This window comes from Miscanthus floridulus, chromosome 14, assembly GCF_019320115.1.
Source record: "Miscanthus floridulus cultivar M001 chromosome 14, ASM1932011v1, whole genome shotgun sequence".
Classification (NCBI taxonomy): domain Eukaryota; kingdom Viridiplantae; phylum Streptophyta; class Magnoliopsida; order Poales; family Poaceae; genus Miscanthus; species Miscanthus floridulus.
Genome location: NC_089593.1, coordinates 96,989,886 through 97,050,833, shown reverse-complemented (window position 1 = coordinate 97,050,833; position 60,948 = coordinate 96,989,886). Strand labels below are relative to the sequence as shown.

At 44.5% G+C, this 60,948-nt stretch overlaps 3 protein-coding genes across 7 annotated transcripts; all 3 read right to left on the bottom strand.

The window, feature by feature from the left end:
- Window positions 1-2,967: 2,967 nt before the first annotated feature.
- Window positions 2,968-9,012, bottom strand: LOC136504601 (uncharacterized). Of its 3 annotated transcripts, none has more exons than XM_066499556.1 (9): window positions 7,827-9,008; window positions 6,301-6,430; window positions 5,675-6,216; window positions 5,514-5,594; window positions 5,281-5,379; window positions 4,873-4,986; window positions 4,714-4,785; window positions 4,089-4,160; window positions 2,968-3,937 (listed from the first exon to the last, which is right to left on the bottom strand). In XM_066499556.1, the coding sequence occupies exons 1-9, from the start codon at window positions 8,145-8,147 to the stop codon at window positions 3,677-3,679; spliced, it is 1,692 nt and encodes a 563-aa protein (XP_066355653.1). In that variant the 5' UTR covers window positions 8,148-9,008; the 3' UTR covers window positions 2,968-3,676. The 3 variants fall into 3 exon arrangements, with proteins under 3 accessions (XP_066355653.1, XP_066355654.1, XP_066355655.1); XM_066499557.1 differs by having other exon boundaries at window positions 2,972-3,937; window positions 5,675-6,162; window positions 7,827-9,003; XM_066499558.1 differs by having other exon boundaries at window positions 3,758-3,937; window positions 4,873-4,976; window positions 7,827-9,012.
- A 6,928-nt stretch (window positions 9,013-15,940) lies between these two features.
- On the bottom strand, window positions 15,941-21,438 carry LOC136505402 (uncharacterized). 3 transcript variants are annotated; one of them, XM_066500552.1, is made up of 4 exons: window positions 20,722-21,435; window positions 19,621-19,866; window positions 19,029-19,223; window positions 15,941-16,786 (listed from the first exon to the last, which is right to left on the bottom strand). In XM_066500552.1, the coding sequence occupies exons 1-3, from the start codon at window positions 21,433-21,435 to the stop codon at window positions 19,092-19,094; spliced, it is 1,092 nt and encodes a 363-aa protein (XP_066356649.1). In that variant the 3' UTR covers window positions 15,941-16,786; window positions 19,029-19,091. The 3 variants fall into 3 exon arrangements, with proteins under 3 accessions (XP_066356649.1, XP_066356651.1, XP_066356650.1); XM_066500554.1 differs by lacking the exon at window positions 15,941-16,786 and adding an exon at window positions 16,829-18,136 and having other exon boundaries at window positions 20,722-21,438; XM_066500553.1 differs by lacking the exons at window positions 15,941-16,786; window positions 19,029-19,223 and having other exon boundaries at window positions 19,713-19,866; window positions 20,735-21,435.
- Window positions 21,439-22,145: 707 nt separating this feature from the next.
- LOC136503843 (homeobox-leucine zipper protein HOX33-like) lies at window positions 22,146-28,718 on the bottom strand. The gene is made up of 18 exons (XM_066498791.1): window positions 28,307-28,718; window positions 26,622-26,781; window positions 26,313-26,431; window positions 26,149-26,239; window positions 25,949-26,044; window positions 25,757-25,870; window positions 25,565-25,648; window positions 25,143-25,298; window positions 24,945-25,019; window positions 24,727-24,833; window positions 24,418-24,613; window positions 24,060-24,248; window positions 23,897-23,977; window positions 23,675-23,809; window positions 23,247-23,572; window positions 22,902-23,007; window positions 22,641-22,790; window positions 22,146-22,541 (listed from the first exon to the last, which is right to left on the bottom strand). The coding sequence occupies exons 1-18, from the start codon at window positions 28,537-28,539 to the stop codon at window positions 22,395-22,397; spliced, it is 2,565 nt and encodes an 854-aa protein (XP_066354888.1). The 5' UTR covers window positions 28,540-28,718; the 3' UTR covers window positions 22,146-22,394.
- Between the last annotated feature and the right edge of the window lie 32,230 nt (window positions 28,719-60,948).

Below are 60,948 nucleotides of genomic sequence, written 5' to 3'. Positions count from 1 at the left end.
TTCTATGTACTATTGGACCCACATACTCATCTCTTAGATTCTTGGATTACGTGAAATAGATCAGCTATTTGTTCGTCGTTAGTGACTACTCTCTTTTTTTCTTTTTCTCTGTCTATGTCAGAATAGCTAGCCAAATAGCTGTTGGGGATAGGGATGAAAACAGACGAAAACGGGCGGAAAAACTCCTCCCATTTCCGTTTCTATATTTTTAGCGGAAACGGGATCGGGTTCGGGAAAAAAACGAAATTAAATAATGGATGGGGATATACGGAAATACGGAAACAGACAAATACGGACGGAGAGCCTGAAAAATAAGTTAGAATAACATGATCAAATATTCTTGAGTACATGAACAAAGTCACAATATAATATACACGTACGAAATTATCGGTCCAATATTTACTAGTATACCATGTGTTAATATGTTGACATGCATAATTTGTGATTAGTAGGTTTATAAACATATCAATTTCTAGACATATCTCACATAGATTGAAAACGGGATGAAAAACGGAATAAATACGGGTCAATTCTGGATAAAAACGGGATCTCACGGAAACGGACGGAAAAACCCCTTCCCCGTTTCCGTAAATACGGAAACGGGATCCCACAAATACGAAAACGGATGGAAGAAAGTAGAAAACGGAATGGATCGGAACGGGATTTTTTCCGTCCGTTTTGAACCTTAGTTGGGGACGCCCTAAGGGAGGTTCACTCTTGCTGACGAGACCGCGGGAGGCGGGAGCAGCGGCGGAGGGTGTCGCGGACGGTGAGCGCGTGCGGCGGAGAGGGAGGAACTGGACGCCGAGCGGAGCGCGGATCCTGGGGAGGAGCTGGCGGCAAGGAAGGATGCTGCTGCTTCGAGTGATTCGATGGGACGTCTTCCTAGGCTGGGCAGCCCACTTACAGCCTGTTCGTTTGACTGTGGCTTGTCGTAAATGATCGTAAATTTTCAGTCGGAACAGTATTTTTCTCTCACACAAACCAGCCAGCAGTACTTTCTTCACGAACCAGCAACGATATGAAATAGCCAACCGAACAGGCTGTTAATTAGTAGCTTATCCTGTTATTTTCTTTTACTATTCCCTGTATTTCAGACTTCAAAATATATTATATAGGTCAATTCAACTTTGTCTTAAGTTATACTACTTTTCTAGATTTGATCGTTTTTAATTTTCAAATTATAGGTCAACATCAAATTAGTAGCACATACGTTTTTTTATTGACATATACATGTGCTATACATATTGTAGTCCCTTTCAATGGAATATATATATACACGTAGCGCTATGATGCAATAGCCAAATTAGGCCTTAATAAACTTCTATGAATGCTCAATGTCGTCCTCCGATTTTTAAACTAACCAGTTGAAATGTTAGAATTTATATATAGGCTAGTTGCCCTAAAACCATATACAGAAATTCTAATAAACCTCTAAGGCACATTTATCTATGTTCCCTAATGGATTTTATTGTTTGAGCCCACAAGTAGAGATGAAATATAAATTAATACTATATTACTAGCTGATGTGGAGATAGAAATTATTCTCCTTATATATACGTATCAACCTCTCATGGGAAAAATGCACCAGAACTACTATATGCTGAGCTCCTAGGTTTGGGATTCAGATTTTTTATCTTCTCTATTGCGCCAGAGTATGTGTTCTTATCATGGGTCACCTTCAAGACAATACAAGCGGTGTTGCTTTGACCATTCTTTTGTCAACATTGTTATCAACAACATCGGTCCTCCCGGCCCTGACGACGTCATCCGTACACAAAAGTTAATAAAGACCATAAAAATGGTATTATTACAAAAGGTAATTAAAATCACAACTTCCATGGAAATTGTTTGATATATACGTCTTTTTAAGTGTTGTTGCTGCCTACATGGGTAGAGCCGGTGCTGATCCAAAAATCAAAATTCAATTAATTTTCGATCAACTCACCATCGCTTGTCTAGTCCAGCATCTCCTTTGTAACGAGCCTAGCAGGGGCTTATCCTCTTATTTTTTTCATCCAGAATAGTGTTTTTCTCTCACAAATTCATCCAGCATTCCTCCAAACCATCCAGATTCCTCCAGAATTCAGACAAGCGAACGGGGCTGGCTCCTCTATTTCTCTGCTTTCCTACTACTTTTCTCAAAAAAAAAATGGATGAAGGGCTCCATTGCTTTGTGGGGCAGCTGGATGGCTGGATCTGTCCCTGGTGTCTTTCCACATGATTCATCACGTGTATCAAATATGGTATAATAGTTTGATTATATCGTGATTTTGGTAATTTAATGGTGACGGTTAATGAACTAACATGTTTTTTTCAGCATATCCTGCTAGAGAGTGAAAAGCTGCAGAAACTTGTCGTTTGCTAGTAGCTGGTTGCTCTTTTGCTACCCTTTTCCTGTCCCTAGTACATAGATCTTTTCTCACTGATGAGTGGTAAGCTCTTTATTTACCAGCAATGTTTAATGTGAAGGCATCTGGAACAATGCACTTGTGTAAGTGTAATGGCTCTGTCTCTATGTTACTCAACTAAATTTAATGGTTGACAAAATAGCATCTCGATTAATGCACTCGTAGCACACTGCACCAGCACGAGGTATGCCTTTGACTTGTATGACCGTACCATAGGCCCAATACCTTCCGCGGTACGGTAGTAGTATAATCCTCGCCCTTTTCCTCACATGACATGCTTCTTCTCATCCATACGAGAAACCATAATTAGGTGTTAAACCATGATCTACAACAGCCACAATCATTCCTACGAAGCATCAATAAAACATCCTACGTATCCAGCACCACAGAGGAATAGAGCAACCATGATAGCAATAGTTGTTCAGCTGATGGGCACACCAAAGTTTCAAAGTTTACAGCTGATACCAACAGCAGCACTAAAAATGACAGCTGGAAGGGAAGGTTCAAGGTTCTATACTTCTATCATCACCAGAGGCATTAGCAGTGACTGGCAACAGAAAACAGAACTATAAACAGTAGTAGAGAATTGGACCTCTATTATCACCAGAACGTCATGCTGTCACATATCACAGCACAGACCTGGATTATGCAAGTTTTTGACAGGGTTAATCAGTGTATACAATGTTAACAAGCAGTAATTCCACAGGTGGGAACTTCTAGTGTATTTACAGCCAGTCTCCTGTATCACTTTCATCTTTTCCTTCCCTTCTACAGAAAGACAATACAACAACAACAACAACAACAACAACAACAGAGTCTTTAAGTCCCAAACAAGTTAGGGTAGGCTAAACAAAGCCTTCTACAGAAAGACAATACCAGAAGAAAATTTCTTCTGATTACCATGAACATCCCTTCAAATCTCGACCGTCTTCAGAATGACGTTTCAGCATTCTTCCATGTCAGATCCCTAAACTACTGAAATGAATACACCACAGATCCACCACTATTTTGATCACAGGACGAATAGCACACTGGTTCACAGCTAAACTCATGGGATGCTGCAAAGAGAACCAAGTTCAACAGTGACATGTGTTATACCTATTCGTTCGAGTGTTTCTTTTTCACCCACTTTCTCCTTTCGAACAAAAATTAGTTATCCATCCAGGCAAATTGTTGGTCAGTCTATTTACATTCATGAAGCCTTGTACTATTGCCTTCTTTCCAATGTTGTAGTCGCCTAGACCCCAATGCATAATGCCACACCCTCATGATGATCTTCGCCAACTTTTAATACCCTTTTGAGGCAGTTTGAATGGGCTCCAGCTTTTCCTGCGCTTTGGGCTGTCAGCAAAGATGCCTGATGCCAGTGCCTGCTGAAGCCACAGCTCAAATTCATCTTCAGGGATCATCTCTGCGTCCAAGCTGAAGGGATACCGGGAACTGTAGGATCTCTGAGGCATCCTATCTGTGCCAACCATGTTTACCATAAAAGTTGGACCATGAGTGTTAGGCTTACACTCCATTCCCTGGATAATCAACAACAGTAAAATCAGTTAGAGAAGTAAATTCATATTCCTTTAAATGGAACAATGAAGCATTTCATGTGAATATTCAAAGCTGCAAGTCATACATCAAAATAGCAACAGTAAAATCGGTTAGATTGAGCCAGACGCTCACCTGGCAGGTAGCCCACTCAGACACATCAAATATTTTGCTCTCAGCACAAACAAAGGCTCGTGGTATTTCCATCTGAAGTGAAAAATGCACATTGCTCAAATACAAATACAAATACAATGAACTAAAAAAACTGAGTATCTCAGGACCATCATTAGAAAATAGGCATTCTAGAATTGAGTAGCTTCTAAAGGTTCTGAATATTCAGAATTAGAATTATTTGACTCATGAGACAAATAAGAGATAGAAGCTGAATGACCAAGACCAAGGTACTTTAGGAATCCACCTATATAGCAACTTAAAATATTTGACATAGTCAGATGTCTTAAATACCTGGCCTGTTACTAAATTGGCGGAACCTCAAACAAAACATTAGCCTAAAAAAAGCATAAGACTAGCTTATAGTTCAAAACAAAAGATGGCAAGAACCCATACTTGTCTCTGTAAACACAAAGATTCACATCAGCAGAACTACAGAATTCACACAATTGTCAATTGTGATTTTATTTACTTCGCTCCATTTGTTTGAAACCACTCCATACAAGTTTTCAGCAGTTAAATTACAAAAAACAACACTGTTCATAAGTTCTTCCGTATAATAAATTGTAAAAGCAAGACATCAATGTACCTTGACAGAGGATGAAAATCTGGTTTCAACCCATCCATCTCCATCCTTGGCTTGATGAAACTGATCACAGCCCTACATCCACATAATTCCTACTAATTAACTGCAGTGATACCCAATCAATCGAAAAGTACCCTGAAAAGTCCATACTGGGTGACTAACCTGACAGAATCTTGCTCTTGTTTTGCTTCTCTTGGTGCATATCCATATATGGAAATTACCACACTTAGTGCACTGTATGCGCCTGGACTCGTCTGGGAGAAACTCTACACCACTCTTTAAAAAAAAAGTCTATGAGATAAGTTTATTTAAAGTGAATTGCTTCATCACATCCATTAGACCACTCAAGTGAAAAATACCATTGTTGTGTCCTGACATGTGGACCCAGGGCCCACCTGCCAGTCTCACAAGCAGTAGTATTCCCAGTTTGTGCATCTTTGCAATGGCACCATGCTAATTTCTCAGTAAGTTACACTATACACTTGAATAATTGACCAGATATACATAGAAACCACCGGATATATATAGAAAGAGAAATATAATTGTATGTCAACAGAGATAAGAAACCACCTGTTGAGAGACAACACGTGATCTCGGAGTCATTTTCAGTGATTCTTCTTTCCTCAGTTGTTCATCATAGCTGTTTTTCTTTGTGAAATCAGAGAGAACCTGCAGGAAGGTATGACTACACAAGTTAACTTCATCAAGAATCAGAAAGGTAATAAAGAAAAGATACACTACTGGATTAAACAATAATCTAGACAACGAAAAGTCAAAGCATAAACATCTGAACAAACACTTGCCTCATAAGCTGATTGAAGCTTTTTGAATGATTCACAAGCCAATGGATTTCCCAAATTTTTATCAGGATGTACAAGCAGGACCTAGAGAAACAAAATACAAGACTGTAAAAAAGAGGACAGTAATATGAATTTCTATTGTATATGGGGTTGTGATGTAGTACCATTCTGTGATATTCTTTTTTCAAGGTCTTTTGATCAATGCTTCTATTACGAGGTACGCCCAAAACTTCATAATGGTTTGAACCATCCATTATCCTCTTAATCTCATCCAATGAACTAGAATCAGATTTCACTACTTTACTAGGAGGTTCCTCTTTTTGTACATGTAACACATCTTGGATGGGTGCTGAGCAGTATGGCTTCGCCGAAGACACGGTCTCAGGTTCACTATCAAGAACCGGTGGGAATTCACAACTACGATAGAACTCATCCATAACTGGATCAGAATCCTTCATGTCTTGAAACTGGCTTTCTTCAGTGCTTCCTTCGTATCCTTGCGCTAACTTATTAAGAAGATCATTTGTCAAGAAAGAAAGGTTGAGTGTCAAGAAGACTCCAAGCCACCCAACACGAACAGCCACAGAATAAATAGCATATGAAGTCAAAACAGGTATCACATATCGAGCATGTTTCAAAGAGCACATACAACCTGCATTAACGCATAGAAGCCTATCATCAGGTGTAAGCGTCAAAAAAAATATGACTACGGGAAAAAACAAACAGGGTAGGGACTTGTAGGAAATATAAGCATTCTCACGAGCAGATTTGTAAGTTTAAATAAACAAACCTCCAGCAACCAGAAGCATTCCTGTAATCCAAAAGTAGCCATACATCCACATTATTAATATCCCAAACAGCCCAACAATGAAAAGGCCAGGTGTATAGCCCATATAGTGAACAACTGCAGCAGCAGCCCCCTGAAATATTGAGCTATTAAAAAATTAGCAAACAACATACCTTCAGATACTTTCTAATCCTATAAATCTAAATATGAAATCGTGTGTCCTTACTTGCAAGTAAAAGCTACATATTATACAAGTACATTTGATGACAATGAACTACGCAGTCAGCATGAAAATGTCAAAACCTAGCAGTGAAAAAATATCAGGGGACCTAGCATTAGGATTCTTTAGTTTTATTTTGTTTCTACTGCTTGAATTCATGTATGACTTACCTAGTGCAATCTAGCTGAAAAGGTCTAACATTCTTCCGTATTAATTAAGCCCACTACAGTTCACAACTGGGGCTACAAGCAGATAGAAACTCAAACTATGGCAGAGGCATAAGTGCATATTAGAGTTAATCCATCTACGGTCTTGTTTGGATGTACGTGTATCCATCTCAATCCATGTGTGTTGGACTGGGTAAATTCCACCCCAAACCACTCCAACACACATGGATTGAGGTGGATACATGTGCATCCAAACAAGACCTACAATGAAAAGTATGCTATGTTCATAGGTATTAACATTTCAATTAATCAAACAAACAGTAGTTAGTGCACGATGAAACAACTGAACATCAACTTTCTAGCATTTTGCTGAGATAGGATCCTCGCAGGGTACATATTACAGACACGATGCATTCTCACAAATAGCAAGTCGGTTTATGAAGGATGGAGTAGCATAGCATCATTCTAGAATAGTAAGATATATTCACATAACAGGATTAGTAGGTCAGGTCATACTCAATCCGAAAGTTGTGTTTCATCACCATCCTAACTTTGGTAGCAAAACAAACTAGACAGAACTAAGTAGTGCAAAAGAAACTTAAAACGCAGCAGTTCACATATGTTACTACTAAAGTAGCGAGAATCATGTTCAATCACCATCCTACCTTTGGTAGCAAAACAAACTAGATAGAACAAAGTAGTAGTATTAAAGAAGTTGAGAACGCAGTGTGCAGTCCATAGATGTTCTTTGGTAGCAAAACAAACTAGATAGAACTAAGTAGTATAGTATAAAAGAAGTTGAAAACGCAGTGTGCAGTTCATAGATGTTACTTCGCGATAGCATAGAAGAAGCTTACTACTAAAAGCTTCACACAAACATTTAGCAGCAACACATGAAGGCAACCAGTGGCGGCACAGTTTAGGCCATCCTATCCTATTTGTTTCACCATCCATCAGGCAACACTTTAACCACTTTCGTAAAGAAATGTAACCTCACATGCAACGCAAAGTTGGACAGCAAAAGCAGCACATGTCAAGATTTAGAATCTATCACCCAAAATCCTTATCCGGTAAATCAAATCTGAGCTAAAGGTTGAGAAGCAACAAGACAAGACAAGTAGGATTTGCGGAGGAGCACGAACCAGGCTAAGAAGCGCGTAGAGGGCGCAGGCCGGCGAGGTCATGCAGACGAAGAAGCTCCAGAGGATGACGAAGACGGCGGCGGGGCCGAGGCTGGCCACCGCCAGCACCCCGCGCGCCGTACACCCGCGCCATTGCCGCAGCGCGGCGAGCGCGAGGCGCGAGGAGGTGGCGCAGGCCCGGGACACGGCGGGCCAGTGCCGATCGACCAGGAAGGCGAGGCGCTCCCTGTTGCCGCACGCCGCCGTGTGCGCCCACGCCAGGATGTGCTTCTGGGACAGCACCCACATCCACGCCTGCTTCCACAGCCCCAAATCCGCCATCTGGATTGGGAGCCGCAGGAAACACCGAAATCCAATCGGAAAATGCTCAGTCCAGGGGCCGCGAGAGCCCCATCTCCCCCCCAACCGAATTCAAAAAATACTCCTCCACGAGAACCGAAGCAGCAGCAGCTCGCAAGAACCTGCTTCCCCCAAGCCTCTCCAATCCAAAAACTCGAAGAAGAGGGATAAGCGTCGCAACCAGCTCAAGAACGAGCCAAGAACCACCGCTCCCCGCCCGGGTCAGAGCCAGACACGCCCGAGCACAAACCGGATCGAGCCCTAAACCCAGTTGCCGCCACCTCAGCTGAATTGGCCGGGGACGGCAGGAGCTCCCTGGAAGCCGCCGCTTTAAGATAGGGGGGGAAGCAAGCAATAAACGACGAGAAACCCCCGGGGGAGCCTCAGAAAGGCGCCATCTTTCGCGGGGGGCTGCGGGCCGCCGACACCTGCGGATGCCGGATGGATCTCGCGCCGGTGAGTCGGCGGGGGCGGGGGGTAAAATAGACGGGAATCCGAGCTTTGGCGCAGCCGGCGTCGCTCTCTTTTGCTGGTGCTTCGCTCGCTCGCTTTTGCTGCGCTCGGGCTCGTGACAAAAGAGGGATTGCGGTAGAGTTAAAAGGGAAAAGAGAAGACCAAGGAGAGATCTTGCAAAAGAGGGCAGGGAAAGAAAGATGAGGAGAGACAGGATTAGGGATAACTTGGGAGCAGTGAGAGTGTGGGAGAGGAGAGGAGACACTGTTAATGGAACGGGGCAGGGCATGGGGAGAGGAGAGGAGAGGAGAGGAGCAGGGCAGGGGTGCTCGGTGCTGATGGATATGGGATGGGTGGTTAGAGAGGGAAAAGAGAGTGTTTTGTTCTGCAGACTGCAGAGGAGAGAAAGGTTAGAGAAGCTGCCAATTGAATGAGTAACAGTGACACCAGCAACAGGAAGATGTGAGAATATATATGAATGAATGATGATGGTGACTCAGATTTAGGCAATTTTATGAGTTTGGGAAAAATATTAATAACTGTTTCGTTTAATTAATGATGATGAGAATGAAAATTATTATTGGTTCAAAAAAATTGGTATGCCAAAAGTACTAATAATGAGAAAACGTGGTAGGAGAACACAGAACAGACACCATGTTCGCTTATGCTGAAATTTGGCTTATGCTGATTCTTATGCTGAAATGTTGTGAGAAAAAAACACTGTTCTATGGCTGAAAAATAGCTCAAGCGAATAGGGCAGAGTTCATTTATGCGCTTGGCATTAAACTTGAGTTATTAATCACAGAAGAGTGGAGGTGGAGTGGTTAGCTGCTTAAGAAGTACTCTACTCATCTATCCCTGGTGGCAGTAAACTGGGAATTTTTTTTATTTTTAACATTTTTTGTAAACTCATTTAAAATCTAACACTGTTTTAATTTTTTTCAAAACTAACACTTTTGACCGCGCCTATTTTCCTGGCGCGACAAAACGCCTGTGCCGCAACATGCATGGTGGCGCAGCGAGAGGGGCGACGTGGCGACGACCGGGGCGCTGACCGTTGACGTGGAAGGGTCTGCCGCGCCACCGATCTTGGCGTAGCAGTGACGCGCCCTGATCGGTGCGCGGTAGAGCCGGCTAAAAGGGCCGCGGCCCAGTCCCGCCTGCCTTCGCGCCTTCGCCTGCCTGGCTGCCTGCCCGCCGCGCCTTCGGGCCCGCCGCCCCGCCTGCCCGTTTGCCTGCCCGCCACTCCCAAGTGCTGTCGGCGTTCGGTCCTCTGTTGTCGCCTCCCTCCCTCCCTCCCTTCCCTTCCATTCCCTGGCCGCCTCCCTCCCTCCTCGACCTCGTTCAAGGTAATGACGCACTTTTTATTTTAGTTTGAATGCTAGATTGAAATATTATGAATCAGAGTTAAGGTTAGGAGAAAAATTATGTTTGGGAACTATGGGCTATGGTTTAGAGGAAGATATTAGTTTGATTTTATCGATGTAAAGGTTAATTATTTAGTTAGAAGTATGTTTATCATGTATATTTTTGTTGCTATAAGTGTTGGTTATTTTATTTGAGTTGTAATGCAAATGATTATATTTTACATTAATATGCGATGTTTTGATTGATGTTTAATTTGAATCATTTTATTAGATGGAAGACATGTTTCGGGAGCAGTTGTGGCGAAAATGGGGTCGTCCTAGAGAATTGTACCCTGACGAGTCTAGCAAAGATGCCCCCGTCCCTCCTGACCTCCCTGTACCTAATTGTGACTGTAGTCGTCCGGCCGACGTGTTTCAATCGAGACATCTGGACATAGTGGCTCGTTGCTTCTACACATGCAGTCATTTTAATGTAAGTAATTGTTTCCGTATATTTTTTTCTTCATTTGTATTACTAGGTTACTAATATTTTATTAGAATTTTGTTGTGTAGGCCCATGAGAGGTGCTTTTTCTTTCAGTGGATCGACGGTGCAGACAAGTTTGACCCTATGTACCTCCTTTTCGATGATTGGTGGAGAGGACGACATCCACGAGAGCACTTCGAGCGGTGGGTTCCACCTCCCCCTAACCCCCCTCCAATGATGGCTAAGGAGAAGCACTTAGCCGCAGTTAGACGACTCGAGGAACCTCCTCTGTGCGATTGCGGAGATCGAGCTGTGATAAACCCTGAGAATACGTTGGAGTTTGTGTGTCCAAACAAGCATGAAGTAAGTGTAAAGTGTATGTATTAAAATGTTGAGCTATATGTGTTCATGTACTAATGTTACCTCATTTAGGTGTTTTCAATGGCGAAGTGTCGTTTCAAGGAGTGGTTCTATGGTCCTAAGAACCAATAGCCAGAAGAACCGCCAGAGGTTAAGGAAAAGAAGAAATAAAGGATAATTTACAGAGCACCTCGTGTCATGTGCGAATGTGGTGTTAAATCCAACTATGGCCTAGTCCCTTCAAAGCTTGAAATTGGCCATTATTGCGGCCATATGGTTGACTATGATGAGGTTGGTTATTTTTGTGATAAACATGAAATCATATTTTATTTCTTTTGCTAAGACATATATGATATAATTTTTTGTTTGAATAGAGCACTATGAAATGCAGGTGAGAATGTTACGATGGTCAAGCTAAGTTCTTGAATGAACTAAAGGGGAGACAAGTAATTGCACGGAAGAGGGGATATGGATATGACTACGTCAACCTATTCGTTAAACATCACAAAGACAAGATGCGTGAGTTTGCTAGACAGTGCGGAATTCGTAACCCGATCGATGTTGGGCTACGTCAACCTATATATCTTGCATGTTTCCCATGTATTTTAAAATAGTAGCGTGTAATTTATGTTATTAGCATCAGATCAATGTAAAAAAACTAGGCCCACGACGCGACACGTTTGGCAGATCGATGTTCTCGTTTGGCACGTAACCCTAAGCCCAGGTTCTGTAGCCTCAATTCCAATTGAATGGGAGCTGCTGTCGGTGCAGTAAACAACTACAAGTGCTGTCGCGATGCATTGAAACGAATATGAAGCAAATAATTAGAGTCCGTGCGCAAGTTGACAAGTTGCGACATAACATTTTAATTGGTTCATGAGTCTGCAAGTTTCGGACGACAATATTCGTTTGACATAAGTTCGACATAACCAACTAAGTCCCAGGAGTGTAAGGATCCCTCGGACGCCTCTGTCTCTTCGGATTTGTAGGCAATACAGTGGGAGTGTAGCCAACGTCGGTGTGGGGCCTTCAAAGGAGCCAAGGGGGCCTCTGTGTCGGTGTCAGTCAAGAAGTGTGCTCGGTGCGGGTCGTCGTACTCCACCTCAAGAAGGGGGTACAACTGGTGCTGCATGGGAGGGGCCATCCTATTATAAATTGATAAACAAAGGGTTAGAGTATTCAAATTAACAATATTCAAATTAACATTATGTAGCATTGCAAAATTTGAACTTCTATGTATGGACCTGCTGCCCTTGTCTTCTATGCCTGCTAGCCTTGTGACTAGGGTCTTCGCAAACGGAGCAAAGATTTCTGTCACGGGTCTCGTTGAAGTCTCCCCCTCCATACATGTCTTCGACGTACCCTCTCATAGCGTCTATGTCCCCCTTGAGTCGCTTCTTCTTCCTCCTACCCTTCCCTATCTTCATTAGATTAGGATGCGTCACATAGTCATAACCATTATAAGGTGGCTACTGTGTTGGGTCAAGGTATGGCTCGAGGCTCATCTCCCAAATACTAACGGTGTTCTAACGGAGATACAAGGGTGACATATATGGCAGATCCTCATAGTTGTACCCGCGAACCCTGCAGGCCGTGATCATATGAGAGCAAGGGGCATGCATGATCTAAGGGACATTGCAACTGCACTCTAACTTTTCAAGATCAACTCGGTAGTTTCGTCCATCATAACGTTCGCCGCCCAAGCTTATGCCACCCTTACCCCGTACACTAAAGATATGGCGGTAGGGTCCATATGGCTCGGCGGTGTGCTACTTGGCCAATTCCTCGGCCTCCTTCAAATGTTCTGCTCCGGCCTTTTCCAAAACGTCCCTGCTCAGCTATATTCCTCTGCACAAGTTCCCACCTCTTGACAAAATATTCGTTGCACTTATGAAAGGAGAACTCAACAATTCTAGAAACAGGCAACGATCGAACTCCGGTGAATACACGGTTGAAGGACTCCGAGGAGTTAGTGGTCATGATGCCATACCTGAAACCCCCTCGTCATATGCTAACGCTCACTGAGCCTTCTGTTCCATCTGTGTCTCTAACCAGGCCTTTCCCGCTTCATTTACCATCTTGTCTAGTTCTCTCTTTGTCTCCTTGAACTGGTGCTCTGTACGTATACAACATAGAGCCTTTACCTTGTCACATACCACCTGCTTTCTCTGACGCCATTAGAAATTAGCGGTAAAGTGTCTCATGCACCATCTATGCACTAGAGGCGGGAACCCATCTATATGCTCAGCTACAGAACAGAGGGCCGGGCGCCGACAACACTTGGGAGTGGCGGGCAGGCCAGCGGGGCGGCGGGCAGGCGCGGCGGGCGCGAAGACACGGCGCCTAGGCGGCTAGGCAGGCGAAGGCGCGAAGGCAGGCGGGACTGGGCCGCAGCCCTTTTAGCCGGCTCTGCCGCGCCACCGATCAGGGTAAGTCACTGCCGCGCCAAAATCGGTGGCGCGGCAGACCCTGCCACATCACCGGTCAGCGCCCCGGTCGTCGCCACGTCACCCTCTCGCCGCGCCACCATGCATAGCGCGGCACAGGTGTTTCGCCGCGCCAGGGAAATAGGCACGGCCAAAAGTGTTAGTTTTGGAAAAAAATTAAAACAGTGTTAGATTTTAAAATAGTTTAAAAAAGTGTTAAAAATAATAAAAAAATTCTAAACTGAAATGTGTACGGTAGGTAGGGTTAGCTTGGGAAACATGCATAGGGAGTTGTGAAGTGTCGACTGTACTGTAGTATACTATCACCAAGTGAACATAATTTTGTTTCAAAGGGATTTTCTTTTCCGTCACCAAGTGATCATATTTTGAAATTGCCAATAATCCTGTCTCACGAGGAAAAAAATGGAGTAAGAAATGTTGATGCCATAGGGAAATGTAGAGACCCTAAATAAGATAATCACTTTTTTTTTTAGGTTCGATGAGCCATGGCTAGTTACCAGTAGTTGAACTAAAAGCTAGCTTAAATTAGCTAAGGTTGACAGACAACTAGTTAAAAAGGCTTGCCAAATTAATTAACTCACCTATTAGCCCTTTTTGTTTGGATACAATAAGACTAATTTTAGTTATTTTTAGCTAGCTACCAATTAACTCTTGTATCTAACAAGTCCTTAGTCCTTTTCAAAACTATGGATATGTTTGGCGTCACTCCAGCTTCGGCTCCTGCACCAACGCTGGGCTGGAGCCGCATCAAAAGGAAGAGTTTTCCAGGGATTAGTTTTTATGGTAGGGCGGTGCACAATGACGGAGCCTCGTTTAGCCGGAGCGATGCCGAACTCACCCTACATATATATATAGCATGCCAAATTAAAATAACCAGATGCATGTACTTGTTGATGCTAGATGGAATATATACAATTTCACCGTCACCTGACTATGATTATGCTTGCAAAAGTAATGCCAGTCCCTCGTGACTCCTCTTTCTCTCTAGTGCCAAAAATTCCATAACAATCTAGGAGTTTGATAGCCTTTTGTTTCCTTTCTTTCTCCACCTTGTTTTCTCCCTTTTTTTTTTCTTTGCATTGCATGTGGGTCCATGCATATAGTTTCTCTCCCTCCAAACATCCTTTTTCTCTTTTTATTTTTCTAAAAAAATAGAAAATACAGGTGTCCACATGGACACCAAACACAAAAGAACAAAATGACACCCAGCACAAAAGAACACAAAATAGAAATAGGTGGTTCCTCCATTGCCTTTGGTCGTTGCAGTTTGGTACCAAACAGTTGAGAAGTGTTGGATCAAACATAGCAATGGTGTATGGAACTATGGATGGAGGAGATGAACCACCAGAACTAAGGCTGGACGAAAAACTCGAAGCTCGTTAGCTCGTTCGGCTCGTGGCTGACTCGACTTGGTTCGGTTCGGCTCGTTATGATAACGAGCCGAGCCAAGATTTTAGCTCGTTAGCTATAACGAGCCAACTCAAGCTAGCTCACGAGCCGTTCACGAGCTAAACGAGCCAAGCTTTCAGAGAAAAAAGTATCAAAACTTATATTAGTTTTTGCATTACTTCATGTTTTGCACTTTACAATTGACTGGTAACTGGTCTAGATCCTATAAATTAACTGGTAACCGGTCTAGATGCATTTCTTTTATATTATTATTATTCTCAAACTTTAGATAAATGCAAATATTATATTTTGTGTATTTGTTATACCTGGCTCGCGAGCTGAACGAGCCAGCTCAAGCTTTTAACGAGTCGAGCCGAGCTAACTTTCTGGCTCGTTAGGATAACGAGCCGAGTCGAGCTAGCTCGTTATCTTAACGAGCCAGAACGAGCCGAGCCGAGAGGAGCCAGCTCGTTATCCAACCTTAACCAGAGCTGATGAACCGTCCAAAAAGGTTACAAAGCTTGTCGTCACATATGCAAATGGAGGAAATAGGATGCCATTATGCCAATGTCCTGACACTAATCTTTTTGTTTGAAGCAAGCCTGCAAGAGCGTTCCAAGAGTACTCTCTCTGCCCTTCCCATGCAATTTACCAAGTTCAGGAGGGTGATTGTACAAAATGAGATCACTGGGTCACATGCCATCCACATGCCTAATTATTGGGGCAGGTGCTAGCAAAATTATAGGCCTGCATGGTAAAGATAAAAGAAATATTTTTCTGGGGGCGAAAGATAAAAGAATACCATCCGTCCAAGTTGACCTGTGATGCTATATGAGAGATGTGAGATTCTACCAGGTCAAGAAGCGTCTGCATGACCCCAACCAAGATTTGTTTTGGCATGGCATCCTTCAAGCAAAGCAACATGGCATTTGTTTTACCTTTCATCTTTTCTTCCTCCCTCCTTTGTTCTTTGTTTCTTTTTCTTTGCATATTTGATTCATTATTCATAGCTACTTCTATACAATTGACCAAAATTTAATTTTGGTTTACAGATCAGACAACTCATCAATGTGTGACGAAATTTTGCCTTCATCTTAGGAGACAGCAGAGACACATATGACAAAAGAAAATGGTTTTGCTTCTCAATGATTGCATGCATATGCCATGGCACAAGGGTAGCATGCAAACGCGGGTAAGGCTATCTCCAGCAACAGCACCTAAAATACAAGACATATTCATGCTTTGGGTAGCGCTACAGGCAAAATGTTCAATACATATTCGGCATCTTCTCCAACAACAAGACCCAAAATATAATCCTTTCTGCAAATGGGTTTCCAGGAGAGAGAATACCCATATTTGGATTGTGTCTCTCAGGCAACCCAAAATAGGTCTTCCGTATAGGTACTCTGTTGCAGGCTGATTTTGGGTCTCTCACTACCCATTTTGAGTTTGAGTCTCCTTATTGGAGACAGTCTAATACTGAATTTCAAAACCTTAATTTAAACATGGGTTTCGATTTTGCAGGGTTTTTGTACATTATTTGCAGGGGCAAGACTAGTTCACCAAACCAGCATAAATGTAAAGATTTCTATCTTGACTTGGCGCTCCTTGTTTTCAATTGTTGTCATTCTATAATAATCCATCCATAATCTGCAACGAGGAGAAAAGTCAGATGAAGTACTCAGATTGAACTCCTCCCAACACTTGCATCTTTTTCCCTTGGCCTGGCCTGGTGCTTGCAGTTACTTACACAACAACCCTGCAAACCTCACCATCAGTCACATTCCCTGCATGTTTTCTAATCCTTGTGCATATTGTATACAATGCTCAACTTCCCATTCTTTTCACAAAATCACAATAATGATAGTCCAGAAACATCAACCTCATAATCACACATCACGTTTTGGATGACAAAAGCAAGAATATTGCAACAAGTTGGGCGTTGGCAGATCAACTCATCATATTTTGTGAAAACAGGAGCACTGCTGCAAAGTGCAAACTGGTGGACAATCAAACCAAACGACCGGGTTGGAATGGATGGACAGCGATGGGTGAGGTAGATGAACAGGAGAGAACCACTTCACAAGTTGTCAGGGACTTGCCATGCTACCTGCTCTCAGTCTGTCTCACCACCAGTTTCCTGCAATTTCTGGAGGTAGTCAAGGAGTTGGCTAAAGATCGCATACAAGTATAGCTTTTGTCAAAAAAAAAAAAAAACGGAGGAAAAAAACAGAGAAAAAAGATGCAGATGCACAAGATGAGACGGCATCTCATGACCCCGACATTCCTTTCCAGCGACCCTGTGCTGCAATCCTTACACATCACGTCTCATGATTCCCAGATTTTTTTTTATATACATATACAGCAATAGCTCTAGTGATTTTCATTCGCATGCTATGAATGAATGAATTAGTCGAGCACAGACTTCGAAAATGCTATGAATGGATCATCAGCCCATCAAACTTGCATCATAGCATGTGACTAGCCAAAAGGGCAAAACAGAATTAGGGGGTGTTTAGTTCTTTAGCCGCTCCTAAAATTCATGTCACATCGAATATTTAGATACTAATAAAGAGCATTAAATATAGATTAATTATAAAATCAATTACATAGATAGAGGCTAATTTGCGAGACGATTTTTTAAGCCTAATTAATCTATCATTAGCATACGATTACTGTAGCAACACGTTGTCAAATCATAGACTAATTAGGCTTAAAAGATCCGTCTCGTAAATTAGTCGCAAGTTATGTAATTAGTTTTATAATTAGTCTATATTTAATACTTCATGCATGTGCCTAACCATTCGATGTGACAGAAATTTTAGGAGGGCATGTAGATACCAAACACCCCCTTACTCCTCCTGAGGCACAGAAGAATTCTACCTGCCATGGTAACCGGTAGAGCGAGCAGTTCAGCTACAAGGTTGCATTAAGAAGTCATTTTCAGTTCTTTGTTGTGAGCTGTCTTGTTCATCAGTTTCGATTATGCTTTCTGGGTTTCCTGGGAAAATCATTATGGGCTTCACCTTCCATAGAATTTAGTCTTTACATGGTTTCAGCAGAGGTAAGCAAGAAAGAAACAATAATAATTAAAAAAAAAAATTGGACCACGGCATCAATAATGAAGCACACAAGGTGGCGTGTGGACGGCGGAATAATTTTAGACGCCAAAAAAAGCCTCCACCTTAAATCACAATCATCACCCAACTCAGCCACAAAACTAGTGGCCAAATACATGCTACAATCTTCTGAAAGCAAACTGCCACGAGACTCTTGTCTACTATCTAGCTTCCTTGGGCAGTTGGATCATCTATGCACAGCTTGGCTCTGGCAAACATATTACCTCGCATAAGGTTGACTTTGCGATATATTATTGCCACCAGCAGGCTTAAACTCCAAGCGATAAGCTCTGCAAAGGGGCAACTGTATGCGCTATTCGCTTTCTGCCGCAGCCAGCCCAGACTGATCTCATATTTCAATTGGGAAGGTCCTGACAAAACCAGGGTAAAAAAGATGGGGATTAAATAGGGCAAACACAAGAAGGTTTACCCAACACGCAAAAGCAGCAGAGCAGCATAACATCAACCAAATTTTGCATATGAGGAATAGATAAATGTTTAGGGAGGAAAGACAGAATGAACAAAAGAGGGTTTAGGTCCCCTGAATAGTATGTTGTTAATGTTGTCTCTATAAGTGTAATTTGTTGATTCCATAAAACCTCTTCTTTAACATATGAATTGTGTCCAATTATATAATGCCACGATAATAGCATGACTTTTGAGAGCAACTTGCCATCAGTGCAAACCTGGACAGTAAAAACATGACTTCTTATGAACTTTGTCAGCACAATTTCCGACAAAAGAATCTCTAATGATAATGGTACGAAAGCCTGCCGTATCTAAATTATGATTTGGTCACAATCAAGTAAACTGATTCTCAATGAGCAAAATTCTACTGGAGAAGTTAGCCACAAGAGTGAGGAGTTAATGCAAGACTGAGTCAGCAGAGTTTTAGAGATCTCAGACCAAAATAAACAAAAGCGTTATTTTTCAAAAGTACAGTAAACGGTCCATACCATACCAAGGAAATGCACTGTGTCCAATTGAAGCCACAAAAATGTAATTGGTAAAAAGCAATTCATGAAAATCTCTAACCAAAAGCATGCTATATCATTACAAAGATACAAAGAACATAGAGCTAAGGCGTATGTTTAAGCTGATTTCTTGACAGTATAAGAAACTGATTTTCAGTTCTAATGCAAGTTCAACATAATTTTGCTGGTAGAAGCAGTACAAGTAATTTGCATTCTGAAAATTGAATCAAGATACAAGAGAACAAAGGTTAGCAATTAAAATAACCAAGTCAAACGGCATTATTCTTACCTGAAGTCATAAGGAAACAAAACATGTCTCCAAATGATTACGCTAACATCTGTGCTTTATTGTTCATCTTCGATATCCCGTTACAAAACGCTTGATCTCTGCAAAGTCTAAAACTGTTTTGACATTGTGAAAAGAAGAACTCCACTTTGTGCTTATCAAATCAACAAGGAACTCAGACTGTTTGTCGCCATTTGTCTGTCAAATAGATGCACAGAGGTATTTGAATGTCACATCCCTCTGGAACAATAATTTCAGTATACGATTTGCAAAACAATAAAAACAAACTGTACCAAATGAGTCCAGGCTATGTAGGATAACTGGGTTGGGGTAATCATTAAGGTATAAAACAACATTTTTCATGTCTCATAGGATTATATACTTCCATAGGAGTTTCAGGCCTTGCAACAAATTCAGACGTTGCTTTACTAAATGATCAACTGAAGGGTGATACAAATTGAAGTTCAAATTCAGCTAGACAGGAGAACATCTTGATAAAAAAAAAGAGTTTCCTATAAGAGGATCATACTGAACTCATCCAGTCACATTGGCAGTTAGTGTAACAGTCTTTGAGAAATGGTGACAAAGATATTACCTCAAAAACAAAGAAACCCCCAGGTTTCAGAACTGAGGATAACCCTTCACAGAGATGGAACAGATGCTCAAGGCCATCCTTGCCACCATCAAGCACCAACTTTGGTTCATGCCAACCAACCTCAGGTTGCAGACCAGGTAGGTCATCGGTTGGTATGTAAGGAGGGTTACTAATCACACCCATAAGTTTTCCTTTCAAATCTTCCAGAGGTTCAAACCATGAGCCATGCCTTATTTCAACTTTATCCTGATTCCAACACAGAAAAATGTATTAATCGCGACTTTCTATGAACTTCAGCATGGTTTAATAAATTGAGCTGTGCAGATAAATTACAAATTCAAGCTCGTTGACACTCATCTTTTGACTTCCTAGACTATTATTGACGCTAACTAGGGTGTGTAGCTCCCTAACTATTAAAGTGGATGTAAGACAAGCTATCAGAAAGTGATAGATACAGCATGGGGCAAAACAAAAGTGTGTAGTTTTAATTCTATATATACCAGTTTAACACAACAAACGAACACACAATACTATCAGAAAATTCACATTTATGCTCACGACCACCTTTGAGGTGGATGTGAGCATCTTTGGGCATACTTTCAGCATCGATTTGAGCAGCTGAGCTGCTGAGCATCTTTGAGCATCCAACTTAAAGGCTAAAAGGAACATCTTTGAGCATGCTTTCCTGAACGAAAGCCACACCAAAAGTCGAACGAGGCTACTATAGCTGTATCATCGTAACACATTGTGTCCCAGCTTCAAATCTCCCTAACTTCATATCTAAATTGACAACTCAAAACCATATTTTTCAATCAGTTCGTTCTACATTTTCCAGCCAAACATACACCTATGCTAACTATCCACATTTCAGCCATAAGCAGCGAAACAGCAATGAGCACTCTATCTAGAGGAACACATGCTGACATAGCTCGGTAGACTTCTTGTCACTGATGAGGACAAGATGATAAGTGATAATCATGAGAACGCTAAATTAGCTCTGTGTACGCCCAGTTTTTTTTTTATAAAGCTGTGTACTCTCGTTTACTCACTTATAACCTGATCAATGAAAAAAAAGAACTCAAAAGAAACGCAAGCTCTCACCTGCACCCCGTACCTATGGACGTTTAGCCTGGCGACGTCGATGGCCACCTCGCTGACAGCCGTGGCGAACACCCTCCCTCCGGCACCGAGCTCCCTCGCCACAGCCACGGCGATGGCGCCGCTCCCGGTGCCGAGGTCGGCCCACCACCCGTCGGCGAATCCCTCGACGGCGCGCACCACGTCGACGACGGCCTCCGTCTCGGGGCGCGGGATGAGGACGCCCTCCGCGACGGCGACCACCAGGTCCCGCCAGTGCTCGTTCCCGACCACGTACTGGAACGGCGTGCGCTCCCAGACGTGCCGCAGCCACAGGGCCTCGAGGTCCTCGAGCGGAGCGCGGAGGAGCACCGGGCCGTCGGAGGCGGCGGAGGAGGAGGAGGAGGTGGTGGCGGTGGCGTCGGCGACGAGCCAGCGGAGGTGGCGGTGGAGGTGGGGCGCGGAGGGCGGGACGAGCGCGGCCGCGCGGCGGCGGAACGCGGCGAGGGCGGCGGGCGGGACACGGTGGGACGCTGGGCGGAGGAAGAGCGGGGTGGGGTCCGCGTCCGGGGGCGGGGTGGAGGTGGGTTCCACGCGGGGAGTCGGCGGCGTGAGTGGGGAGGCGGAGGAGAGGGGTTTGGGGAGGAGGAGGCGGTGGAGGTGGAGCGCGCGCGGCCTCGAGGGGAGGAAGGCGGAGGAGGAGGAGGAGGTCAGGGGGCGGGAGGAGAGGGTGAGCATGGCCATGGCGGAAGTGGCCGTCGGGTTGGGTTGCGGGTGAGGACGGGGACGGATGGAGATGGGCTTGTTGGGCCCAAGCTCAAGCTATTCGGCCCATTAACGTTTTATGAGGCAGGTCCAAGTGGGGACGACGAGAGAGGCCACACGAGTACACGACACGCGCAGGCAGCCAGGCACACGGCCCACAGCCCACAGGCGACCCTGCAACTGCAAGCAAGCAATGCCGCCGCCATGCCGCTTGCGTAGTAGACGGCATGCACTACGGCAGGCTGGGTCGGGTCGCTGACGGATCAGGGAAATCCCCGACGAGCAGAACAGCAATGGAGCGTCATCGACCGGTCACCGGCAGAGGACGGCAGAGTTTAAACGCCAACGGAGCGTGAGCGTCAGCGATGCAGACTTGCAGAGACGATGACAGGTCGGTGCAGGAGCCGTAGCATGCATGCTTCGACCTGCAATGCGAGTCCTCGAGCTTAGCACGAGCAGGGAGTTCTACTCCTAGTAAATAAATGCTAGTATTACAGTAATGCTGCACCTGCAACCAGCAACTCCGATCCGACGAGGTGGACGGATTCAGGTCTGCCAAGCGAATGCCAGCGAGCTACTGCACTGATCAATGGCCGATGGCGCCGGCGACCGGCCGGGGAGACGAGACGACGACCAGGAACGCATACATTTGTTTGTCACGCACACAGATCACAGAGGGTCACTGATAACAACAGCAGTACTAAGGTTCTTTGGTCTCACACACAAACAGCAGTGACATAGTCTCCAACTCTCGATCCACACTGCACTTAGTTCATAACAGGAACAGCAAACGTCTCATTGTCTCGAGCAGTTGTAGCACGCAGGTGCAACGGAAAAGCAACTAAATAATACGAAGTAGTAGGATAAAGGCGCCGTCCAGCAGTGATCTGGCGATGCCGAGCGAGGCTGTCAACCTCAGGAGCGGAGGAGCGTCAGATGAAGGTCCAGTTGACGAGCATGAGCGCGAGGCACTGCGGGGCGCCGTCGTCACCCACCACCTTCCACACCACCGCCTGCTCGTACGACGCCTGCCGCCCCATGCTCGACCTGCACACACCGCCGGGAAGGTACGCCAGGCCCTGCTCACAAAGGTTAGGAGAGGCCAGGTCAGCCTAGGTTTCAGACTAGCAATGTCGTCGTCAACTTGGCCATGGGTGGTACGAGCATAGTACTAGTACCTGCTGCATGATCTTGGGGAGCTGTGCGAACAGGGCCTTCTGGCCCTCGTCGTCGAGGACGGCCTCCAGCGGCAGGTCCTGGATGTTCACCACCGTCGTCTCCAGGATGTCGAAGCCGGCACTGTTGGCGAACTTGAGCGTGAAAGCCGGCTGCAGGCAGTTGACAGTGGCCGGTTTCAGGTTATGGCATAAGCTATTATTAGGAAGTGCGATAATGGAATCATGGAGATGACAGCATGAGATACTCAGCACCAGACTGACCTTCAGAGAGCAGCAGAGTATTGCGTCGCTGTGCTTCCAGAAAGGCATCAGGGGAGAGTCCGCGCCTTCGGTGTCTGACCAGCGGATCTCCGCTCCAGTGTGCGCCCTGGAATTTTGAAATCATCAGGAACTCCATACAACTTGATAGCACACAATTCCAGGGTAGTGCTATGGATGAAGAGAGCATTAACAATTCTAGAGTAATGCTGGATGAAGAGTTCCAGTGCAAAGCTGGATGAAGAGAGCATTAACGATTCCAGGGTAATGTTGGATGAAGAGAGCATTCACAATTCCAGCAGTAGACCAAATAAAGATCGCTCTGGTAGCTGAGATGTTGAGTTGTACCTGTAGCTCCTGCCAATCCACGTAGCTAGTGCAAGTGCCTCAGGAGAGCCCGGTGGATGCTTCAGTTCGATATGCGAGCCAAGGCGAGAAGGAGCAATCGCCATGGCCACCCTCTGCACAGACGCCATCACACCCCTGACATACTGCCTGGCCATTGCTGCCACACTATCGAGAAGGTGATTCTCGAACGAGAACTGGAAGGCGATGGTCAGGACCGATCTCGTGGTGCACGTGCCTGAACCATCGCTTAAAGCACACAGACCTCCACCTGATCCAACCTCCAGTGCAGAAGCAAGGTCAAGTGTGCGTGTGGCAGATGGCACATCCTGCAATTTGATTTGAGTGCAATAATGTATTGTATTAAGGAAACAGTGTGGCAAGGACAAGATGTGACACCAGGAGTGACGATCTAGATCCGATATACTCACCGTCTTAGCGTCAAGCAGTATCACGCGGAAGCCTGAGGGTAGCAACGGTGCATCATCAGCAAAAGATTCATCAATAGGAGCAAAGACAAGCTGTGCACAGGCACCGGGTGCATTCTCATCAACACCACTGCACAACTGCAATAGAAGATAATGTCACGCAATCGTTAGGTTGTGAGAAAAGCATGAACCAAGAAGCAAGAAACAAATTAGAAAGCCTCACACCTGCAGAAGAAACATATCCCGAGACATAAGAACCTCCTCATGGCTAAAGCCATGTCCTTCAAGCCTAATAACCTCCAAGCACTGAAATTAAAATAGTAAGTTAGATGGAGCTTATATTGGACATTAACAAGACAGATGAAACAAACCATAATCAATAGATTACCTCTTCATGCTCCAAGGTGCGTGCAAGGGGTAGTATAACCTGGCTGCCCATAAACCCACCAGCCCTTAAACCTGGAACACCATATGGGTTGGCCCTCAAAGAGGCAGCAGAATAAGCATCAACACCAGGATCAGCCCATTCAGAGCGATGCTCCCTCAACAATCGCACAAGTATAGCAGGTGGCACATTCTACAATATCAAAAGTACATTGGGGTAAGGTTAATTATACCACAAAAACAATTTAATGCAAGGAAAACTACCATGAAGATTGTACATTTAGTATTATAACAACTAGCAAGCAACTAAATGGACTATAAGGTTATGTAGCATGGAACAAAATTGAGTCCAATGTACAAACCTGCAGTAGCATTGATGCTTTTGCGCACATGATGCCACCCCCCATAGCAGAAAAGAATGGGGAAGGGCTGACATGAGATCCAATAAGTTTGTTTGGAGATGAGTTGATTGTAATTGTAATATCCTCAGCACCATCACTGCTCAACAAAGGAGACCAGCCATCATCTGGAAAGCCACTCACAGCATCATTAAAGCCTCTGCAAATTAGAGTTTAGATTTCAGACAAGTGGTAGCCAAGAATGGAATGCTATTACAAGACACTCTTGCAGATGCTTGGAAGGTCAAAAAGTCTATTTCATCTTTTACACACCTGCTGAGCCTTTGACTGAAAGTTCTGAGAACAGCCGGCTGTCGACCAACACCATACGGCATTTCACCACTTGATTCATGTGCAATTTGCCTAATGTGTCGCAACGCCTATACCGAAACCAGTAGTGTCACTGGTGCATCAGTAAAATTACAGATTCTGGAGTACCATCAAAGCCCAACAGCTGCTTAGAAACAATGAAATTGAACAGTGACACATACCGTAGCAGTCATCTTCTGTGCCAGTATCTTAGGACATTCATAGAGTGGTCGAAGAACCTCGGGCACACTAGAAGCCTGTATTAGAACACAAGATAATTTAGGCACATATCTGCTAAAAATTCAAAATTGAGTAGATGCATATCTTAATAAACTAGCCAAGTGCACATTCATTAGTATGAAAGACCCACTGCTACTTACATTCAGATCAACATGATCCACAATGTAAATCATGGAACCTCCCCCATCACAAGGTCGAATCAGATAACCACTAGGAAGCACCTCAGCTCTGATAAAATTTGGAGTGTTAGGTCCAGAAGGACCTCCAGTGGACTGAGTCAATGACCTTTCGCAGATCTACAGAAGACAGATCCACATTGTTACCAGTACTGCATTATGCAGCAAATATAATGATCATACAAAAGAAGTGGCAGCCCAGCATCAATTAACACATTGGTATTACTAAGGTCAAAAGACAGAATTTTACAACAGCTTTCACACTACAGTGAAAAAGGCAGGTAAAAATTGAGAGCAGGGAAATTCAACAAGAAGATTAAGCTTGGTTGGAACATGACAATGAGACCAACAATATGCATTAGGTCAACTGGGTAATTAAGTCATACCACAAGACTACCATCATCAAGACCACTAGTGTATCGGAGAGTCCAAAAGTCACGCGGTTCCGCCAGAGTTGTCAGTGCATAAGTCTACAGATTAAAACAGAAATTATCATCATTATCAATAAAAGCATAATTACTAGTACTAGTACATAATCAAGCACATAAAAAGACTGAACCTTATGTGCAGACATATACCTGCATATAGATCAGCTCAATCGTTCCACCGTTACCCGTAGGGATAACATGGAGGATATCAACATGCCGACAATCGCGATACCACGATGCGCGATCCTTAAGGATCTCAGCAACCTAAATGGAAATTAATTAGATGTCTCACAGCTGCAGAAGCTAAAAGAAAACGCAAGACCAATACATGAATCTACATACCTTTGTGGGCTCAAGGCTCACAAGGCCGCAAGCTCGTGCTGCTACGCCACTGCAGTTGTGCGAAACAGCGATGATTCCAACGGAATCCGGACCAGGCTGTAATCAGAATCATATTTGAAATGGTCAGAGATATCAACATCAGGTGTATCACAATATTACAGTGCATATAAGTACACTACCTAAAAAAGCAAGTGCATTACCTTCATCCCAACCATCTGCACCCAGTTGACAGCAGTTCCAGTCGCCTTGGACATGAACTCTGCCAATGTCTCCTCAGCAATAGCGAGTAGACTGGACAAAAGGAAAATTAGCACTAGAGCAAGCATAGAGTTTGAAGACGAATGTAATCAGGTTTCAGACTTACCCTGCTGGGTTGTTCGCATCCCTTTGTGGAGGATGCAGAACTGCTGGGTTTTGCTGTTGGTTGTGCTGACCACTTGTCACCACAGACTCACAGCTTGTGTCGGTGGTGGCTACAGAAGGCTGCAAATTTACAAGCAAATGTTATAGCAAGCAAAACAAGATAAAGCATAAGCAGGGGAAAAACAACTATAATAAGGCATGCAAACAATACTGTAACAGACTGAGTCAAAATGCAGCAAGCCATGCATCAAGAAACCAAACCATTTTTAGTTCAAGCACATGTACAGTTGAAAAGAGAAAAGGAGCTCACACTGTGGAGTCGATTCTTCATATACCCGTTGTCAAAGACGAGACGGGACACCTGCTTCTGCAGCCGGTCATTCTCCTCCATCAACAGCTTATTCATCGCACTCAGCTTCCGGTTCACAATTTGTAGACGAGAGGACTCCTTGCGCTGCTTCTCCCGGCATCTACCAAAGACAATAGAAACACGATTTAGTGGCAGGCACACCTAAAAAGGCAAACAACTAACAAACAGTGGCTTCCAATACACGGGATTCCCTTGTAGTTCTTGATTGGCATAAACCGAGAATGAACAGAAAGAAGGCATTTCAGTAATATTCTCTTATGGCACGAGCGGGTCAAAATTGTGAAGCAAAAGAGACAAAATGGATACTATGTAAGAACCAATATATGTGAATCATTGCCTAATTGAAAGCGATGTGTGTGTGTGTGACTGCATCTACCAAGTCTAGTCAAAATTAGCACTTCCTGAGCCCACCAGGGTAAAAGATTCTTGGCTCCTTTTACCCTTCACCAAAGCTTTTTGCTTAAAAGGTGTCGTTATTCCCATTCTTGATTCTTCCACAGTGAGGCACCACCAAGAACAAAACTGTTACCCGACTTTAATCCGCTGGAAAAGAAGCAAAGTGACATAGCCTACGACGTGATGTTCAGAGGGGCCTGAAGGACAGCGAATGCCACCACCACCACTGAAGTGGAAAAGACGGGCCTCAACCAGAATGCTGTTGGATCAGTCAACAAAGAAACAACACACACCTGAAGGGACAAACAAGAACCCGAGGATTTGGTGCCGAACAACTGTCACCTGTTTCTATTTTCCGATCTCATAATCTCAAATTCAGTACTGACACTTCGATCTACTTCAGTACTACTCATGCATGACTAACTAGCAGCAACCCCTACGTTCTTGACTTCTTGGCACACATGTGTAAGGTTGACACCTCGCATTCACGCCTGTCCTAAGCAACAGGATGAATCCTAACAAATGCAAGCAGTGGAAACAAGAAACTGCCTGGTAGCAAGTCATTGTCACCACGAACGGCATGACATTTGCAAGAACACATAAGCCAAGTAATTTTCCCTATAATAAATCTGACAAAGACGGTTGCTTTAGTGCCCTACCTAACCCACAGATGGCAAAAAGTATGTGATACGGAGACTGGATATACAGGAACACATATCATTGTGCAGAGCTTCTCAAAATCTTTTCAAAAGAATCGAGGAAATGGGAGAGCGCAGGGGTTCAAGCAACCCAACAAGGTGTTCGTGTTTTATTTCCACAAAAATCTCTGAAGAATAGAATACACAGATTTCCCCCACCAAACATGGCATCATTGCCACTGCACAGAACACCCAAGATCACTACAAATCAACCCTAGGAAACTCCCAAAATGATACGCATAAAACGGCTAAAAAAACTTGCAAAGAAAGAAAGGGGGGAAAAGCAAGTAACGGACGCCCGTTGCGCAAATCAAGCGAAGAAACGGACCAAAATCACACGAAACCAAATCTCTCACAGCAGAACTGCATAAAAACTGCTCCTATCTACTTTTCCACTGGACACGCCTCTCTTCTAGCACGCACGCCAAGATCACGAAATGTGTTGACCCCCAAGAAGCAAGAAGAGAGCAAAACCAGGAGAGGAAGCTCACAGATCGAGCGGGGAGGGGAGTGACGGACGGAGCGACTGACCTGCGGTTCTGGAACCAGACCTTGATCTGCTTGGGCTCGATGTTGCTGAGGATGGGGCAGTCCCGGATGAGCTGATGCCGGCGCAGCGAGCTGGGCTTGGGGCACTCGCTGTAGACGCGCTCCAGCGCCTCCACCTGCTCCGGCGTGTACCGCACGTACTTGCCCGCGTCCACCTGCGGCGCGGCGGCGGCACCCGGGGAGAGCCTCCTCTCCCTGCTCGCCACCATCGCCATCGTCGCCGGCGGGCACGCCTAGTAGTGCAGGAGAGGAGAGGAGGCAGAGCAGCAGCCAGCTCCCGTGCGCGCTCCTGCCATGGGGAGGGGAGTGGGGAGTGGAGTGAAGGGGAGGAGCAGCAAAGCTCTGGGCTTGTTTAATAGCAGGACAGTACGGCTGCTCTGCAGCAGCGAGGAGTCATGAAAGAGAAGAGCGCTCTCTCTCTCTCTCTCTCTCTCTCTCTCTCTCTCTGCTTCAGTTTTTTTTTTTTTTGAAAGATTTAGGGTATTTTTATATGGGTCCAGTTCCAGAAAATTTTATAAATTTTTTTAAGATTCTTCGTCACATCGAATCTTTGACACATGAAGCATTAAATATAGATAAAAAATAAAATTAATTACATAGTTTAGACGAAATTCACGAGACGAATCTTTTAAGCCTAATTAGTCCATGATTGGACACTAATTGTCAAAAATAACAACGAAAAGTGCTACAGTAACATTTTGCAAAAATTTTCGCCATCTAAACACTACCATGATTGCTGGTGCTGAAAAAACAGCGTGATGTTAATGCTGATTTGTTGTGAGAAAAAAAACACTATTATTTTATTAAAAATATACGGCCGCTAAGTTCAAACGAACAGGATGAACATGAAAAATTTTCATTTTATTTTCAGATTTCATTCTTCATGTCATGGAGTTTTCTTTTGTGGCCCCTTTATTTAAACAACTGATATCTTTCTAAATTTTTTTGGGCGTTTGGACTGAAAAGTATGTTTTTTTTTCATATGCGACCTGTCGCTGGTTGATTTCTGGGCTGGCTAGTGCTGGTTTACTGTGAGAGAAAAACACTGTTGATTGGCTGGTTTGGGCTGGCTGAAACCAACAAGCGAACAGGCTGATGGAGATCTTATGACACAAACCCGGCAATAAAAACTGAGCAGAATGCCCATTTTGAAACAAGAAATGTTGTAAATTTATTCCCATTTTTATCTCAAAAAATACCACTGGAATTGATAGCCAATTCCTAAGCCCAAACTTTTATTCAAACAAAAAACTGACAAAAACATATTTTTATCATTTTGGATTGCTATGGTGCTAAGATTGGGATGAACTCACCCACAAAATTTGAACTGAACTAGTATATATTCACAGTTTCACATGTAGGCCTTCTTTGGCATGGCTCATCTATCGGCTTCTCGAGCGGCTTTTGATGAAGCCGTGCCAAACGGCACTCTGCAAAACGGCTTGCGCCTAGAAGCCGGAGAGAAGCCGTTCGGTGGCTTACACATGGGAGGGCAAGCCAAAAAAATGTGACTTCCCCCGGCTTCTTCCTCACCTGCGCGTTGCTTTTCCATCCTCGTCCCCGGGCCTGCTCTCCTCCCCAGCGCCCGCGCGCCAACGGCCGACTCCCTACGTCGCCGGCCTCCTCCTCCCCCGCCGCCGGCCTCCTGCTCCTCCCCGCGCGTCTCCATCTCCTCCACCACGGCCGCCGGTCTCCTGCTCCGCCCCGCCACCGGCTTCCTGCTCCGCCCCGCCGGCCTCCAGCTCCGCCCCACCGTCGGCATCCTGCTCCGGCCAGCGCGCCCCGCCTCCGCTCCTGGTTCCTCCTCCACGGCCAGCCTCCTGCTCCGCTGCGCCGCGCCCCGCTAGGATAAGGCCGGGAGGGAGAGGCCGATTGGATAAGGAGAGAGAGGAGGAGAAAAGAAAAGAAGAGGTGAAAGAAAGATAAATAAAAAGTGAAAGATAAACGGGTCCGTACTGTCCGGAACAGAAAGGTTTGGTAGAGTTCGCAGGATGGGTGGCAGCTTTAAACAGCATATAAAGCCCTGTCAAAGCGAGATTCTTTTGGCGCCAAGTATTTTTACATCGCCAAGTATTTTTACATCACGCTTTTTAGAAGTCTCTGTGGGTGAATCCGAATGATCTCTCTTCTCTCTCAACGGGAGCATGATCTATTCTTTTCAAGATTTCGGCTCTTTCTATGAAAAAAAAATACACGTATGCTGCACGAGCATATATGCACAGTGCGACGGTGCATCAGACTGACTCTTGAACAAAGGCGACCCAAGATATAAGATCCATTCGTCAGCGCTATAAATAAAGGGTTTAATATTTTTTTTTGTCTTCTTCAATAACAAAATTCAAAAGATAATCCTTTCCGTAAATAGGTCTTTAAGAAAAATAATACTTAGATTTGGGTTATGTCTCTTCTAGTATCTAAAATGAGTCTTTTATATAGGTACTCTGTTAAAGGTTATAGATACTTAGCCTGTTCGTTTGGCTGTGGCTTATTGTAAACGATCGTAAATTTTCAGCCAGAATAATATTTTTCTCTCACACAAACCAGCTAGTAGTACTTCTTCACGAACCAGTAACTATACGAACCAGCCAACCGAACATGCTAACTGTATTAGAGATCCATTTTTGATTTGGTTTGAGTATCGTGTCGCAGACAGCCTCATAACCTGAAACCTAACCTGATGGGTGATGGGCACTGTCAGCTCAAATAAGTCAAAGTGTCTCTAAAGGCTACTCCTATGAAGTTCTTTTTCCGGCCATGTCTCCGGCTGAAAATGGAAATGGGGTACTTTTGGTAAAATAGCATGCGGTTCTGCAGCTTTCAGATCAGTCTCAGCACAAATACACAATGGTGGAGTATACTACTGCTAGTAGTATTAGTTTTTTCGCGTGTGAAAGCAGACGCCGTTGTGAAGTGTAGATGGGAAAAAAAATCTTTCAAAAAAGGTGTCTGAAACAACAAGCAACATATTCAGAAGATTTCAGCGCAAGGGAGTGGCCCCGTTCGCTGGTCTGAATCTTGGTGTGGCCCCGTTCGCTGGTCTGAATCTTGGTTGAAACTACCTGAAAACATTGTTCTGGCTGAATTGTTGTGAGAGAAAAGCACTGTTCTAGCTGAAAAAATAAGCTGAAAAAACCGAATATGGAGTATGCCGAACGGGGCCAGTGTTTGGATCCTGTGACGAAAATTTAAGAGGTGTCACGTGAGGGTGTCGTATGGAGATGTTCGGATACTAATAAAAAATAAATTTTAGAATCTGTCAGTACTCCACGAGACGAATTTATTAAACCTAATTAATCTATCGTTAGCACATATTTACTGTAGCACTGCATTGTCAAATCATGGACTAATTAGACTTAAAAGATTCAGTCTCGCAAATTAGTCGCAAGTTGTGCAATTAGTTTCGTAATTAGTCTATATTTAATACTCCATGCATGTGTCCAAACATCTGATGGGACAGCAACTAAAGTTTAGGAGGAGAAACTAAACACCCCATAAGTTCATGAAGTGCAGCCGATGCAGCTGCAACCTTCACTGTAGCTGAAACTTCAGCCCAGACTATCTCCAACAGCCTACCCACTATGGCACCTAAACCTAAATATGCTTCGTTCATGTTGGTTTAGGTGAAAAAAGCAAGGTTCAACGGAGTAGGCAAACCGAAGACCCAATATACGTCACTGTCGAGTGGGAACCCAAATAAGCGTACGTCCCTCTCCTCGACCCATATCTCTACCACGCCCGCACAATCGTTTCGCGGGAGGGGAAAGAAGAGGAAAGCGCACCCGACGAGTCGCCGTCGGCGAGATCTGCACCGAGCTAGGCTTCGCAGGTATGGATCCCTCAGCCCCACCGCCACGTCCTCCCGCTCGCCGTGGAGCCCTAGCCAGCCCGCCCTACGACGGTGCGTCCCCGTCCCAACGGCGTAGCCGCTGCCGCTCGCCCGCTCCACGCTTCGGCTACCGCCAGCCGACCAGCTCCTAGGCGGACAGGAGCTGGTTTCGTTTCTATCCTTGCATTTCCTCCCCCATCTACTGTCGCTCGTTCAGATTTGGCTCGATCCGCTACTGATCCATCTGTGTAAAGTTCTTCATGTCATCTGATTCTCATGACCGAGATGGGTTGAATCGTGAGTTGTGTGGTAGTACAGCTGGAAATCACAAATCTATGAGTATATATAATCAGTCTGTTCGTTTATTGGTTTTATCTAGGGCTTATCAGCCAGCCAACAATATTTTCCTCTCACAATAAACCAACACCAGCCGAACTTATCAGCCCATAAACCAACCAGCAAACAGGCCGAATAGTCCAGGACTATAGTGGCAGTATGTGTTCACCCATGACTCATTACAGGGCAGATGGTAGTGGTAGATTTGGCACAGGAAAAAAATATTTTATGCTATCCTATATATATATATATATATATATATATATATATATATATATATATATATATATATATATATATATATATATATATATATACTGCATTACAGTTTTATTTCGTTGTCCACCTTTTTTTGGGTGTTCTTAGATGCATTTTAGTGAAACATAAACTCTAGACTAGACTTCTCATATTAGGCCTTTATTTTATCATAGCACAACTCTATTTTGTGGTGGATTATTAGCTGACATATGAGACAATTGGGATTTAAATATGGCAAACTAGTACTGTCTGTGTTACTCTATGAGCCATCTTAAACTAAACAATATTAAATACAGTAGAAGACTTGTCTTGTTGACTACTTCCCCGTGGCATATATGTTGCTGGTGGTTTTAGATAGGGACCAAATTGCTTATGGATGGAAGAACCAAATGCATCGTCTGTGCTGATATATTCTTTTGCTTCTTGTTGTGCATCACCATTATTGAATCTCTTTGAACTAGGATGATGGATAACATTTGTAGTGGCACAAGTGGTCGCGTTGTAGAATCTGGAGAAATCTTTGGGGCAGATCAGTGGGCTTTTGGTTATTCTGCTGCTTTGCAATCTTTGGATGTTCCTCCAAACTCCTAGGTTTATTGCAGCCATGCATGATGGTTTGTTCTATTTACATATCAATACATCAATGATTAACAATTCTTTTCATCACTAGTTCAACATGCATGGCTCCTCCCAGACGTCCTGCCCACCTATGAATGGGCAACTTAGTCCAGGGTTCTCCATTGACAACACCCATGGCTCTCTGTCCTGAATGATGTTTTGAGCATCAACAAGTTTCTCAATTCCCAGGATTTCTCTATCCTGGATAATTGGTGGGTCAGCCACTCCAGGCCATTCTGATGGGTGGATATTAGGTAGCTGAACCCCACGCTCATCTTCAACTACCATGTTGTGAAGTATGACACAAGCACACATAATGAATTAAGTACTTTTTGATTCCATAAACGAGCTGGCCTATGCAAGATTTTTCACTTAGCCTGAGAACACCAAAAGCCCTCTCCACGTCCTTTCGACATGACTCATGTTGCTCTTGAAAGCATCAGGCCCCTAGTTGGGTTTTGGTGATTAATGACAATACGTGATTACTATGACTAGCGTGTGTTTTGCAGAGGCAATTAAGTTATGTCATGATAATGGCAATTGATTGGGCAATCATGGTTGTCATGCCCCTACGATGGAAATCGTTTTGGCTTTCAAAGGATGGACTAGGTCTAAGTGTCGTTTGGTGTTGAAGAGACACTTAGAGTAGTTTAGGACTTTGTTTTTCCTTTGGTCGTACTATTAAGGGGGTATAAACTAGTAGCTTGACCTAGGTAAGTCTAGTGGGTTAGGTGTGTTGTACACTTATCAAATCTAGCATTAGGCAGCTCCGAAGTAGCTCTAAGATCAATTGGAGCAAACTTCATTCACATATGATTTCGAGTTGGAAGTGAATGGAGGGTTAAGGGTCAAATATTGATCGGATGCTAATCCGATTGTGACCGGACACTGGCAGTAGAGTCCAGTCAGTTCATTTGATCAAGATGAAGTCGTCTAGTTGCGATCGAACGCTCAGTGAAATGTGACCGGACGCTGGGTGCCAGAGTTCGATCAACTCTAGTAAGGTTCTAGAGAGGGAGAATCCTGATTGAACACGTCTGGTCAATGATGACCGGACGCTGGTCAGGTTTTGGTTACTGACCGAACGTTGAACAGTGAAGTGACCGGACTCTGGGCTCCAGCGTCCGGTCAACATCAATAAGGGTCCAAAGAGCAGTTTTCATGACCGGATGTGTTCGGTCAGTGCTGACTGGACGCAGGTCAGAGTCCGGTCACAACTTAACGGCTATATGGCAGGAAGAACTGACCGAAGCATTCGGTCACCTTGACCGGAGCATCCGGTCACCCCGCAGAACGCTGACGCCACCTCTCAATGGTTCATTTTGAATGAGGGGGTATAAATACTTTGTCTATTCAACCAAGGGAGGTCTCTTGCCCATTTCAACAGTTGAGAAACACCCTTAAGAGTGCTTAGGAGAGCAAGAGCCTAGTGAGGTGATTAAGATTTGAGAATCCAAGTTTAAGGCCTTATTAGTGCAAGGAGAGTAGCAAGTGTGCATCCACCCTTCTCATTAGGCTTGATGTGGTCAAGTAAGAGTTTGTGCTTCTTACTCTTGGTGATCACCATCACCTAGACGGCTTGGTGGTGATTGGGAATTTGGTGATCATCTAGCGGAGCTTGTGGATGACCCAACTCAAGTTGTGAGCGGTTCTGGGTGATTCACCGTGATAGAGTGTCAAAGAATCAACCCATAGAGAGCACTTGATCCTTGCGTGGATCAAGGAGAAGCTACACCCTTACGCGGGTGCTCCAACAAGGACTAGTAGGGAGTGACGACTCTCTGATACCTCGGCAAAACATCACCGCGTTCCTTCTCATCTCTTTACTTTAAGCATTTACATTTGAGCAATTCAATTCTTGTCTTTACATTCCTAGAATTGTCATGCTAGAGTAGGATTAGAACTTAGGTTGCAAAACTTTTATGCGGTAGAACATTAGAAACACATTCTAGGCACAAGGGGTGAAGTGGGCTAAGTGTAGGGTTTAATTATTACAAAGAATTGTAGAATTAGCCCAATTCACCCCTCCCTCTTGGGCATCTTGATCTTTTCAATTGGTATCAAGCCTCGTGCTCACGTATTTAGGCTTAACCGCCTAGAGAAAGATGTCTCATGGGGATAGACCTCCTTCTATCTTTGTGGGAGATGATTTTTCTTATTGAAAAATCCACATGGAGGTGTATATCGAAGCTCTAGATGTTGGAATTCTTAGAGCCACCTCTCAAGGTTTCCCAAAACCTTGGGATCCCACGTACCTTCAAGGCGATGAAGTGAATTACGAAAAATGGAATGCAAAGGCTAGAAGCACCATCTTTAGAGGCCTTTGCAAAGATGTGTTTAACCGTGTAAGGAACCACAAGGACGTCCATGCACTTTGGTCGGACATTTGTGCGCTCCATGAGGGAACAAAGAGTGAGCGTGAGGAACGCGATCATCTCGTCATAAAAAAACTTAATTCTTTTGAGATGCTTCCTAAAGAGAGTGCTAATGAGATGTGCTCACACTTAAATGTTCTTGTAGAGGAAGTCAATGGGCTTGGACTTACTCAAATGCAACCATCCAATGTTGTAAGAAAAATCTTGAGTGTCCTCCCCATTGACAAATATGGGCATATTTATGATCGTGCTTCATCAAGGTGATCTTTCCACTGCTACGCCAACTCAAATCTTGGGAAAGATCAATGCTCATGAGATGTACATGCACATCACACCACAAGATGACTCAAGTGATGAAGATAATGATGAGAAGAAGAAAATCAAGCTAGCAAGAAGGACTTCCACAAGAAGAAGAAAAATGGCAAAACATACATCGTAAAAAATGGCAAAACATACATCGTAGGTGATTGGCTCACGGATATTGATTCATCAAGTTGCTCATCCGATTATGATAGTGAGAATGAGAAGGTGACCGCTATTGTGATTGACTCTTCATCATATTCACCGACACCACCATCATCATCCTCTACACACCTATGCCTTATGGCCAAGGGTGAACGAAAGGTTCAAATGATGATGAAAGTAGTGGTGATGAACATGCTTGCAATGATGATAGTGATAGTGATGATGATGAATTTGAATCACCTTCATATGATGATCTTGTTAAATTGCTAAATCAATATACTAAGATCATTAGAAACTCAAGAGCTAAGAATGAAAAGCTAGAACTTAAGAATGATTCTCTTTTAGCTAAATGTGACATAGCGGAAAAGGCTAGTGTTGAGCTTAGAGAAGCAAATGATGTTATGTCATCCAAACTCAAGGAGCTCAAATCTTCTAAGAAAGAGCTTAAAGATAAACATGATAAACTTGAGGGGATACATAATGAGCTCATTACTAGCTACAAAATGCTAAAAGAAGAATATACAAATCCAAGATCAATCATGATAATTTTGTTATCTCTCATGAGTTTTTATCCAATGAGCCACATGATGCCACTAACCATGTTGTTAAGATTGATATAGCTACATCATGTGATGATTTGATTATTGAGAGCATTGAGTAAGGTTCTAGTAGCAAAGGCAAGAAAGTGGTTGAGTCCGATAACTATGATGAGTATGTCAAGATCAAGAATGAGAATGAGAAACTAAAGAAAGATCTTGAGAAGCTTTCAACAATCATTGTGATAGAGAACCTTGACCATGATAGTGATCTAACTCTTGAGAATGAGAAGCTTAAAGAAGAGAACAAGAGGCTCAAGAAGAAGAAAAATCATGATGAGCTAAAAGAAGGGAACAAGAAGCTCAAGCTAGAAAAAGAACATCTCAAGACCAGGTTGAGCAAATTCATAAGTGGTCAACATCTTCAAAGTGAGCTACTCATGAACACCGTCATGAAGATGGATAGAAGTGGAATTGGACGAAGAGGTGTTTTGAGTGTAGACAAGAAGGTCAATTTGCCCATGAGTGTCAAACTCCACCACCACAACCCTTGCCCAAGCATGCTAGACCTTTTGCTTTCAATGCTCATTACATGCTTAGAAAGGACTTGTCGACAGAATATCATCGATAGTCCTCTGAGGAGTATCCCACGAAGGTAGATTGATCAACAAAGAAGCATGTGATCAAGAACCAGAAGGCAACAGAGACACACGAGTTAGACAGATTTAGGCTGTCAGTATGACGTAATACCCTACTCCTGTGGTCTGTTGGTTTGTATTAGCTATCGTATGATATTGCATGAGTTTGGAGGGGGTCCCTGCCTGCCTTATATAGTCTAGGGGCAGGGTTACAAGTCAGTTAAATCTGAGAGATAACCAGAAAGTAATAATAGATTACAGGAATCTTAGAATCATACGTATCCTAATAGATCTCGTAGTATCTTTAGGATATCTTCCTGATGTCTTGCAGGAGGCGCCGAGCAGAGTCATGCCCCACAAGGCTTCGTCTTGTGGGCTAGGCCGCCCCTAGGGGCATAGCCCATGTGGTCTGCTGTGGGTATCTAGGGACGTACCCCCCATAGCTAGTCCCCGAATACCTTGTACCTGTTGTGCAATGCCATCTTGAGCTTGTTCGAGCAGGCGTGAACAAAGCCGAGCAGTCAAACTCATGGTCCGACCACCGTGATGAGTTGACGAGCAGTTGTGAGCAGTTGTCGAGCAGCGTGAACTGTCACCGAGCAGCGTGAACCGTAGCTGAATAGTATAACCCAAGTACGACTTGCCATAAGGGTGTAAGGAGCTCAAGTTCAGAATCGAAAATGTTCTTTGCAGTGGACCAAGTGTGCCCACTTAGAGGCCGACCATGAGAAAAGGAGGTAGTTTTCTTCAGCTTCAAGAGGCACAGTGTCTTTCAGATTTAAGCAAACACACTCACTGCAAGGTGAAGTGTGCCCACTTAGTCCCTGGGCCTAACAGTAGATGACGTAGTTATGTGTTGCCATGGTTCAAAGTAGAGAATAGTAAAAGACTAGCCGAGCAGGCAGCCAATCCCCGGGCATAGCCCCAAAGTGAGAAAAAGCACATTCACCGCAAGGTGAAGTGTGCCCACTTAGTCCCCGAGCCTGACAGTAGGTGACACAATCACGTGGTGCCAGGGTTAGAAACAACAGTCAATTGAAGAAAAATCCCCAATGTGGTGAGGAACCAAGATGTAATACTGATGCAGTCCCCGAGCCACTTTAGGAAATCTTGGAGAAAATAAACCATGGAGAAAATACTAGAGTAATGGCTATATAGTAGTAATTACTAAGCCGTAACGATTGGCGGAGAAGTCGGCAAAAATTTGGCGGGCCGTAACAAATTGCGAAGATAAATCAGCGATACAGGCCGTGGTTGCGCGAAAGCTCAAGTAACGAACCACCTTGCTATTGCAGAGAATTCAAAGAGGCATAAATCATAGGAACAGTTTCCCCAAAAACCCTCAAATGCGAAAGGGTGGGAAAAGTGCTTTATAACTGTGCTGCCGCATCCCGTGTTCCCACCTTTGCCACTTTGCCATTTCATCTTCCTCCTTAGCCCTCGCATTTCTAGATTCGCATCCACACTTGCTTCCACCACCAAACCCTAATCAGATCTAATAGATGGCGCCAAAGAAGGGAGCTGCAAAACCAAGGAAGACGAGCCCCAAGAAGGCATGACGAAGAGTGGGTGCCGTCATGAATGGGAGAGGCGTAGCTCAACAAATTGGTGGAAGCAGGCGTTCTACCTGACCGTGTCACCGCTGGATGGTGGCCAGCCCTTGGTGAGCCCTTCCCCATGCCTCATACTGATGAGGTGGTGGTATTTGAGCATTATTTCTGGCGCGGGTTGGGATTTCCTGTCCATCCATTCCTGAGGGATCTATTGGAGCTCTGGGTGGTTAGTCTGTGTAATCTCCACCCAAATACCATTTTACACATCTCTACATCCATTTTTGTGAGGCATATCTCGGAATCCTTCCCCACTTCAACCTCTTCCGTCACCTGTTCTGGCTAAAGAAGAGAGGCAGCGGTGGTTCCAAGGTGGTCGGCGGAGTGTACCTTTAGCTACGCGATGGAATGGCGAGCGAGTACCTTACTATGCCGCTGAATACGTTGCTGAAAGGGTGGAACGCCAGGTGGTTCTACATGAAGCAGAGCCACCCAGCCGTCCACTGCGATGCCGACCACATCCTGGAGAGCCAGAAGAGCTGGTCGGAGTTGCCAAGCAGTGCTGATATGGTGCAAGTGAGGGAGCTCCGTGGCTTAATAAAAGGCGTGAAGACCAACGATGGATTGGTGGCGGCGAGCTTTATAGTGCGTCGTGTTCAGCCCTATAAGGAGAGGGTGCACCCAGCCTTTGAATTCAAGGGGGAGACCGACGGTACCCGAGAGAGGCCAGTGATGCTATCGAGGGATGTTGTGGAAGAGCGGGCTATAGAGCTATTCGCTCTGTTTGCCTCCTTCAGCGTGTCAGGGTATACGAAACCCTTTAACTACAAGAATCTACCTCCTTAGATAAATATCTCAGTTGTGTATTCCTGATGCTTTTTATCTTTTGTCGTTGCTGAGTAGTGGACTGATTCACTTATGCGAAGATCCACTCGTAGGAAAGAGCGGTGTACTTCTCGAGCGTGCCGAGGAGTGATTGGCCTAAGGGAGTAGACACTCGGCCACCGCCGTAGCCTGAGGAAACTATTAGCATCTTGTTGGAGAGTCCATCCCCGATGTTGGAGAAAATCTAGGGGAAGAGGGCAGCGGCAGATGAGCCAGCCCAGAAGAAGAGAAAGACGGCGGGTACCGCTCCCCTCAAGCTGGGTGGCATCTCGCTTGGTGGTGACCAGACCACTCGGACATGAAGGACAGGGGTGTTTGAGTGGTCGGATGATGACGATGTTCTGGTGGCTCCTCCACCAAGCACAAAGGCGCCTCCACAATGCGCACATAGAGGAACAGTTGATGGAAGGGGAGGAAGTTCCCCCAACAACAGGCGACGGAAGTCCCCGAGCAACAGGCAAGGGGAGCCCTGAATGGCAGGTGGAGGAAATCCCTGAGCAGCAGGCGAGGGGAGCCCCAGAGTGGTGGGCAGAGGAAAGGCCAATGGCATAGACCGTGCGACCTCCACCCCAAGACATAGGCGTCGACCCCAAGGTCGTGACTAGGGGCTCTGGTAGGCACCGCTGGCTCAAGAAATTGTATCGGTAGACCAAACCATAAGTATCCTTGTCTTGGAGTTACTTTGCCATCATTCCTTAGCTTTTTTGGCAACTGACGAGCTGAACTAATGTACTACAAGGCATGCGGGGGATCCAACCTCGCCTGTCCAGACTATCGAGCAACCAAAGGCTGGTCCTGGAGCAGAGGGGGTGGTGGTAGACCCCATTCCAGAGTCCCTAGGTGCTCGACGGTCTACGGAGTAGTTAACTACTGCTACTGGTGAACTTGGTGGTGGTGAACAGTTGGCGCCGATGGTGGACGAGTCAGCGACGGTGCCCGGGGCAACGGCGGAAGCCACTGTGGCTTCAGCGGCGAATGCGGGAGATGTCGATGCTGCACCTGAGTTTGGGGCGGCGAGGCCAATCACACTCGAGGAGCGGATTGCGCCCCCTGAGGTGTCACAGAGCATGGTCAGACCACTGTCCGGCCATGGAACCCCTCGGTGGTGCCTCTAGCCACGGTGGAGGAGGACGAGGTGGAAGAGATTGAACATGAGGAGTCTTGACCCTAGGCTATCCGAATCCTCTGCAAACATGACAATGAGGTGGTGGTTGTCGAGGAGGAGGACACCACCAGGGAGATGAGGAGACTAAAGTCTGCCCTGGTGGGAGTGATGAAGCAAATCGAGGTCAGTACTGCAACTGGGATCCTCATCTTTGATGTTAGAGATCGTAGTTCGTCATAACCATTGTGCGCTTGCAGGGGATAACTCGGACTACCGAGCAGTGCCACCAGCTGATCAAAAGGATGGAGACTCTCATCGAGGAGAATGAAAATCTTAAGGAGGTAATGAACCTTATGGAGAAAAACATCCAAAGGGCCCAACACGAGCGAGACCTTGCTGAGTCCAACGCATGGGACCTAGAGTACCAGAAGGGCATCCTATCCAAGCTGCTAGCGGTTGTGTCCAAATAGCTACGTGGTAAGTCCGAGCAGCTGGCAAGTGCTTCCATGCAACTAGAGCAAAAGTTCGAGCAGCTCAGAAGCATATCCAAGTAGAAAGCAGGTATGGTAGATCGGCGAATGTGCTTTGTATTGCTAAATAGTTATATCTTCGGTGATGATAGTTGTGCTCGCAGAGCAAGATGCAGAGCTCGGCCAGCTGCGCCAAGCCATCGAACAACTCCGAGAGGAGAAGACAAAGAAGATAGGGCGAGCAGACAAACTGGCCGAGGAGCTAAACGGTGAGTACTTCCTGGTCGGAGTTACTATTGAAGTAGTTTCCTTGCTTGATAGAACCTTGTAATGCTTGCAGACTACCATTGGAGGGTCAAGGCACAGTTTGATGTGCTGGGGTAGGAGGCTAGGACCCAATGGGAGAAGTTTGATGCCATAGTCACCGGGGTTAAACCAGTGCTCGACTGCATTGACCTAGAGGTGGCTCCTCAGCCCGACGGTAGGCCACCATGTTCAGACACTATCATCTAGAGGTGCAAGGCGGCGTGGGAGAGCTTCAAGAGCTTCAACCACAACATCGTTGTTACTGCCATTATGCATGCCCTTGTGGTGGTTCGGTCCCACTATCAATCCGTTGACCTTCAGGCAATAGGGGCTGGATTTGCTGAAGGGATGGCCGAGGCGGAGACCCAGCAGCTGGAGGATGAGGTGGAGGACACGGTGAAAAAGCTAGCCGGTGACATAGACCTATTCGGTGAGACAGACGGCGATGGCAGAGCTCGGTGATTTGCTCAGAGAGTATTATCTGTAACATCTAGAGAGGGTAGTTAGAGCATGCGAGAGCACAGAAAACATTTATGTATTTGTATAAATGTTATAAAGTGCATATTTATGTAGCTTGCTCGTATTTACGGTGAAAAACCATTGTAGTAATAACCCTAATGTAATTATATATAGTATAAGTAGCATCCGAGCAGTTAGTTCGTTACTAAACTCTTTGGCCTTAGCTAGCCTATAGTCCATAACATCGAGCGTGGAACCCATGCATGTGTAGGAGGAAGAGTCGTCACCAAGGAACCGTAGCTGACCACCCATAACACAGAGCGTGGAGCCCATAGCACGTGTAGGGAGAGATCGAAGACTGGGTCTTCTCCAAAGAGCGTAGAGCGGAATGTGTGCCGCTCGGCGATTGGTAAAATAATATGGAGATAAATGTAGTATAAGTGGTGTCTGAGCAGTTAGTTCTTTACTAAGGTCTCGGCCTTGGCTAGCCCATAGTCCATAACATCGAGCGCGGAGCCCGTGCATGTGTAGAAGCAACAGGCGTCACCAAAGAACTGCAGCCGACCACCCATAACGCAGAGCACGGAGCCCATAGCACGTGTAGGGAGAGATCGAAGACTAGGTCTTCTCCAAAGAGAATAGAACAGAACGTATGCTGCTCGCTGATTGGCGAAATATCTTGGAGATTTGGAGAAAAATGTTCGACAATTTGGAGAAACGTGTTTGGTGTTTTGGAGAAACATGTTCAGCGCAGTTATGGTGATTTCATATTGGAGTTCATTATGGAGTAGCTAAAAGCTCGACAACCGTAAGTGGAGATTAAACCATAATGGAGAAATAATGTAGTTAAATTATGGAGACCAAAACTTTATTCATTATGAAGTGGAGAGTACATATCTAGAGTGTTTCAAGAATAGAAACATATAAGGTGCTCGATGTGCCATGAATTGGGGACATCGATTCTGTCTAAGTCACATAGGCGATAAGACTCTGGTCGGGTAACCTCTTTGACGATGTAAGGCCCTTCCTAGGGGAAGGAGAGCTTGTGCATCCCTTCGGTTTTTTATTTTCTGTAGAGAACGAGGTCACCGACAGCAAATGAACGACCTTTGATGTTGCGGTTGTAGTACCTCTGCAAGCCTTCTAGATACTTGGTTGTGTGGACGCAAGTGATTAGGCATTCTTCCTCGGCCCTATCAACGTCCTCTGTCCGAACTGTTGCGGCTTGCTCTTCATTATAATTTTCCACGCTAGGTGCTCGGAAGGCAATATCCGCTGGTAGTATGGCTTCTGAGCCATAGACTAAGAAATATGGAGACACACTGGTGCTACGACTAGCTTGAGTGCATAGTCCCTAGACTACAACTAGTAGCTCCTTGAGCCATCTGCCTGGATGCTTTTCTTCTTTCTGATATAGCCTCTTTTTGAGGGCATCAAGGATCATGTTGTTTGCCCGTTCAACCTGGCCATTGGCTCTAGGATGGGCAACGGAGATGTATTTTATGAAGATGCACCGGTCTTCATAGAAGTCCCAAAAGTGATGGCAGTAAACATAGTTCCGAGGTCGGTGATGATGCTGTTCGGGAGTTCGAATTTGTGGATGATATCTTTGAAGAACTCAACTGCTTTCTTTGCACTAGCCAAGATGAGCGGTTTATACTTGATCCACTTGGAGAACTTGTCTATGGCGACGTATACATACTAGAAACCACCTAGCACTAGCTTGAAAGGCCCAATCATATCCAGTCCCCAGCATGCGAAGGGCTAGGAAGCTAGGATGGTCTGTAGCTCTTGTGCCGACACGTGTATTTGCTTGGCAAAAAATTGGCATCCTTCACAACGTTGGACGAGGTCTTCTACATTGGAGATGGCTGTGGGCCAGTAAAAACTAGCTCAGAAAGCTTTGTCGACCAGTGTTCTCAAGGCCATGTGGTTGCTACAGGAACCAGAGTGAATTTCAAGAAGTAGCTTCACTTTGTCTTCTTGGGTGATGCATTTTTGCAGTATCTCTTCCTTGGCACTTTTCCTCGTCAAGTTGTTGTCCACCAGCATGTAATGCTTGTTTCGATGGATTAGGCATTCGGTTTTAGTCTTATCGGTGGGTACTTCAGCGCTGGAGAAGTACTTGATGAACTATTTCCTCCAATCGGCGGTCGATGAAGGTACCGTAAGTACCAGCTGCTCGGTGGGGGGAACTTCTTGAATTTCCTTATCTTCCTTAATGGATGGCACCAGAAGATCTTGAACAAAGACCCCTGGTGGAATCATGGCATGAGAGGAGCCTAACTTGGATAAGTGGTCGGTGAGCTGATTTTGATCACGTACCACGTGGTGGTACTCGATACCGTAGAATTTCCCTTCAAGCTTTCTGATTTTGGTACAATATGCATCCATCTTCTCACTGGTGCAAGAATAGTCTTTATTGAGCTGGTTGATGATCAGCGCGGAGTCCCCATATACCATGACGCGTTTAACGCCAAGCTCAACGGCTATACGGAGTCCATAGAGACATGCTTCATATTCGGCGGCGTTGTTGGAGGCCGGAAAATATATCCAAAAAATGTATCGGAGCTTATCCTTGGTCGACGTGATGAACAGAGTACCCGCACCAGCACCGTTGATGTTGATAGCACCATCAAAGTACATCACCCAGTGCTCGGGTCAAGTAGCAGCGATAGGCTCTTGAATCTCAGTCCACTCGACGACGAAATCATCAAGCGCTTGAGACTTGATGGTAGGCCTGCTTTTGAATTCAATGGAGTAAGTGCTGAGCTTGATAGCCCACTTGATGATATGGTCATTGGCCTCTTTGTGACGGAGAATGTCCCCGAGAGGGAACTCGGTGACCACAGCGATCTTGTAATACTCGAATTAGTGGCGGAGCTTGCGCGACGTAATCAGGACGGCGTACAACAACTTCTAGACCTGAGGATAATGAGTCTTAGGTTTGTTGAGAACCTTGCTGATGAAGTATACCAGACATTTCACCTTATAGGCATGCTCGGCCTCCTCGCGTTCGACCACAATGGCCATGCTGACGACACGAGATATACCGACGATGTAGATTAGGAGAGTTTTGTCTGGCCATGACGCCATCATGATCGAGGCTTCATTAGGAACAACTTGAGTTGCTCAAAAGCTATGTCTGCCTTCTTTAACCAGGAAAAGTGCTCGGAGGCCTTGAGGAGTTTGAAGAACGATAGCCCTTTTTCGCTGAGGCGCGATATGAAGCGGCTTAAAGCAGCCATACAGCCTATAAGCTTCTATACATCCTTGATGCATGTTGGCTGTTTCATATTGGTAATGGCGGAAACCTTGTTAGGGTTGGGCTCAATGCCTCGTGCACTGATGATGTAGCCCAGGAGCGGATGGAACTCCAAAGATGCACTTTGAAGGGTTCAGCTTCCATCGGTACCTTTTAAGGTTGGTGAACGTTTCTTCAAGGTCGGTGATAAGATCATTGGAGGTCTTGGACTTGACGACCACATCATCGATGTAAGCTTCGATGTTGCGGTCAATCTATTGATCGAGGCACATCTGGATAGCCCTTTGATAAGTCACCTCGGCGTTCTTGAGTCCGAAGGACATGGTGGTGTAGCAGTATGCACCGAAGAGCATGATGAATGACGTCTTGATCTGGTCTTCTTCCTTGAGGGAGATCTGGTGATAGCCAGAGTAACAATCAAGGAAGGGGAGTAGTTCGCAACCAGTGGTGGAGTCTACAACCTCATCTATCTGAGGTAGACCGAAGGGGTCTTTAGGGTAGTGTTTGTTAAGATCAGTGTAATCAATACACATTCTCCATTCTTTATTCTTTTTTTAACAAGAATAGGGTTTGCTAACCACTCAGGATGATACACTTCTTTTATGAATCCGGTAGCTTGGAGCCGTTTTATTTCTACCCTAATAGCCTCCTTCTTGTCTGGCGTGAATTGGCGGAGTTTCTGCTTGATCAATTTGGCGGTCGGCGAGACATTCAAGGAGTGCTTGATCTTCTCCCGTGGTACCCCGACATGTCTATAGGTTTCCAAGCAAACACGTCGGTGTTGGCACGTAGGAAGGAGATGAGCACACTTTCCTGTTTGGGGTCGAGGTGAGCCCCAATCTTCACGGTCTTGGAGGGGTCATCAAGGCCAAGGCCGACCTCCTTGGTTTCCTTGGACTTGGCGAAGGTGCGAGGAGGCTCTAGTGATGGGATCTCCAGGTCATCGATGGGCACCGTCTTGGCGTCGGTGACCACATTGGCCATCTGGATGGAGAGGTCGGTGACTTTGGCAAGGGTGAGACTCTCTGTCTCGCTGGCATAGGCGATAGATAGGTTGGCCCGCAGGGCCAGGACTCCTATAGGCGAAGGCATCTTTAGCACTAGATAAGCATAGTGCGGTATGGCCATGAACTTGGCCAGAGCTAGCTGACCAAGTATGGCTTGGTAGGTAGTGTTGAAGTCGGCGATGTAGAAGTTGATGTGCTCGACGCGGTAGTTGCTTGCCGTGCCAAACTATACTGGTAGGGTGATCTCTCCAAGTGGTTTGGATGCCCTGCCAGGTACCACACCCTAGAAGGAGGAGTCTAAGGGTGTGAGATCTGTTATCCTAAGGCCCAACTCCTTTTGGGCTCTGGCGAAGAGGAGATTCAGAGCGCTCCCACCGTCGACAAGCACTTTTCTAAAAAGCACCTTCTGGACAGTTGCATCGAGGATGAGAGGGAAATGCCCTATGTAGGGGATGTCCACCCACTGGTTGGCCTTGCTGAAGGTGATGGGGACCTTGGACCATGGGTGATAGCTGGGGTTGGTGGCGGCGTCTTCCGTAGTGACGACAAGCACCCGTCGGGCGGCGAGCTTCTGTTCTCTTCTGCTCTCGGTGGAGGTGAGGCCCCCAAAGATGGTGGCGACCACCTTGTCGTAGTCTTAGATGGCATTGTTATTGCCCCCAAGTGGTCGGCAGCCTTCGGCTCCATCGTTGGTGTCGTCGTCTAGCTTTTTATCCTAGAACTCCTTAGCCAAGCCGAGGCAGTCCTTCATCTTATGTCTGACGTTCTTGTGGAGAGGGCATGGGCCATCGAGGATCTTCTTGTATTGCTCGTCGTAGTTGCACTTGGTGCGAGGTTCATTGACGGTAGTGATGATGTGGTCTGGCCGCCAGCGGCGATTTTGGCCAGACTTAGGTCCTTCTGGCCGATCACGGTCGCTGTCACGATGGTAACTGCGGTCATCGTAGTGGCGGTCATTGTAGCGTCGGTCATCAAGGCGGTCATCATAGCAACGTGTTAGGCGATGAGTGCCCGCATCCTCTTTGAAACACACCTCGGCTTCCTCGGCGTCGACGTACTGGTTGGCGATCATGATCATCTTGCCAATCCCTGTGGGCGGCTTGTGGTTGAACTTGGAGCGAAGCTCATGGTGGTGTAGTCCTCAGATGAAGGCGGTGATGACCTTAGCTTCCATGATGTTGGGAATAGAGTTCTTCATCTCAGAAAAGCATCGGATGTAGCTATGGAGGAGCTTAGACGGCTTCTGGTTGATGCGGTTCAGATTGTGCTTGGTGCCCGACCGAGTACACGTAGCCATGTAATTATCGGTGAAGACTTTTTTAGCTCTTCCCAGGATCCGATGGAGTCTAGGGCAAGGCTTGTAAACCAGCACATGGTGGCTAGTGTGAGCATGATAGGAAGATAGTTCGCCATGACACTGGTGTCTCCTCCGGTGGCATGGACAACAGTGGCATAAGCCTATAGCCACTGTGTTGGATTCATCCTTCCTTCGACCCCGGTGATTTTAAAACCACAGGGCTACTGAAGTGTTCAGAGCGCCCTTCGGGGTTGTCGGTGCCATTGTCTATAGCGTTGTCGGTGGTGAACGCCTCAAGAGCTGAGTCTGGGTTACCGTACTCTTGCTCGTACTCCTAGTGGTGGTGTACTTCTTTTTCATGGCGACTGAAATGGCATTTGTCGATATGTCGTCGTGCATATCAGAGATTGTTGAGGTGCACTCGGACGTCTTGGTTGACCTCCTGGTTAGGTTGGTGGTGATGTTCAATGTGGTTGCCCCTAGCTCTGCCCTAGAGAGGTTGCCTATCGTCGTGGTGCTGGTCGGTGAAGTGACTTGGGTGATGATCGGATCTTGTGGTGATTGATCAACGAATTGAGGTTGTGGAGTAAGAAGGTCTTTGATCCTGGCGATCTCATTGACCTGGCAATGCGCCGCTTTAAGCATTACGGCGACCTTGGCGACCTCCGGTGTCTACGGGAGCCGAGTGAGCTCGTTGGCAACCACAGCCAGGTTGGCGCTTGGGGTCTTGTAGATGTCGTGGCCGTCAACATGGACAAACTCATCGTCGAGGTTGTGTTGGAGTGGTCTTCCTTGCGAGTCAAGCTGCTGCTCGGCCCTCACAAGGACAATCTTATTTGCTCGACGCTGCACACGGTTGATGTTTTGGTTCTCGCGAGTGGCGCGTTCCTCCTTAGTTTCGTCGTTCTGAGGGGGGCTATCAACACTGATGTTAAAGATTGCACCGCCATGGAACAGAGGGGAAAGAAGGAGTTTGGTGGTCATTTCAGCGATGGTCTCCGTAGAACCCTAGGACTCAGAGTTTAGATTCTCCTTTGAGATGGTCTGAAGGGACGCTTCAGAGCATCGGCCAACATGGAGCATGTTGATGGCTGGTAGAGGCTGGTTGGCAATTTGGTCGGTGGGAGGATGGACATCTCCAAACTGGTTGGCAAATCTGCCCCTTAGGGCATCTTGGTAAGCGACGGCGGCATTGGTGAACCCGAAGGGTAGGGCCGTAACCCCTAGAGTTTCCCAAGTAGCCTCCGAAAGATCTAGATCGAAGGGTGGTCGGCATTAAACTAGAGTGTCCAGAGCCAATTCGATGATGGAGAAGCAATCAGCGAGCTTCAGACCAACCCGATCGATGGATGCGATCAGATCATCATTGTTGATCTGTCTCCTCTGGTAGCAAGGAAGCGGGCGTCGAGTCATCGATAAAGGTGACCTCAGAGGTGGTTCTAAGATTAGATCTACAGTCACAAGTGCAGGGGTGATCGGCACAGAATTGATCTGCACTAGCTCAAGGAGCTCTCGACTCCATCAGCGTTGATGATCCACGAGATGGATCCAACCGTAAAGATCTGGCCGGGCTACGGGAGGGACGAAGAGCCTACGGAAAAAGCCATCTTGTTCGATAAGGAAACAACACGCACACCTCTACATGGCACGCCAACTGTCGACAGAATATCATCAGCAATTCTCCGAGGGGTATCCCATGAAGGTAGATTGATCGGCAGAGAAGCGTGTGATTAAGAACAAGAAGGCAATAGAGACATATGAGTTAGACAGGTTCAGGCTATTAGTATGACATAATACCCTACTCATGTGGTCTATTGGTTTATATTAGCTATCGTATGATATTGCATGAGTTTGGAGGGGGTCCCTGCCCGCCTTATATGGTCTAGGGGTAGGGTTACAAGTTGGTTAGATCTGAGAGATAATCAGAAAGTAATAACATATTATAGGAATCTTGGGATCATATGCATCGTAATAGATCTCATAGTATCTTTAGGATATCTTCCCGATGTCTTGCGGGAGGCGTCGAGCAGAGTCGTGTCCCACAAGGCTTTGTCTTGTGGGTTGGGCTACCCCTAGGAGCGCAGCCCATGTGGCATGCCATGGGTATCTAGGGTCGTACCACCCACAGGACACAAATGGAAAAATGAAAATCATGTTCTTAGGACCTCCCAACAAGAATAGGCCTAAGAAAATTTGGGTTGCAAAGTCACTTGTTGAGAAAGTCAAGGGCCCTCAATAAGTTTAGGTCCCTAAACAAGCTTGATCTCTTGTGTGTAGGTGAACTACAAGACCGGTGAAAGTCATTGGGTAATTAATAGTGATTGCACTCAACATATGATCGGTGATCCTCGTATGTTCACCTCACTAGATGAAGAAGTTGATGGCCAAGAAAGGATAACATTTGGTGATAACTCAAAGGGCAAAGTCAAAGGATTGGGCAAAGTGGCAATATCAAATGATCATTCAATCTCAAATGTCCTATATGTTGCTTCGTTGACCTTCAACTTGCTATCCGTTGGAGAATTATGTGATCTTGGCTTCCAATGCTTGTTTACCGATAAGGAAGTGGTTGTATCTAAGAAAGATGATGATCAAGTTATATTCAAGGGATATAGATACAACAACCTATATCTAGTGGATTTTGCCTCTGAAGATGCTAACTTGAAGACATGCCTATTCACCAAAACATCACTTGAGTGGCTATGGCATAGAAGACTTGCTCATGTTGGGATGAGTTCACTCAAGAAGCTTATGAAGAATGAATCGGTAAGAGGGTTGAAGGATGTGAAATTTCAGAAGGACAAACTTTGTAGTGCATGTCAAGCCGGCAAGCAAGTTGCAAACACTCATCCTACAAAAGCTTTCATGTCAACAACAAGAGTGCTAGAACTCCTTCACATAGACTTATTTGGACCAACAACTTACAAGAGCTTGGAAGGAAATCTTTATTGTCTTGTGATTGTTGATGACTACTCAAGATATACATGGGTGTTCTTCCTTCATGACAAGACCAAGGTTGCATCATGCTTCAAGAAGTTTGCTAGGAGAGCACAAAATGAGTCTGAAGTGAAACTCAAGAAGATTAGAAGTGATCATGGTAAAGAATTTGACAACACAAACATTGAAGCCTATTGTGATGATATTGGAATCAAGCATGAGGTCTCCGCAACATACACTCCTCAACAAAATGGTGTAGTAGAGAAGAAGAACCGGACACTTATCACACTGGCTAGAACAATGTTTGATGAGTACAACACACCCGAAGCTCTATGGGCAGAAGCTATCAACACCTCATGCTATGCATCCAACCGCCTATTCCTTCAAAAGTTTCTTGGCAAGACCCCTTATGAGTTGCGCAATGGGAAGAAGCTGGACGTCTCATTCTTTTGGGTGTTTGGTTGCAAATGCTATATCTACAAGAAGTGGTAACACCTAGGGAAGTTTCAATAACGTTGTGATATTAGCTTTTTTGTTGGTTACTTATCAAAGTCCAAAGCATATAGAGTATTTAATCATGCCACCGGCTTGGTTGAAGAAACATATGATGGGGAATTTGATGAATCTAACGGCTCCCAAGGAGCACATGAGAATCTTGATGATGTAGGTGATGAACCATTGAGGGAGGCTATGAAAAACTTTCTGGTTGGCATCAAGCCTAAAGATGATGATGATGATGATGATGATGTACAAGTGATTGATCCACCTTCTTCATCAAATGTGCCACAAGATGGTGATAAAGATGGAAAAGTAGAAAATGAAGACACTCATGTCTCTCATGATCAAATGGTGGCATAAGCTCAAGATGTTGATGCTCCACAACCTCCCTCTCAAGTGGTTGATAGAAGAAATTTACCTCTACTATAAGCTCATCCACAAGATCTCATCATAGGAAGTCCTTCAAAGGGTGTAATGACTTGATCTCAAAAGCTTGCTTCATTTATTGAACATTACTCTTTTGTCTCTTGTGTTGAACCTAAGAATATAGAAGAAGCTCTTCAAGATTCGGATTGGATAAATGCTATGCATGAAGAGTTGAATAACTTCACTCGCAATGAAGTTTGGACTCCTGAAGAGCGACCACAAGGTGCAAGAGTCATTGGAACAAAGTGGGTGTTCCGCAACAAGCAAGATGATCAAGACGTTATAGTGAGGAACAAGGTAAGACTAGTTGCAAAGGGGTTCTCTCAAGTTGAAGGGTTGGATTTTGGAGAGACCTTTGCACTAGTTGCAAAGGGTGTTCCGCAACAAGCAAGATGCATCCCATCATAAAATGAAACTATATCAAATGAATGTTAAAAGGGCATTTTAAATGGCTTCATAAATGAACTAGTCTATGTTGATCAACCTCCTAGGTTTGAAGACCCTAGATATTCTAATCATGTTTATAGGTTGTCCAAGGCACTATATGGGCTTAAGCAAGCCCCAAGAGCGTGGTATGAGCGCCTTCGGGACTTCCTCATTGAGAAGGGCTTCACCATTGGGAAGGTCGACACCACACTATTCACCAAGAAGTTTGATGGAGAAATCTTCATTTGTCAAGTATATGTTGATGATATCATCTTTGGTTTATCAAATGAAGATTATTGCAAAGAATTTGGTGAATTGATGTCGAAGGAGTTCGAGATGTCAATGATTGGAAAGCTTACATTCTTTCTTAGTTTTCAAGTCAAGCAAATGAGAGAAGGGATTTTCATCTCTCAAGAAAAGTATACCAAGGATCTTCTTAAGAGGTTCAATATGGATGAATGTAAGCCAATCAAGACACTGTAAGGTCAAGATGGCGAACTAGAGGGAGGGTGAATAGTCCTTTCTAAAATTAAATGTGTTGGCTAACCGAAATAAGTGCGGAATTAAGACTATCAGTCTAGCCAAGACTACACCCCTCTATCTATGTTCTCTAGCACCTTCTAAAGATACTAATTAAGCAACAAAGGTGTCAAGCTAGCTAGAGCTCACCTAACCAATTCTAGAAGTAAGGTCACACAAACCTATGCCACTAGTAATTTAAGCAACAGGGGAGCTCCTACACATGCTAGTAAGCAAAAGCACAAAGCCACCTAATGTTCACTAACAATGCTCAAGGCAACCAATGCCAAATTAGAGAGCGCAATTACTTAGCTACACAAACTAAGCAATGTGACTAACAAGGTCACACAAACCTATGCCACTAGTACTTTAAGCAATAGGGGAGCTCCTACACATGCTAGTAAGCAAAAGCACAAAGCCACCTAATGCTCACTAACAATGCTCAATAACAAGGCAACCAATGCCAAATTAGAGAGCGTAATTACTTAGCTACACAAACTAAGCAATGTGACTAACAAGGTCACACAAACCAAATTAGCCATGCAAGGGAGCTACTTCTATGCTACATAAGCAAGAAGATAACTAGTAAGTTACACAAGCTAACTAATTACAAAAGCAACTACACAAGCACAATGTATGCAAAAGTAATTACAAGCTTGTGTAACGAGGATGCAAACCAACAGGAAGAACAAGGTTGACACGATGATTTTTCTTCTAAGGTTCACGTGTTTGCCAACACGCTAGTCCCCGTTGTGTCGACCGCTCACTTGGTGGTTCGGCGGCTAATTGGCATCACCCGCCAAGCCCGCACGTTGGGCACCACAAGAACCTACCCCGAAAGTGAGGGTAGCTCAATGACACGCTCAACTAGAGTTGCTCTTCGTGGCTCCTGCGGGGCGAGCACAAAGCTCTTCTTCGAAGCACCGCACAAGCTTCTTGCGGGCTTCGACGGAGACCACCACCAAGCCATCTAGGAGGTGGCAACCTCTAAGAGTAACAAGCACCACCGGCTTGTAACTCGATCACCTAGTGCCACTTGATGCAACCTGATGATGCAATCGCACTAGAATCGCTCTCTCACACAATCGGATGATCACTATCAAGCATATGTGAGATGGAGGGCTCCCAAGCACTCTCAAGCATGGACACAAAGTCCCCTGAGGTGCTCAGCACCAGCCATGGCCAAGGCCACCTTCTATTTATAGCCCCACGGGCTAAACTAGCTATTACCCCTTCACTGGGCAAAACTCAGGACGACCGGACGCTCCGGTCGTATTGACCGGACGCAGGACCTCAGTGTTCGGTCAACGGATGCTCGCCACGTGTTGCCTCCATTCAACCTCAGTCACTTGATCTCAATGGTCAAGTGATGACCAGACGCAGCTGCACAAATTGACCAGACACAGCAACCCCAGCGTCTGGTCATTTCTAGTAAGGTACCAGTCATGACCGAACGTGTCTGGTCGGTCATGATCAGACGCAGCGATAGAGTCCGGTCCTTCTGCAACTTTTTCTATGTCGCCTACGTCACCATACGTCAGCCTGACCGAACACACCCTACCAGCATCCGGTCGAAGACCGATGCCTGCACGCTCTCTGCCGCCACTAACCAGACGCAGGACCCTAGCGTCTGGTCACCATGTGACCAGCGTTCGGTCCACTATGTGAAACCCTATCTTTTCTATATAGGGCACCTGTAGCACCATCGGACTATCCGTACTCTATAGGCGGACACTCCGCCGGTGGAGTTTCAAACCCTTCTCGCCTCCGTTTCATCATCGAGTTGATCCACATCAACTCCAACTTTATCTCCTTTGTTAATGTGCCAACACCACCAAGTGTACACCATCATGTGTATGTGTGTTAGCATTTTCACAATCATTTTTTAAAGGATTAGCCACTCAACTTGCCACGCCACTCAATCCTAGCGATGATGCAAAGTTAGATTACTCGAGTGGCACTAGATGACCGATATGCAAATAAGTTTACCCCTCTTGATAGTACGGCCATCTATCCTAAACTAGGTCATTAACTTCTCTACACACCTATGACCAATGAAATGAAATGCCCTAGGTTATACCTTTGCCTTGCGCATTCCATTCCATCTCCTCCAATGTCGATGCAACACATGCACCAACACAATCAACAATGATATGATCCACTTCATATCATCACATGATCATATTGGTTCATCAATCTTGACTTCACTTGCTTTTCACCGTTGCCTTCATCCATCGGTGCCAAGTCTTGCTTAAGCTTCACCGCCTCGCGGTCCATCGCTCCAAAGCCTCCGACTTGCCCTTCACGCTTGCAACCGGTCCATCAAGCCAAGTCTTGTCTTGATCTTCTCCACCTTGATCACATGACTCAATGCCATGTCTCATTTGCAATGAGCTCCTTCATCATCACATGTGTGAGCTTTGCAACATCTCCAAGCCATTTTCTCCTTCATGGCATATGTTGCTCACACACATGTACCTGTGGACTAATCACCTGTGTATCTCACATAAATACCATTAGTCCACCTAGGTTGTCACTCAATTACCAAAACCACACAAGGACCTTTCAATCTCCCCTTTTTGGTAATTGATGACAACTCTACAAAGATATGGAAATTAAGCTCTTTTCAATTCATGTTGCTTGCCCAAGCAATTTTACCATGTGTAAATGATTTTGGACAAGTACCACAAACCTGAGATGGTAGTATTAGCTCCCCCTACTTATGTGCTAGAGTGTTTGATTTGAAGCTCGCACATATGCATAGATTAAAATTGTGGGAGAGTAATTACTACTAAATGATGCTAAGGTGTATAGAATAAATCTTTGAAGCGTGTACCAATCGGAGTTGCGCCTTTAAGTTCGTCCTTAGTACCATGATTAGCTAGATATCACTTGGAAATAAAATCACTAGATACCTCGTGAGATCAACATTAAAACCACGGTACTAGCATTAGTTGAAAATCATACCAAGTGTCTAGCTATCATCCTATGCATGCTAGTTTTCATTTCATCAATCAAATTTTTACAACTAGCATACATCACACAAGTATACATATTGAATTTAAGAACTTATGCAATACAAGCAAGCACATGAATATGCACATATCAAATGCAATCGATCAAAGTTCATGAGCTTGCTCCCCCTACTTGTGTGCTTCTCTTGTCCAAGAATTTTGATCCATCTCTTTTCTTCAATGTTGCTCCCTCTTTGTCCATGTCCATATCCAACCTCTACTTCTTTGTCTCAATCTCTTCCAAAGTTTTCACATCTTATCTCTCCCCCTTGTACAATCTCAATCTCAAAGCTTTTATATATTTATACAATCTCTCCCCTTTGTCATCAATTTCCATAAAAGGTGTACTTCTCATTGATGCAAAGGTATGCATTTGGGGTAGATGGTTGAGGCTTGAATCTTGCATTTTTGATGGACATCACTTGATTGTTGGAATGACACCACTTGAAGATACCACTTTTAACTTGTACCACTTGTATCTTGTGTAGGGCTTCTTGAGATACCACACATAGGATCTTTGATCTTGATATCAATTTGTGTGACACCTCCCCCTATGTGATAGCATGGGTCATCCATTTGATACACTTGAGCTCTTGTGGGTGAGGGATGCATTCTTCATTTGATGATCACTTAAAGTTGAGGATCACTTGTGGAGCCATCATCTTACATGATTGATACCATGTGTAGATATCATATCACTTGAAAGAATCTTCTAGTATGGAACCACTTGTTGGATTTATCAATAAAAAACATTTCTTGAACCTTTGCTATCTTTACGAGTACCACTTATAGGATATCACTTGTGAGTTGATCTAGACATCACTTGTGAATTCTTGATGAAACACTTGAGTCTAGATACCATTTAAAACAAACAAACTAGATATCCATTTGCATTGTTGTCTTGTGCTTGTACTCTTATCACTATCATGAGCTTCTATGGTTAACTTGAACTAAATTGATTTGTCTAAGCTTTCATGCCCGGTTTGAACCAATGACAAGCTTCTTTATACCTCTTGCAAGGGTTATCTTGCCAATGTTGTACTTGTCACTTGTTGGCAATCCAAATTAAATCAAGTACTTGGGTTTACTTAGCTCATGAATAAATTCATATACTAACCACTAGATCAAGTAATAATTCAAGCAATAGTGGTAGGTTATGAATTTAAACATTTCATTTGTTATGCATGACCCTATGAAGCATGTACTATATGCACTAACCGCATACTAGTAAGGGATGAAATGATCATGCACATTACAATGATACCTTTGCTATGTTGGAGTAGAGGATAGTCACATAGATTCCAATTTATTACTCCAATAGCGATGTGAAGTCCAATTATAAGCTTGGTGAAGACCAATAGATACCATGTTGAATTCCATTTTTCACCCATATGAAATGAATACCACTTATGATCAAGTGCACTTTATTTGTTGTGGTTGACTTGCTTCATCTTTTGATCAATGCTTGCATGAGAGCTTCAACATGAGAATACCACTTGAAATATTATGACTAGCTCTCTTTTGGGTGTTGCTTCCTTTTCTTGATCAACCCTTTTGATTGCTTCAACTAAGCATCTCAAATGTTCCTCGGATCACCACTTTCATGTTAGCCTTCCAAGTACCACACTTGGTTTACCTACTCATAGGCGGCAAGCCCCTGCACTAGGGAGAAGTGACCACTCTCCAAGAACCATCCTTGACACTCACTTGAAATGACTTGATTGATTGATTCAGGTGATGGACTTAACTTGATGAGTAACCTTGATTCCTTCTTTAAGTCTTTTTCTTTCTACCAAATTATTTCCAATAGTCACTAGAACTTAAATTTCATCTTTATCTTAAGTTTGATCTTGATCTTCCAATTTTAATACCGAATGTGTGCAAAGTACACTCCACAGTCAAATAGCCTTGTACTCTTTTCTTATCATGCATATAGATCATCTCAAAACCAAACTTTGGTGCCTCAATTACTTATAAACATGTTTCCAACTTGAGGACCTTTCAATCAAAGTGACTCTAGATCAATCCAAGATTTGTCACTTTTCCAGCAGATTCTGTACCCTTCAAAGAAATAAGCATATCTCCCACAGTACAAATCCAAATATCACAAAATTTGGTGGAGATGTGCTTTACTAAGTTATCTAGAAGCTGTAAAAATTTAAGCTTCATTTGACTTCTATATTGCTACCAGATTTCAATTCTTCCACCACTGCTACATGCTAAAAACTGCTGCACTATAGCTAATAAGATCCACTCCAAAACCGAAGCATTTCTTATCCAATTCTCATGAAAATTTTACAGCATCTTATACCATAAGTCTAGAGCATGTACACCAATTTTTATGCTAATCCAATAAGTTTTGATTACTCAAACATGGCTAAGATCACAGCTCACACAGATTTTCAATATAGGATAGATTTCAATCATTTGAGCTATACTTCATCAAATATGAATCAAACTTGAAACTAACTCGTTTGAATACTTTCACAAGACATAAATCCATTCAATCCACTTACTAAATATCATCTTATGAACTTATCCAACACAAATCAATCCAAAAATGACTACTAATTATCCATTCAATCATCTCATAGCAAGCAACATTGCATATTTATCCAATTCAATCAACTCACATGCACCCAAATGAAATGATCAACAAGAGATATACCTTGGTTAGCTCATGATCATCCAACTAGCAAGCTTCAACTCAATTATTTGCATGTCATTAAATATATCCAATGAATCACCAACAACTTGAATTATAGCACTTGTATGTTGATAGCACTTGGACTTCTCTCAATTTTCTCTTGGCATTGGGTTTGGATGTGCACTAAGCTTCATAAGTTGATTCAACATATGATGAATAATGTGAGATCAATTGAATCAAGTCTCTAATGCCGATGGTACCTACAAACAATCATCCACTTTTTGATGGTACCCAAATAATTTTGGGTCATCTCAAGTTAGGTGCAATATACTTAGGCAACGCCTTAGTATGAGTAGCGGGATATTTTGCAATAGCAACCATAGAGGTACCATTACCATCCTTTCTAAGCACATTATTATCAACAATTGAAATAGGCTTAGAAATGTCACCTAGGGGACATGAATGTGCCATGTGTCCCCTTTCCCGACATGAGTAGCACTTTCTCTTTGCTCATTTGGTGCTTCTCATTGCCTTACCTCTCATGGATTGCTTGAGCCTTCTTCTCAAGTTTGGTAGGACACTTAGAGGCAAAGTGTCACATACTTCCACACTAGAAGCACTTGATATGAGCATAATCTTTCTTCTCATCTTCATTCTTGCTCATCATCTTGGCATCTTGAGTTTGTATTGGATGCCTTACCTTTCCACCCCTTCTTGTTTTCTTCTTCATCATCAAGTCACCGCCATCTTCATGATTGATCTTGATTTGCTTTTGGGGTGTCTTCTCTTACTCAACTTGTAGCTTTGGTTGAGGCTCTTTTAGTTGCTTCACCAATTGCTTGGTTGGGCACATTGAGGTAAGGTGACCCCAAGTGCGGCACTTGAAGCACTTCACATGCCTTAGCCTCTCTTCTTCTTTCTTCAACTTGAGCTTTTCTTCATTGGGTCAACTATTTGTTAGATGTCCCACTTTATGGCACTTGAAGCATATGAAATGAGAGAGCTTCTCTTATTCTTGCTTCTTCATCTCTCTTTCATATCTTCTCTTGCCCCATCTTTTTCCCTTGCTCTTGCTCTTGTTGAAGCCAATGCCACTTATGTCATTGCGGCTTTCGTGATGATTGACTTTGCTAGTCTTGAAGCCGACTCCACTCTTGTCACCAAAGTTTCTTTGAGTCTTCAACATATGCTCAAAGGTGACTTGAGAGTTGTAGCACCTCTCTAACTTGTTGCTCAATTTCCTCACTTGTTCATTGAGCTCGTTGTTCTCCTTCAAAAGGTTAGTCTCACAAGACATAGGAGTAGAACAAGTATCTATATGCGAAGAATATGGCATATCTAATAAATCATCATAAGAGGTGGATACATGCTTCTTGCCTACATCACAAGGGTTAGCAACAATTTGTGATTGATCAATTGATCCATGTGATGAGCTCTCACTATTTTTAAGTTTCTTTGTTAACACTTTAATGAGAGAAGCATGTTGTTCTAATAATTTATCATGAGATGCAAGTAGTGTCTCATGATTCAATTTTAGCTCATCATGTGAAGATTTAAAAGCATCAAGTAATTTCTTATGTTCTTCACAAGAGTTCTTTAGAAATGAGTTTTTATTTTCTAATTTAATTGTTTTAGCTTTCTCATTTTCTAAAGACACGGTCATGCTAGCAAGTCTACTAACAAGCTCATCATATGAATCAACATGATCAACCACATTATTATTTGATACCTTGGTGTCACCTTGTGATATGAAACAATATGGTGTAGTAGGAGAGCTTGTAGTAGCATCATCATCATGGCTTGAGCATAAACCAACATCGTCAAGATCACCACCAAGTGTGCTTAAGGTAGAATCTTCATGTGCAACACTTGTGGCATCATCGTCAACCTTGTCAAGTGAACTTGTAGTGAATCGATCATCATCATCATCATCAGTTGACCATGAGGTGGAGCAATCTTTCACAATCACCAAATTGTGATCATGCTCGACACACTCATGCGCCTCCCTCTTGGGCTCATCCTCCTTCCTGAATTTGCCATCATCCCATGTGGAGGAATCACCAAAGGTGCGCTTGATGGACTCCCATATCTCACGAGCGGTTCCCGTGTAGTTTACTTATTTCATCAAATCAAAACTCAAAGCATCCATTAGAAAACAACAAGCATGTGCATCAAGTTTATAGAGAACTCTTTGAGCTTTGGTGAGATTTCTATGGTCCAAAACATGAGTGAGACCACTAGTGACAATCCACCAAAACTTAGGTCCCTTTGCATGAAAATGATCAAGCATGTGATTTTTCCAAAGTGCAAAGTTTATGCCATAAAAAATGTGTGTTTCACAAACATCTAGCCCACTAGACGCCATCCTCTCAGGTCGGTGAAGACCACAAATGAGAGACCTCGCTTTGATACCACTTGTAAGGTCGAGATGGCAGACTAGAGGGGGGGTGAATAGTCCTTTCTAAAATTAATTACGTTGGCTAACCAAAACAAGTGCGGAATTAAGACTATTAGTCTTGCCAAGCCTACACCCCTCTATCTTTGTTCTCTAGCACCTTCCAAAGATGCTAATTAAGCAACAAAGGTGTCAGGCTAGCTAGAGCTCACCTAACCAATTCTAGAAGTAAGGTCACACAAACCTATGCCACTAGTACTTTAAGCAACAGGGGAGCTCCTACACATGCTAGTAAGCAAAAGCACAAAGCCACCTAATGCTCACTAACAATGCTCAATAACAAGTCAACCAATGCCAAATTAGAGA

Bases quoted from the DNA above. Each gene is read 5' to 3' on its own strand.
- LOC136504601 (XM_066499556.1), bottom strand. From the start codon at position 8,147: ATGGCGGATTTGGGGCTGTGGAAGCAGGCGTGGATGTGGGTGCTGTCC. The intron at 6,217-6,300 runs GTTTGTTTATTT...TTTTTCCCGTAG, and splicing joins AATGCTTCTGGTTGCTGGAG to TCATATTTTTTTTGACGCTT. The intron at 3,938-4,088 runs GTGAGCGTCTGG...TTGATTATCCAG, and splicing joins CTGAGTGGGCTACCTGCCAG to GGAATGGAGTGTAAGCCTAA.
- LOC136505402 (XM_066500554.1), bottom strand. From the start codon at position 21,435: ATGCTCACCCTCTCCTCCCGCCCCCTGACCTCCTCCTCCTCCTCCGCC. The intron at 19,867-20,721 runs GTGAGAGCTTGC...TGTTGGAATCAG, and splicing joins TCCATAGGTACGGGGTGCAG to GATAAAGTTGAAATAAGGCA. The intron at 19,224-19,620 runs GTAATATCTTTG...TCTATTTGACAG, and splicing joins GGGGTTTCTTTGTTTTTGAG to ACAAATGGCGACAAACAGTC.
- LOC136503843 (XM_066498791.1), bottom strand. From the start codon at position 28,539: ATGGCGATGGTGGCGAGCAGGGAGAGGAGGCTCTCCCCGGGTGCCGCC. The intron at 23,978-24,059 runs GTAATCTATTGA...TTTTAATTTCAG, and splicing joins GCACCTTGGAGCATGAAGAG to TGCTTGGAGGTTATTAGGCT. The intron at 23,810-23,896 runs GTGTGAGGCTTT...CTTCTATTGCAG, and splicing joins GGGATATGTTTCTTCTGCAG to TTGTGCAGTGGTGTTGATGA.